Source organism: Phyllobates terribilis, unplaced genomic scaffold, assembly GCF_046119375.1.
Source record: "Phyllobates terribilis strain yellow unplaced genomic scaffold, ASM4611937v1 Scaffold_126__1_contigs__length_5098115, whole genome shotgun sequence".
In the NCBI taxonomy this organism is placed as follows: Eukaryota; Metazoa; Chordata; class Amphibia; order Anura; family Dendrobatidae; genus Phyllobates; species Phyllobates terribilis.
In genome coordinates, this window is record NW_027362886.1 from 1737894 (window position 1) to 1803385 (window position 65492).

A 65492-nucleotide genomic window follows, 5' to 3' on the forward strand; every position below is an offset into this window, starting at 1 on the left:
GAGTGTGCTCGAGTGAGTGGGTGCAAGTGTGTGCGAGTGAGTGTGTGCTAGTGTGCGCGAGTGTGTGAGTTTGTGTGAGTGTGCGCGAGTGTGTGCGTGTGAGTGAGTGTGTGTGTGCAAGTGTGTGCGTGCGAGTGTGTGCGTGCGAGTGTGTGCGAGTGTGTGTGCGTGTGTGTGCGAGTGTGTACGAGTGTGTATGAGTGTGTGTGCGTGTGTGCAAGTGTGTGCGAGTGCATGCGAGTGTGTGTGTGAGTATGTGGGAGTGTGTGCGAGTGAGTGTGTTTGAGTGTGTGCGAGTGTGTGCGAGTGTGTGTGTGCGATTGTGTATGAGTGAGTGTGTGAGTGTGTGCGAGTGTGTGTGAAAGTGCGTGCGAGTGTGTGTGTGAGTGTGTGCGAGTGTGTGTGAGCGTGTGCGGGTGTGTGCGTGCGAGTGAGTGCGAGTGTGTGCAAGCGTGTGCGAGTGTGTGCGAGTGTGTGTGACTGTGCACGAGTGTGCAAGTGTGAGTGAATGTGTGTGTGAATCTGTGCGAGTGTGTGCTTGCGAGTGTTTTCTAATGTGCGTGAGTGTGTGCGAGTGTGCGCGAGTGTGTGCGTGTGAGTGTGTGCGAGTGTTTGTGAGTTTGTGTGTGAATGTGTGCGACTGTGTGTGCGAGTGTGTGCGCGTGTGTGCGAGTGTGTATGAGTGTATGTGCGAGTGTGTGTGCGAGTGTGCATAAGTGTGTGCGTGTGAGTGTGTGCGTGCGAGTGTGTGCGAGTGTGTATGAGTGAGTGTGTGTGAGTGTGTGCGTGTGTGCGAGTTTGTGTGCGAGTGAGTGTGTGCGAATTTGTGCTAGTGTGTGTGAGTGTGTGTGTGAGTGTGTGTGTGTGAGTATGTGCGTGCGAGTGTGTGCCAGCGAGTGCGTGCGAGTGTGTGCAAGTGTGAGTGATTGTTTGTGAGTGTGTGTGCAAGTATGTGTGCGAGAGTGTGTGAGTGTGTGCAAATGTGCCCGAGTGTCCGCGAGTGTGCACGAGTGAGTGCGTGCAAGTGTGTGCGAGTGTATGTGCGAGTGTGTGCGTGTGAATGTGTGTGAGTGTGTGCGAGTGTGTCTGTGCGAGTGTGTGTGCGAGTGTGTGAGTGTGTGCGAGTGTGTGCGTGTGAGTGAGTGTGTGTGTGAGTCTGTGCGAGTGTTTGATTGCGAGTGTTTGCTAGTGTGCGTGAGTGTGTGAGTATGTGCGAGTGTGCGCGAGTGTGTGCGTGTGAGTAAGTGAGTATGTGTGTGAGTGTGTGCGAGTGTTTGTGAGTTTGTGTGTGAATGTGTGCGACTGTGTGTGCGAGTGTGTGCGCGTGTGTGCGAGTGTGTATGAGTGTATGTGCGAGTGTGTATGAGTTTTATGTGCGAGTGTGTGTGCGAGTGTGCATGAGTGTGTGCGTGTGAGTGTGTGCGTGCGAGCGTGTGCAAGTGTGTATGAGTGAGTGTGTGTGAGTTTGTGTGTGAGTGAGTGTGTGCGAATTTGTGCGAGTGTGTGTGAGTGTGTGTGTGAGTGTGTGTGAGTATGTGCGTGCGAGTGTGTGCGTGCGAGTGCGTGCGAGTGTGTGCAAGTGTGAGTGAGTGTTTGCGAGTGTGTGTGCAAGTGTGTGTGCGAGAGTGTGGAAGTGTGTGCAAATGTGCCCGAGTGTGCACGAGTGTGCACGAGTGAGTGCGTGCGAGTGTGTGCGAGTGTATGTGCGAGTGTGTGCATGTGAGTGTGTGCGTGTGTGCGAGTTTGTGTGCGAGTGAGTGTGTGCGAATGTGTGCGAGTGTGTCTGTGCGAGTGTGTGTGCGAGTGTGTGTGCGAGTGTGTGCGTGCGAGTGTGTGTGCGAGAGTGTGCGAGTGTTTGCAAATGTGCCCGAGTGTGTGCGAGTGTGCACGAGTGAGTGGGTGTGAGTGTGTGTGAGTGTGTGCATGTGAGTGTGTGCGAGTGTGTGTGAGTGTGTGCGAGTGTGTGTGAGTGGGTGCGAGTGTGTGTGCATGTGTGTGTGCGAGTGTGTGCGAGTGTGTGTGCGAGTGTGTGAAAGTGTGTGTGAGTGTGTGCGAGTGTGTGTGTGCAAGTGTGTGCGAGTGTGTGCGAGTGTGTGTGAGTGTGTGTACGAGTGTGTGTGCGAGTGTGTTCAATTGTGTGCGAGTGTGTGTGTGAGTGTGAGTGAGTGTGTACGAGTGTGTGCGAGTGTGTGCGAGTGTGTGTGCGAGTGTGTGTGAGTGTGTGCGAGTGTGTGTGTGAGTGTGTGCGAGTGTGTGCGATTGTGTGTGTGAGTGTGTAGGACTGTATGTGCGAGTGTGTATAAGTGTGTGTGTGAGTGTGTGCGAGTGTGTGCAAGTGTGTGCGAGTGAGTGTGTGCGAGTGTGTGTGCGAGTTTGTGCGTGCGAGTGTGTTTGGGTTTTTGCGTGTGAGTGAGTGCGAGTGTGTGCAAATGTGTGTGAGCGTGTGCGAGTGTGTGCGAGTGTGTGTGAGTGTGTGCGAGTGTGTGCGTGTGAGTGAGTGTGTGTGTGAGTCTGTGCGAGTGTGTGCTTGCGAGTGTTTGCTAGTGTGCGCGAGTGTGTGAGTGTGTGCGAGTGTGTGCGTGTGAGTAAGTGAGTGTGTGTGTGAGTGTGTGCGAGTGTTTGCGAGTGTGTGTGTGAGTGTGTGCGACTGTGTGTGCGAGTGTGTGCGCGTGTGTGCGAGTGTGTATGAGTGTATGTGCGAGTGTGTGTGCGAGTGTGTGCGAGTGTGTGCAAGTGTGTGCAAGTGTGTGTGCGAGTGCGTACAAGTGTGTGCGAGTGTGCATGAGTGTGTGTGTGTTAGTGTGTGCGAGTGTGTGCGTGCGAGTGTGTGCGAGTGTGCTCGAGTGAGTGTGTGCGAGTGTGTGCGAGTGTGTATGAGCGAGTGTGTGCGAGTGTGTGCGTTCGAGTGTGTGCAAGTGTGTGTGCGAGTGTGTGCGAGTGTGTGCGTTCGAGTGTGTGCAAGTGTGAGTGAGTGTGTGGGAGTGTGTGTGCGAGTGTGTGTGCGAGAGTGTGCGAGTGTGTGCAAATGTGCCTGAGTGTGCGGGAGTGTGCACGAGTGAGTGGGTGCGAGTGTGTGCGAGTGTGCATGAGCGAGTGTGTGTGAGTGTGTGCGTGTGTGCGAGTTTGTGTGCGAGTGAGTGTGTGCGAATGTGTGCGAGTGTGTCTGTGCGAGTGTGTGTGCAAGTGTGTGCGTGCGAGTGTGTGCGTGCAAGTGTGTGCGTGCGATTGTGTGCGAGTGTGTGTGAGTGTGTGTGTTCGAGTGTGTGCGAGTGTGTGCGAGTTTGTGTGCGAGTGTGTGTGCGAGAGTGTGTGAGTGTGTGCGAGTGTGTGCAAATGTGCCTGAGTGTGCGGGAGTGTGCACGAGTGAGTGGGTGCGAGTGTGTGCGAGTGTGCATGAGCGAGTGTGTGTGAGTGTGTGCGAGTTTGTGTGCGAGTGAGTGTGTGCGAATGTGTGCGAGTGTGTGCGAGTGTGTCTGTGCGAGTGTGTGTGCGAGTGTGTGCGTGCGAGTGTGTGCGTGCGATTGTGTGCGAGTGTGTGTGATTGTGTGCGAGTGTGTGTGCGAGTGTGTGTGCGAGAGTGTGCGAGAGTGTGCGAGTGTGTGCAAATGTGCCCGACTGTGCGTGAGTGTGCACGAGTGAGTGGGTGCGAGTGTGTGCGAGTGTGTGTGAGTGTGTGCATGTGAGTGTGTGCGAACGTGTGCGAGTGTGTGTGAGTGTGTGTGCGAGTGTGTGTGCATGTGTGTGTGTGCGAGTGTGTGCGAGTGTGTATGAGTGTGTGTGCAAGTGTGTTTGAGTGTGTGCGAGTGTGTGAGTGCGAGTGTGTGCGACTGTGCGAGTGTGTGAGTGCGAGTGTGTCCGAATGTGTGCGAGTGTGTGCGTGCGAGTGTGCGCGAGTGTGCACGAATGTGTGCATGTAAGTGTGTGCGTGCGAGTGTGTGCGAATGTGTATGAGTGTATGTGCGAGTGTGCGTGCGAGTGTGTGTGAGTGTGTGCGAGTGTGTGTAGGAGTGTGTGTGAGTGTGTGCGATTGTGTGTGTGAGTGTGTAGGACTGTGTGTGCGAGTGTGTGCGAGTGTGTTCGAGTGTGTGTGTGTGCGAGTGTGTGAGTGTGTGTGAGTGTGTGCAAGTGTGTGTGTGCGAGTATGTGTGTGAGTGTGTGCGACTGTGTGTACACGTGTGTGTGCGAGTGTGTATGAGTGTATGTGCGAGTGTGTGTGCGAGTGTGTGCGAGTGTGGGTGCGAGTGTGTGTGTTTGAGTGTGTGCAAGTGTGTGCGAGTGGGTGCATACGAGTGTGTGCGTGTGTGCGAGTGTGTGCTTGCGAGTGTGTGCGAGTGTGCTCGAGTGAGTGGGTGCAAGTGTGTGTGAGTGTGTGCGAGTGAGTGTGTGCTAGTGTGCGCGAGTGTGTGAGTTTGTGTGAGTGTGCGCGAGTGTGTGCGTGTGAGTGAGTGTGTGTGTGCAAGTGTGTGCGTGCGAGTGTGTGCGTGCGAGTGTGTGCGAGTGTGTGTGCGTGTGTGTGCGAGTGTGTACGAGTGTGTATGAGTGTGTGTGCGTGTGTGCAAGTGTGTGCGAGTGCATGCGAGTGTGTGTGTGAGTATGTGGGAGTGTGTGCGAGTGAGTGTGTTTGAGTGTGTGCGAGTGTGTGCGAGTGTGTGTGTGCGATTGTGTATGAGTGAGTGTGTGAGTGTGTGCGAGTGTGTGTGAAAGTGCGTGCGAGTGTGTGTGTGAGTGTGTGCGAGTGTGTGTGAGCGTGTGCGGGTGTGTGCGTGCGAGTGAGTGCGAGTGTGTGCAAGTGTGTGCGAGTGTGTGCGAGTGTGTGTGACTGTGCACGAGTGTGCAAGTGTGAGTGAATGTGTGTGTGAATCTGTGCGAGTGTGTGCTTGCGAGTGTTTGCTAATGTGCGTGAGTGTGTGCGAGTGTGCGCGAGTGTGTGCGTGTGAGTGTGTGCGAGTGTTTGTGAGTTTGTGTGTGAATGTGTGCGACTGTGTGTGCGAGTGTGTGCGCGTGTGTGCGAGTGTGTATGAGTGTATGTGCGAGTGTGTGTGCGAGTGTGCATAAGTGTGTGCGTGTGAGTGTGTGCGTGCGAGTGTGTGCGAGTGTGTATGAGTGAGTGTGTGTGAGTGTGTGCGTGTGTGCGAGTTTGTGTGCGAGTGAGTGTGTGCGAATTTGTGCTAGTGTGTGTGAGTGTGTGTGTGAGTGTGTGTGTGTGAGTATGTGCTGCGAGTGTGTGCCAGCGAGTGCGTGCGAGTGTGTGCAAGTGTGAGTGAGTGTTTGTGAGTGTGTGTGCAAGTATGTGTGCGAGAGTGTGTGAGTGTGTGCAAATGTGCCCGAGTGTCCGCGAGTGTGCACGAGTGAGTGCGTGCAAGTGTGTGCGAGTGTATGTGCGAGTGTGTGCGTGTGAATGTGTGTGAGTGTGTGCGAGTGTGTCTGTGCGAGTGTGTGTGCGAGTGTGTGTGAGTGTGTGCGAGTGTGTGCGTGTGAGTGAGTGTGTGTGTGAGTCTGTGCGAGTGTTTGATTGCGAGTGTTTGCTAGTGTGCGTGAGTGTGTGAGTATGTGCGAGTGTGCGCGAGTGTGTGCGTGTGAGTAAGTGAGTATGTGTGTGAGTGTGTGCGAGTGTTTGTGAGTTTGTGTGTGAATGTGTGCGACTGTGTGTGCGAGTGTGTGCGCGTGTGTGCGAGTGTGTATGAGTGTATGTGCGAGTGTGTATGAGTTTTATGTGCGAGTGTGTGTGCGAGTGTGCATGAGTGTGTGCGTGTGAGTGTGTGCGTGCGAGCGTGTGCAAGTGTGTATGAGTGAGTGTGTGTGAGTTTGTGTGCGAGTGAGTGTGTGCGAATTTGTGCGAGTGTGTGTGAGTGTGTGTGTGAGTGTGTGTGAGTATGTGCGTGCGAGTGTGTGCGTGCGAGTGCGTGCGAGTGTGTGCAAGTGTGAGTGAGTGTTTGCGAGTGTGTGTGCAAGTGTGTGTGCGAGAGTGTGGAAGTGTGTGCAAATGTGCCCGAGTGTGCGCGAGTGTGCACGAGTGAGTGCGTGCGAGTGTGTGCGAGTGTATGTGCGAGTGTGTGCATGTGAGTGTGTGCGTGTGTGCGAGTTTGTGTGCGAGTGAGTGTGTGCAAATGTGTGCGAGTGTGTCTGTGCGAGTGTGTGTGCGAGTGTGTGTGCGAGTGTGTGCGTGCGAGTGTGTGCGAGAGTGTGCGAGTGTTTGCAAATGTGCCCGAGTGTGTGCGAGTGTGCACGAGTGAGTGGGTGTGAGTGTGTGTGAGTGTGTGCATGTGAGTGTGTGCGAGTGTGTGTGAGTGTGTGTGAGTGTGTGCGAGTGTGTGTGAGTGGGTGCGAGTGTGTGTGCATGTGTGTGTGCGAGTGTGTGCGAGTGTGTGTGCGAGTGTGTGAAAGTGTGTGTGAGTGTGTGCGAGTGTGTGTGTGCAAGTGTGTGCGAGTGTGTGCGAGTGTGTGTGAGTGTGTGTACGAGTGTGTGTGCGAGTGTGTTCAATTGTGTGCGAGTGTGTGTGTGAGTGTGAGTGAGTGTGTACGAGTGTGTGCGAGTGTGTGCGAGTGTGTGTGCGAGTGTGTGTGAGTGTGTGCGAGTGTGTGTGTGAGTGTGTGCGAGTGTGTGCGATTGTGTGTGTGAGTGTGTAGGACTGTATGTGCGAGTGTGTATAAGTGTGTGTGTGAGTGTGTGCGAGTGTGTGCAAGTGTGTGCGAGTGAGTGTGTGCGAGTGTGTGTGCGAGTTTGTGCGTGCGAGTGTGTTTGGGTTTTTGCGTGTGAGTGAGTGCGAGTGTGTGCAAATGTGTGTGAGCGTGTGCGAGTGTGTGCGAGTGTGTGTGAGTGTGTGCGAGTGTGTGCGTGTGAGTGAGTGTGTGTGTGAGTCTGTGCGAGTGTGTGCTTGCGAGTGTTTGCTAGTGTGCGCGAGTGTGTGAGTGTGTGCGAGTGTGTGCGTGTGAGTAAGTGAGTGTGTGTGTGAGTGTGTGCGAGTGTTTGCGAGTGTGTGTGTGAGTGTGTGCGACTGTGTGTGCGAGTGTGTGCGCGTGTGTGCGAGTGTGTATGAGTGTATGTGCGAGTGTGTGTGCGAGTGTGTGCGAGTGTGTGCAAGTGTGTGCAAGTGTGTGTGCGAGTGCGTACAAGTGTGTGCGAGTGTGCATGAGTGTGTGTGTGTTAGTGTGTGCGAGTGTGTGCGTGCGAGTGTGTGCGAGTGTGCTCGAGTGAGTGTGTGCGAGTGTGTGCGAGTGTGTATGAGCGAGTGTGTGCGAGTGTGTGCGTTCGAGTGTGTGCAAGTGTGTGTGCGAGTGTGTGCGAGTGTGTGCGTTTGAGTGTGTGCAAGTGTGAGTGAGTGTGTGGGAGTGTGTGTGCGAGTGTGTGTGCGAGAGTGTGCGAGTGTGTGCAAATGTGCCTGAGTGTGCGGGAGTGTGCACGAGTGAGTGGGTGCGAGTGTGTGCGAGTGTGCATGAGCGAGTGTGTGTGAGTGTGTGCGTGTGTGCGAGTTTGTGTGCGAGTGAGTGTGTGCGAATGTGTGCGAGTGTGTCTGTGCGAGTGTGTGTGCAAGTGTGTGCGTGCGAGTGTGTGCGTGCAAGTGTGTGCGTGCGATTGTGTGCGAGTGTGTGTGAGTGTGTGTGTTCGAGTGTGTGCGAGTGTGTGCGAGTTTGTGTGCGAGTGTGTGTGCGAGAGTGTGTGAGTGTGTGCGAGTGTGTGCAAATGTGCCTGAGTGTGCGGGAGTGTGCACGAGTGAGTGGGTGCGAGTGTGTGCGAGTGTGCATGAGCGAGTGTGTGTGAGTGTGTGCGTGTGTGCGAGTTTGTGTGCGAGTGAGTGTGTGCGAATGTGTGCGAGTGTGTGCGAGTGTGTCTGTGCGAGTGTGTATGCGAGTGTGTGCGTGCGAGTGTGTGCGTGCGATTGTGTGCGAGTGTGTGTGATTGTGTGCGAGTGTGTGTGCGAGTGTGTGTGCGAGAGTGTGCGAGAGTGTGCGAGTGTGTGCAAATGTGCCCGACTGTGCGTGAGTGTGCACGAGTGAGTGGGTGCGAGTGTGTGCGAGTGTGTGTGAGTGTGTGCATGTGAGTGTGTGCGAACGTGTGCGAGTGTGTGTGAGTGTGTGTGCGAGTGTGTGTGCATGTGTGTGTGTGCGAGTGTGTGCGAGTGTGTATGAGTGTGTGTGCGAGTGTGTGCAAGTGTGTTTGAGTGTGTGCGAGTGTGTGAGTGCGAGTGTGTGCGACTGTGCGAGTGTGTGAGTGCGAGTGTGTCCGAATGTGTGCGAGTGTGTGCGTGCGAGTGTGCGCGAGTGTGCACGAATGTGTGCATGTAAGTGTGTGCGTGCGAGTGTGTGTGAGTGTGCTCGAGTGAATTGGTGAGAGTGTGTGCGAGTGTGTGTGAGTGTGTGCGAGTAAGTGTGTGTGTATGAGTGAGTGTGTGTGAGTGTGTGTGCGAGTTTGTGTGCGAGTGTGTGCGAGTGAGTGTGTGCGAGTGTTTGCGAGTTTGTGTGCGAGTGTGTGTGCGAGTGTGTGCGTGCGAGTGTGTGTGTTCGAGTGTGTGCGCGCGAGTGTGTTCGAGTGTGTGAGTGCAAATGTGTGTGCGTGTGAGTGTGTGCGAGTGTGTATGAGTGTATGTGCGAGTGTGTGCCAGTGTGTGCGAGTGTGTGTGTGTGAGTGTGTGCGAGTGTGTGCGAGAGTGTGTGAGTGTGTGCGAGTGTGTGTGTGCGAGTGTGTGTGCAATTGTGTATGAGTGTGTGCGAGTGTCTGTGAGTTTGTGCAAGTGTGTGCATGTGTTCGTGCGAGTGCGTGCGAGTGAATGCGGGTGTGTGTATGCGAGTGTGTGTGCGATTTTGTATGAGTGTGTATGAGTTTGTGCAAGTGTGTGCGTGTGTGTGCGAGTGTGTGCGTGTTAGTGAGTGAGTGTGTATGAGTGTGTGCGAGTGTGTGTGAGTTTGTGCGAGTGTGTGCGTGCGAGTGAGTGCGTGCAAATGTGTGCGAGAGTGTGCGAGTGTGGGCGTGCGAGTGTGTGCTAGTGTGCACGAGTGTGTGAGTGTGTGCGAGTGTGTGCGAGTGTGTGCGTGCAAGTGCGTGCGAGTACGTGCGAGTGTGTGCAAATGTGTGCGAGAGTGTGCGAGTGTGGGTGTGCGAGTGTGCTAGTGTGGGCGTGCGAGTGTGTGCGAGTGTGCGCAAGTGTGTGTGTGTGTGTGCGAGTGTGCGCGAGTGTGTGCGTTTTAGTGAGTGTGAGTGTGTGCTTGTGAGTGTGTGCTAGTGTGCATGAGTGTGTGAGTGTGGGCAAGTGTGCGCGAGTGTGTGCGTGTTAGTGAGTGAGTGTGTGTGAGTGTGTGCGAGTGTTTGCGAGTGTGTGTTTGAGTGTGTAGGACTGTGTGTGCGAGTGTGTGTGCGAGTGTGTGCGAATGTGTATGAGTGTATGTGCGGGTGTGTGTGCGAGTGTGTGCGAGTGTGTATGAGTGTGTGTAGGAGTGTTTGCGAGTGTGTGTGATTGTGTGTGTGAGTGTGTAGGACTGTATGTGCAAGTGTGTGCGAGTGTGTTCAAGTGTGTGTGAGTGTGTGCGAGTGTGTGAGTGTGTGTGAGTGTGTGCAAGTGTGTGTGTGTGAGTGTGTGTGTGCGAGTGTGTGTGAGTGTGTGCAAGTGTGTTCGAGTGTGTATGAGTGAGTGTACTTGAGTGTGTGCATGTGTGCGAGCTTGTGTGCGAGTGAGTGTGTGCAAATGTGTGCGAGTGTGTGTGTGCGAGTGTGTGAGTGTGCTCGAGTGAATTGGTGAGAGTGTGTGCGAGTGTGTGTGAGTGTGTGCGAGTAAGTGTGTGTGTATGAGTGAGTGTGTGTGAGTGTGTGTGCGAGTTTGTGTGCGAGTGTGTGCGAGTGAGTGTATGCGAGTGTGTGCGAGTTTGTGTGCGAGTGTGTGTGCGAGTGTGTGCGTGCGAGTGTGTGTGTTCGAGTGTGTGCGCGCGAGTGTGTTCGAGTGTGTGAGTGCAAATGTGTGTGCGTGTGAGTGTGTGCGAGTGTGTATGAGTGTATGTGCGAGTGTGTGCCAGTGTGTGCGAGTGTGTGTGTGTGAGTGTGTGCGAGTGTGTGCGAGAGTGTGTGAGTGTGTGCGAGTGTGTGCGAGTGTGTGTGAGTGTGTGTACGAGTGTGTGTGCGAGTGTGTTCAATTGTGTGCGAGTGTGTGTGTGAGTGTGAGTGAGTGTGTACGAGTGTGTGCGAGTGTGTGCGAGTGTGTGTGCGAGTGTGTGTGAGTGTGTGCGAGTGTGTGTGTGAGTGTGTGCGAGTGTGTGCGATTGTGTGTGTGAGTGTGTAGGACTGTATGTGCGAGTGTGTATAAGTGTGTGTGTGAGTGTGTGCGAGTGTGTGCAAGTGTGTGCGCGTGAGTGTGTGCGAGTGTGTGTGCGAGTTTGTGCGTGCGAGTGTGTTTGGGTTTTTGCGTGTGAGTGAGTGCGAGTGTGTGCAAATGTGTGTGAGCGTGTGCGAGTGTGTGCGAGTGTGTGTGAGTGTGTGCGAGTGTGTGCGTGTGAGTGAGTGTGTGTGTGAGTCTGTGCGAGTGTGTGCTTGCGAGTGTTTGCTAGTGTGCGCGAGTGTGTGAGTGTGTGCGAGTGTGTGCGTGTGAGTAAGTGAGTGTGTGTGTGAGTGTGTGCGAGTGTTTGCGAGTGTGTGTGTGAGTGTGTGCGACTGTGTGTGCGAGTGTGTGCGCGTGTGTGCGAGTGTGTATGAGTGTATGTGCGAGTGTGTGTGCGAGTGTGTGCGAGTGTGTGCAAGTGTGTGCAAGTGTGTGTGCGAGTGCGTACAAGTGTGTGCGAGTGTGCATGAGTGTGTGCGTGTTAGTGTGTGCGAGTGTGTGCGTGCGAGTGTGTGCGAGTGTGCTCGAGTGAGTGTGTGCGAGTGTGTGCGAGTGTGTATGAGCGAGTGTGTGCGAGTGTGTGCGTTCGAGTGTGTGCAAGTGTGTGTGCGAGTGTGTGCGAGTGTGTGCGTTCGAGTGTGTGCAAGTGTGAGTGAGTGTGTGGGAGTGTGTGTGCGAGTGTGTGTGCGAGAGTGTGCGAGTGTGTGCAAATGTGCCTGAGTGTGCGGGAGTGTGCACGAGTGAGTGGGTGCGAGTGTGTGCGAGTGTGCATGAGCGAGTGTGTGTGAGTGTGTGCGTGTGTGCGAGTTTGTGTGCGAGTGAGTGTGTGCGAATGTGTGCGAGTGTGTCTGTGCGAGTGTGTGTGCAAGTGTGTGCGTGCGAGTGTGTGCGTGCAAGTGTGTGCGTGCGATTGTGTGCGAGTTTGTGTGAGTGTGTGTGTTCGAGTGTGTGCGAGTGTGTGCGAGTTTGTGTGCGAGTGTGTGTGCGAGAGTGTGTGAGTGTGTGCGAGTGTGTGCAAATGTGCCTGAGTGTGCGGGAGTGTGCACGAGTGAGTGGGTGCGAGTGTGTGCGAGTGTGCATGAGCGAGTGTGTGTGAGTGTGTGCGAGTTTGTGTGCGAGTGAGTGTGTGCGAATGTGTGCGAGTGTGTGCGAGTGTGTCTGTGCGAGTGTGTGTGCGAGTGTGTGCGTGCGAGTGTGTGCGTGCGATTGTGTGCGAGTGTGTGTGATTGTGTGCGAGTGTGTGTGCGAGTGTGTGTGCGAGAGTGTGCGAGAGTGTGCGAGTGTGTGCAAATGTGCCCGACTGTGCGTGAGTGTGCACGAGTGAGTGGGTGCGAGTGTGTGCGAGTGTGTGTGAGTGTGTGCATGTGAGTGTGTGCGAACGTGTGCGAGTGTGTGTGAGTGTGTGTGCGAGTGTGTGTGCATGTGTGTGTGTGCGAGTGTGTGCGAGTGTGTATGAGTGTGTGTGCAAGTGTGTTTGAGTGTGTGCGAGTGTGTGAGTGCGAGTGTGTGCGACTGTGCGAGTGTGTGAGTGCGAGTGTGTCCGAATGTGTGCGAGTGTGTGCGTGCGAGTGTGCGCGAGTGTGCACGAATGTGTGCATGTAAGTGTGTGCGTGCGAGTGTGTGCGAATGTGTATGAGTGTATGTGCGAGTGTGCGTGCGAGTGTGTGTGAGTGTGTGCGAGTGTGTGTAGGAGTGTGTGTGAGTGTGTGCGATTGTGTGTGTGAGTGTGTAGGACTGTGTGTGCGAGTGTGTGCGAGTGTGTTCGAGTGTGTGTGTGTGCGAGTGTGTGAGTGTGTGTGAGTGTGTGCAAGTGTGTGTGTGCGAGTATGTGTGTGAGTGTGTGCGACTGTGTGTACACGTGTGTGTGCGAGTGTGTATGAGTGTATGTGCGAGTGTGTGTGCGAGTGTGTGCGAGTGTGGGTGCGAGTGTGTGTGTTTGAGTGTGTGCAAGTGTGTGCGAGTGGGTGCATACGAGTGTGTGCGTGTGTGCGAGTGTGTGCTTGCGAGTGTGTGCGAGTGTGCTCGAGTGAGTGGGTGCAAGTGTGTGTGAGTGTGTGCGAGTGAGTGTGTGCTAGTGTGCGCGAGTGTGTGAGTTTGTGTGAGTGTGCGCGAGTGTGTGCGTGTGAGTGAGTGTGTGTGTGCAAGTGTGTGCGTGCGAGTGTGTGCGTGCGAGTGTGTGCGAGTGTGTGTGCGTGTGTGTGCGAGTGTGTACGAGTGTGTATGAGTGTGTGTGCGTGTGTGCAAGTGTGTGCGAGTGCATGCGAGTGTGTGTGTGAGTATGTGGGAGTGTGTGCGAGTGAGTGTGTTTGAGTGTGTGCGAGTGTGTGCGAGTGTGTGTGTGCGATTGTGTATGAGTGAGTGTGTGAGTGTGTGCGAGTGTGTGTGAAAGTGCGTGCGAGTGTGTGTGTGAGTGTGTGCGAGTGTGTGTGAGCGTGTGCGGGTGTGTGCGTGCGAGTGAGTGCGAGTGTGTGCAAGCGTGTGCGAGTGTGTGCGAGTGTGTGTGACTGTGCACGAGTGTGCAAGTGTGAGTGAATGTGTGTGTGAATCTGTGCGAGTGTGTGCTTGCGAGTGTTTGCTAATGTGCGTGAGTGTGTGCGAGTGTGCGCGAGTGTGTGCGTGTGAGTGTGTGCGAGTGTTTGTGAGTTTGTGTGTGAATGTGTGCGACTGTGTGTGCGAGTGTGTGCGCGTGTGTGCGAGTGTGTATGAGTGTATGTGCGAGTGTGTGTGCGAGTGTGCATAAGTGTGTGCGTGTGAGTGTGTGCGTGCGAGTGTGTGCGAGTGTGTATGAGTGAGTGTGTGTGAGTGTGTGCGTGTGTGCGAGTTTGTGTGCGAGTGAGTGTGTGTGAATTTGTGCTAGTGTGTGTGAGTGTGTGTGTGAGTGTGTGTGTGTGAGTATGTGCGTGCGAGTGTGTGCCAGCGAGTGCGTGCAAGTGTGTGCAAGTGTGAGTGAGTGTTTGTGAGTGTGTGTGCAAGTATGTGTGCGAGAGTGTGTGAGTGTGTGCAAATGTGCCCGAGTGTCCGCGAGTGTGCACGAGTGAGTGCGTGCAAGTGTGTGCGAGTGTATGTGCGAGTGTGTGCGTGTGAATGTGTGTGAGTGTGTGCGAGTGTGTCTGTGCGAGTGTGTGTGCGAGTGTGTGTGAGTGTGTGCGAGTGTGTGCGTGTGAGTGAGTGTGTGTGTGAGTCTGTGCGAGTGTTTGATTGCGAGTGTTTGCTAGTGTGCGTGAGTGTGTGAGTATGTGCGAGTGTGCGCGAGTGTGTGCGTGTGAGTAAGTGAGTATGTGTGTGAGTGTGTGCGAGTGTTTGTGAGTTTGTGTGTGAATGTGTGCGACTGTGTGTGCGAGTGTGTGCGCGTGTGTGCGAGTGTGTATGAGTGTATGTGCGAGTGTGTATGAGTTTTATGTGCGAGTGTGTGTGCGAGTGTGCATGAGTGTGTGCGTGTGAGTGTGTGCGTGCGAGCGTGTGCAAGTGTGTATGAGTGAGTGTGTGTGAGTTTGTGTGCGAGTGAGTGTGTGCGAATTTGTGCGAGTGTGTGTGAGTGTGTGTGTGAGTGTGTGTGAGTATGTGCGTGCGAGTGTGTGCGTGCGAGTGCGTGCGAGTGTGTGCAAGTGTGAGTGAGTGTTTGCGAGTGTGTGTGCAAGTGTGTGTGCGAGAGTGTGGAAGTGTGTGCAAATGTGCCCGAGTGTGCGCGAGTGTGCACGAGTGAGTGCGTGCGAGTGTGTGCGAGTGTATGTGCGAGTGTGTGCATGTGAGTGTGTGCGTGTGTGCGAGTTTGTGTGCGAGTGAGTGTGTGCGAATGTGTGCGAGTGTGTCTGTGCGAGTGTGTGTGCGAGTGTGTGTGCGAGTGTGTGCGTGCGAGTGTGTGCGAGAGTGTGCGAGTGTTTGCAAATGTGCCCGAGTGTGTGCGAGTGTGCACGAGTGAGTGGGTGTGAGTGTGTGTGAGTGTGTGCATGTGAGTGTGTGCGAGTGTGTGTGAGTGTGTGTGAGTGTGTGCGAGTGTGTGTGAGTGGGTGCGAGTGTGTGTGCATGTGTGTGTGCGAGTGTGTGCGAGTGTGTGTGCGAGTGTGTGAAAGTGTGTGTGAGTGTGTGCGAGTGTGTGTGTGCAAGTGTGTGCGAGTGTGTGCGAGTGTGTGTGAGTGTGTGTACGAGTGTGTGTGCGAGTGTGTTCAATTGTGTGCGAGTGTGTGTGTGAGTGTGAGTGAGTGTGTACGAGTGTGTGCGAGTGTGTGCGAGTGTGTGTGCGAGTGTGTGTGAGTGTGTGCGAGTGTGTGTGTGAGTGTGTGCGAGTGTGTGCGATTGTGTGTTTGAGTGTGTAGGACTGTATGTGCGAGTGTGTATAAGTGTGTGTGTGAGTGTGTGCGAGTGTGTGCAAGTGTGTGCGAGTGAGTGTGTGCGAGTGTGTGTGCGAGTTTGTGCGTGCGAGTGTGTTTGGGTTTTTGCGTGTGAGTGAGTGCGAGTGTGTGCAAATGTGTGTGAGCGTGTGCGAGTGTGTGCGAGTGTGTGTGAGTGTGTGCGAGTGTGTGCGTGTGAGTGAGTGTGTGTGTGAGTCTGTGCGAGTGTGTGCTTGCGAGTGTTTGCTAGTGTGCGCGAGTGTGTGAGTGTGTGCGAGTGTGTGCGTGTGAGTAAGTGAGTGTGTGTGTGAGTGTGTGCGAGTGTTTGCGAGTGTGTGTGTGAGTGTGTGCGACTGTGTGTGCGAGTGTGTGCGCGTGTGTGCGAGTGTGTATGAGTGTATGTGCGAGTGTGTGTGCGAGTGTGTGCGAGTGTGTGCAAGTGTGTGCAAGTGTGTGTGCGAGTGCGTACAAGTGTGTGCGAGTGTGCATGAGTGTGTGTGTGTTAGTGTGTGCGAGTGTGTGCGTGCGAGTGTGTGCGAGTGTGCTCGAGTGAGTGTGTGCGAGTGTGTGCGAGTGTGTATGAGCGAGTGTGTGCGAGTGTGTGCGTTCGAGTGTGTGCAAGTGTGTGTGCGAGTGTGTGCGAGTGTGTGCGTTTGAGTGTGTGCAAGTGTGAGTGAGTGTGTGGGAGTGTGTGTGCGAGTGTGTGTGCGAGAGTGTGCGAGTGTGTGCAAATGTGCCTGAGTGTGCGGGAGTGTGCACGAGTGAGTGGGTGCGAGTGTGTGCGAGTGTGCATGAGCGAGTGTGTGTGAGTGTGTGCGTGTGTGCGAGTTTGTGTGCGAGTGAGTGTGTGCGAATGTGTGCGAGTGTGTCTGTGCGAGTGTGTGTGCAAGTGTGTGCGTGCGAGTGTGTGCGTGCAAGTGTGTGCGTGCGATTGTGTGCGAGTGTGTGTGAGTGTGTGTGTTCGAGTGTGTGCGAGTGTGTGCGAGTTTGTGTGCGAGTGTGTGTGCGAGAGTGTGTGAGTGTGTGCGAGTGTGTGCAAATGTGCCTGAGTGTGCGGGAGTGTGCACGAGTGAGTGGGTGCGAGTGTGTGCGAGTGTGCATGAGCGAGTGTGTGTGAGTGTGTGCGTGTGTGCGAGTTTGTGTGCGAGTGAGTGTGTGCGAATGTGTGCGAGTGTGTGCGAGTGTGTCTGTGCGAGTGTGTGTGCGAGTGTGTGCGTGCGAGTGTGTGCGTGCGATTGTGTGCGAGTGTGTGTGATTGTGTGCGAGTGTGTGTGCGAGTGTGTGTGCGAGAGTGTGCGAGAGTGTGCGAGTGTGTGCAAATGTGCCCGACTGTGCGTGAGTGTGCACGAGTGAGTGGGTGCGAGTGTGTGCGAGTGTGTGTGAGTGTGTGCATGTGAGTGTGTGCGAACGTGTGCGAGTGTGTGTGAGTGTGTGTGCGAGTGTGTGTGCATGTGTGTGTGTGCGAGTGTGTGCGAGTGTGTATGAGTGTGTGTGCGAGTGTGTGCAAGTGTGTTTGAGTGTGTGCGAGTGTGTGAGTGCGAGTGTGTGCGACTGTGCGAGTGTGTGAGTGCGAGTGTGTCCGAATGTGTGCGAGTGTGTGCGTGCGAGTGTGCGCGAGTGTGCACGAATGTGTGCATGTAAGTGTGTGCGTGCGAGTGTGTGTGAGTGTGCTCGAGTGAATTGGTGAGAGTGTGTGCGAGTGTGTGTGAGTGTGTGCGAGTAAGTGTGTGTGTATGAGTGAGTGTGTGTGAGTGTGTGTGCGAGTTTGTGTGCGAGTGTGTGCGAGTGAGTGTGTGCGAGTGTTTGCGAGTTTGTGTGCGAGTGTGTGTGCGAGTGTGTGCGTGCGAGTGTGTGTGTTCGAGTGTGTGCGCGCGAGTGTGTTCGAGTGTGTGAGTGCAAATGTGTGTGCGTGTGAGTGTGTGCGAGTGTGTATGAGTGTATGTGCGAGTGTGTGCCAGTGTGTGCGAGTGTGTGTGTGTGAGTGTGTGCGAGTGTGTGCGAGAGTGTGTGAGTGTGTGCGAGTGTGTGTGTGCGAGTGTGTGTGCAATTGTGTATGAGTGTGTGCGAGTGTCTGTGAGTTTGTGCAAGTGTGTGCATGTGTTCGTGCGAGTGCGTGCGAGTGAATGCGGGTGTGTGTATGCGAGTGTGTGTGCGATTTTGTATGAGTGTGTATGAGTTTGTGCAAGTGTGTGCGTGTGTGTGCGAGTGTGTGCGTGTTAGTGAGTGAGTGTGTATGAGTGTGTGCGAGTGTGTGTGAGTTTGTGCGAGTGTGTGCGTGCGAGTGAGTGCGTGCAAATGTGTGCGAGAGTGTGCGAGTGTGGGCGTGCGAGTGTGTGCTAGTGTGCACGAGTGTGTGAGTGTGTGCGAGTGTGTGCGAGTGTGTGCGTGCAAGTGCGTGCGAGTGCGTGCGAGTGTGTGCAAATGTGTGCGAGAGTGTGCGAGTGTGGGTGTGCGAGTGTGCTAGTGTGGGCGTGCGAGTGTGTGCGAGTGTGCGCAAGTGTGTGTGTGTGTGTGCGAGTGTGCGCGAGTGTGTGCGTTTTAGTGAGTGTGAGTGTGTGCTTGTGAGTGTGTGCTAGTGTGCATGAGTGTGTGAGTGTGGGCAAGTGTGCGCGAGTGTGTGCGTGTGTGTGCGAGTGTGTATGAGTGTGTGTAGGAGTGTTTGCGAGTGTGTGTGATTGTGTGTGTGAGTGTGTAGGACTGTATGTGCAAGTGTGTGCGAGTGTGTTCAAGTGTGTGTGAGTGTGTGCGAGTGTGTGAGTGTGTGTGAGTGTGTGCAAGTGTGTGTGTGTGAGTGTGTGTGTGCGAGTGTGTGTGAGTGTGTGCAAGTGTGTTCGAGTGTGTATGAGTGAGTGTACTTGAGTGTGTGCATGTGTGCGAGCTTGTGTGCGAGTGAGTGTGTGCAAATGTGTGCGAGTGTGTGTGTGCGAGTGTGTGAGTGTGCTCGAGTGAATTGGTGAGAGTGTGTGCGAGTGTGTGTGAGTGTGTGCGAGTAAGTGTGTGTGTATGAGTGAGTGTGTGTGAGTGTGTGTGCGAGTTTGTGTGCGAGTGTGTGCGAGTGAGTGTATGCGAGTGTGTGCGAGTTTGTGTGCGAGTGTGTGTGCGAGTGTGTGCGTGCGAGTGTGTGTGTTCGAGTGTGTGCGCGCGAGTGTGTTCGAGTGTGTGAGTGCAAATGTGTGTGCGTGTGAGTGTGTGCGAGTGTGTATGAGTGTATGTGCGAGTGTGTGCCAGTGTGTGCGAGTGTGTGTGTGTGAGTGTGTGCGAGTGTGTGCGAGAGTGTGTGAGTGTGTGCGAGTGTGTGCGAGTGTGTGTGAGTGTGTGTACGAGTGTGTGTGCGAGTGTGTTCAATTGTGTGCGAGTGTGTGTGTGAGTGTGAGTGAGTGTGTACGAGTGTGTGCGAGTGTGTGCGAGTGTGTGTGCGAGTGTGTGTGAGTGTGTGCGAGTGTGTGTGTGAGTGTGTGCGAGTGTGTGCGATTGTGTGTGTGAGTGTGTAGGACTGTATGTGCGAGTGTGTATAAGTGTGTGTGTGAGTGTGTGCGAGTGTGTGCAAGTGTGTGCGCGTGAGTGTGTGCGAGTGTGTGTGCGAGTTTGTGCGTGCGAGTGTGTTTGGGTTTTTGCGTGTGAGTGAGTGCGAGTGTGTGCAAATGTGTGTGAGCGTGTGCGAGTGTGTGCGAGTGTGTGTGAGTGTGTGCGAGTGTGTGCGTGTGAGTGAGTGTGTGTGTGAGTCTGTGCGAGTGTGTGCTTGCGAGTGTTTGCTAGTGTGCGCGAGTGTGTGAGTGTGTGCGAGTGTGTGCGTGTGAGTAAGTGAGTGTGTGTGTGAGTGTGTGCGAGTGTTTGCGAGTGTGTGTGTGAGTGTGTGCGACTGTGTGTGCGAGTGTGTGCGCGTGTGTGCGAGTGTGTATGAGTGTATGTGCGAGTGTGTGTGCGAGTGTGTGCGAGTGTGTGCAAGTGTGTGCAAGTGTGTGTGCGAGTGCGTACAAGTGTGTGCGAGTGTGCATGAGTGTGTGCGTGTTAGTGTGTGCGAGTGTGTGCGTGCGAGTGTGTGCGAGTGTGCTCGAGTGAGTGTGTGCGAGTGTGTGCGAGTGTGTATGAGCGAGTGTGTGCGAGTGTGTGCGTTCGAGTGTGTGCAAGTGTGTGTGCGAGTGTGTGCGAGTGTGTGCGTTCGAGTGTGTGCAAGTGTGAGTGAGTGTGTGGGAGTGTGTGTGCGAGTGTGTGTGCGAGAGTGTGCGAGTGTGTGCAAATGTGCCTGAGTGTGCGGGAGTGTGCACGAGTGAGTGGGTGCGAGTGTGTGCGAGTGTGCATGAGCGAGTGTGTGTGAGTGTGTGCGTGTGTGCGAGTTTGTGTGCGAGTGAGTGTGTGCGAATGTGTGCGAGTGTGTCTGTGCGAGTGTGTGTGCAAGTGTGTGCGTGCGAGTGTGTGCGTGCAAGTGTGTGCGTGCGATTGTGTGCGAGTGTGTGTGAGTGTGTGTGTTCGAGTGTGTGCGAGTGTGTGCGAGTTTGTGTGCGAGTGTGTGTGCGAGAGTGTGTGAGTGTGTGCGAGTGTGTGCAAATGTGCCTGAGTGTGCGGGAGTGTGCACAATGAGTGGGTGCGAGTGTGTGCGAGTGTGCATGAGCGAGTGTGTGTGAGTGTGTGCGTGTGTGCGAGTTTGTGTGCGAGTGAGTGTGTGCGAATGTGTGCGAGTGTGTGCGAGTGTGTCTGTGCGAGTGTGTGTGCGAGTGTGTGCGTGCGAGTGTGTGCGTGCGATTGTGTGCGAGTGTGTGTGATTGTGTGCGAGTGTGTGTGCGAGTGTGTGTGCGAGAGTGTGCGAGAGTGTGCAAGTGTGTGCAAATGTGCCCGACTGTGCGTGAGTGTGCACGAGTGAGTGGGTGCGAGTGTGTGCGAGTGTGTGTGAGTGTGTGCATGTGAGTGTGTGCGAACGTGTGCGAGTGTGTGTGAGTGTGTGTGCAAGTGTGTGTGCATGTGTGTGTGTGCGAGTGTGTGCGAGTGTGTATGAGTGTGTGTGCGAGTGTGTGCAAGTGTGTTTGAGTGTGTGCGAGTGTGTGAGTGCGAGTGTGTGCGACTGTGCGAGTGTGTGAGTGCGAGTGTGTCCGAATGTGTGCGAGTGTGTGCGTGCGAGTGTGCGCGAGTGTGCACGAATGTGTGCATGTAAGTGTGTGCGTGCGAGTGTGTGTGAGTGTGCTCGAGTGAATTGGTGAGAGTGTGTGCGAGTGTGTGTGAGTGTGTGCGAGTAAGTGTGTGTGTATGAGTGAGTGTGTGTGAGTGTGTGTGCGAGTTTGTGTGCGAGTGTGTGCGAGTGAGTGTGTGCGAGTGTTTGCGAGTTTGTGTGCGAGTGTGTGTGCGAGTGTGTGCGTGCGAGTGTGTGTGTTCGAGTGTGTGCGCGCGAGTGTGTTCGAGTGTGTGAGTGCAAATGTGTGTGCGTGTGAGTGTGTGCGAGTGTGTATGAGTGTATGTGCGAGTGTGTGCCAGTGTGTGCGAGTGTGTGTGTGTGAGTGTGTGCGAGTGTGTGCGAGAGTGTGTGAGTGTGTGCGAGTGTGTGTGTGCGAGTGTGTGTGCAATTGTGTATGAGTGTGTGCGAGTGTCTGTGAGTTTGTGCAAGTGTGTGCATGTGTTCGTGCGAGTGCGTGCGAGTGAATGCGGGTGTGTGTATGCGAGTGTGTGTGCGATTTTGTATGAGTGTGTATGAGTTTGTTCAAGTGTGTGCGTGTGTGTGCGAGTGTGTGCGTGTTAGTGAGTGAGTGTGTATGAGTGTGTGCGAGTGTGTGTGAGTTTGTGCGAGTGTGTGCGTGCGAGTGAGTGCGTGCAAATGTGTGCGAGAGTGTGTGAGTGTGGGCGTGCGAGTGTGTGCTAGTGTGCACGAGTGTGTGAGTGTGTGCGAGTGTGTGCGAGTGTGTGCGTGCAAGTGCGTGCGAGTGCGTGCGAGTGTGTGCAAATGTGTGTGAGAGTGTGCGAGTGTGGGTGTGCGAGTGTGCTAGTGTGGGCGTGCAAGTGTGTGCGAGTGTGCGCAAGTGTGTGTGAGTGTGTGCGAGTGTGCGCGAGTGTGTGCGTTTTAGTGAGTGTGAGTGTGTGCTTGTGAGTGTGTGCTAGTGTGCATGAGTGTGTGAGTGTGGGCAAGTGTGCGCGAGTGTGTGCGTGTTAGTGAGTGAGTGTGTGTGAGTGTGTGCGAGTGTTTGCGAGTGTGTGTTTGAGTGTGTAGGACTGTGTGTGCGAGTGTGTGTGCGAGTGTGTGCGAATGTGTATGAGTGTATGTGCGGGTGTGTGTGCGAGTGTGTATGAGTGTGTGTAGGAGTGTTTGCGAGTGTGTGTGATTGTGTGTGTGAGTGTGTAGGACTGTATGTGCAAGTGTGTGCGAGTGTGTTCAAGTGTGTGTGAGTGTGTGCGAGTGTGTGAGTGTGTGTGAGTGTGTGCAAGTGTGTGTGTGTGAGTGTGTGTGTGCGAGTGTGTGTGAGTGTGTGCAAGTGTGTTCGAGTGTGTATGAGGGAGTGTATTTGAGTGTGTGCATGTGTGCGAGCTTGTGTGCGAGTGAGTGTGTGCAAATGTGTGCGAGTGTGTGTGTGCGAGTGTGTGAGTGTGCTCGAGTGAATTGGTGAGAGTGTGTGCGAGTGTGTGTGAGTGTGTGCGAGTAAGTGTGTGTGTATGAGTGAGTGTGTGTGAGTGTGTGTGCGAGTTTGTGTGCGAGTGTGTGCGAGTGAGTGTATGCGAGTGTGTGCGAGTTTGTGTGCGAGTGTGTGTGCAAGTGTGTGCGTGCGAGTGTGTGTGTTCGAGTGTGTGCGCGCGAGTGTGTTCGAGTGTGTGAGTGCAAATGTGTGTGCGTGTGAGTGTGTGCGAGTGTGTGTGAGTGTATGTGCGAGTGTGTGCCAGTGTGTGCGAGTGTGTGTGTGTGAGTGTGTGCGAGTGTGTGCGAGAGTGTGTGAGTGTGTGCGAGTGTGTGTGTGCGAGTGTGTGTGCAATTGTGTATGAGTGTGTGCGAGTGTCTGTGAGTTTGTGCAAGTGTGTGCATGTGTTCGTGCGAGTGCGTGCGAGTGAATGCGGGTGTGTGTATGCGAGTGTGTGTGCGATTGTGTATGAGTGTGTATGAGTTTGTGCAAGTGTGTGCGTGTGTGTGCGATTGCGTGCGAGCACGCGCAAATGTGTGCGATAGTGTGCGAGTGTGGGCGTGCGAGTGTGTGCTAGTGTGCGCGAGTGTGTGAGTGTGTGCGAGTGTGCGTGAGTAAGTGTGTGTGTAAGTGCGTGCGAGTGTTTCCGAGTGTGTGTGTCAGTGTGTAGGACTGTGTGTGCGAGTGTGTGTGCGAGTGTGTGAGTACGAGTGTGTTCGAGTGTGTGCAATTGTGTGTGAGTGTGTGTGTGAGTGCGTATGAGTGAGTGTGTGCGAGTGTGTGCTTGCGAGTTTGTGTGCGAGTGTGTGCGAGTGTGTGCGAGTGTATGTGCGAGTGTGTGCGTGTGAGTGTGTGCGTGTGTGCGAGTTTGTGTGCGAGTGAGTGTGTGCGAATGTGTGCGAGTGTGTCTGTTCGAGTGTGTGTGCGAGTGTGTGTGCGAGTGTGTGCGTGCGAGTGTGTGTGTGAGAGTGTGCGAGTGTGTGCGAGTGTGTGTGTGAGTGTGTAGGACTGTATGTGCAAGTGTGTGCGAGTGTGTTCGAGTGTGTGTGTGCGAGAATGTGTGTGCGAGTGTGTATGAGTGAGTGTGTGTGAGTGTGCGCGAGTTTGTGTGCGAGTGTGTGAGAGTGAGTGTGTGCGAATGTGTGCGAGTGAGTGTGTGCGAGTGTTTGCGAGAGTGTGCGAGTGTGTGCGATTGTGTATGAGTGTGTGCGAGTGTGTGTGAGTTTGTGCGAGTGTGTGCGTGTGAGTGAGTGCGAGTGCGTGCAAATGTGTGCGAGAGTGTGCGAGTGTGGGCGTGCGAGTGTGTGCTAGTGTGCGCGAGTGTGTGAGTGTGTGCGAGTGTGTGCGAGTGTGTGCGTGCGAGTGCGTGTGAGTGCGTGCGAGTGTGTGCAAATGTGTGCGAGAGTGTGCGAGTGTGGGTGTGCGAGTGTGCTAGTGTGGGCGTGCGAGTGTGTGCGAGTGTGCGCAAGTGTGTGTGAGTGTGTGCGAGTGTGCGCGAGTGTGTGCGTTTTAGTGAGTGTGAGTGTGTGCTTGTGAGTGTGTGCTAGTGTACATGAGTGTGTGAGTGTGGGCAAGTGTGCGCGAGTGTGTGCGTGTTAGTGAGTGAGTGTGTGTGAGTGTGTGCGAGTGTTTGCGAGTGTGTGTTTGAGTGTGTAGGACTGTGTGTGCGAGTGTGTGTGCGAGTGTGTGCGAATGTGTATGAGTGTATGTGCGGGTGTGTGTGCGAGTGTGTGCGAGTGTGTATGAGTGTGTGTAGGAGTGTTTGCGAGTGTGTGTGATTGTGTGTGTGAGTGTGTAGGACTGTATGTGCAAGTGTGTGCGAGTGTGTTCAAGTGTGTGTGAGTGTGTGCGAGTGTGTGAGTGTGTGTGAGTGTGTGCAAGTGTGTGTGTGTGAGTGTGTGTGTGCGAGTGTGTGTGAGTGTGTGCAAGTGTGTTCGAGTGTGTATGAGTGAGTGTATTTGAGTGTGTGCGTGTGTGCGAGCTTGTGTGCGAGTGAGTGTGTGCAAATGTGTGCGAGTGTGTGTGTGCGAGTGTGTGCGAGTGTGTGCGTGCGAGTGTGTGAATGCGAGTGTGTGTGTGCGAGTGTGTGTGAGTGTGTGTGAGTGTGTGCATGAGTGAGTGTGTGCGAGTGTCTGCGAGTGTGTGTTTGATTGTGTGCAAGTGTGTGTGAGTGAGTGTGTGCGAGTGTGTGCGAGTGTGTGCGAGTGAGAGTGTACTAGTGTGTGTGAGTGTGTGTGAGTGTGTGTGAGTGTGTGCGTGTGAGTGAGTGTGTGTGTGTGAAAGTGTGTGTGAGTGTTTGCGAGTGTGTGCGAGTGTGTATGAGCGAGTGTGTGCGTGTGTGCGAGTTTGTGTGCGAGTGAGTGTGTGCGAATGTGTGTGAGTGTGTGCGAGTGTGTGTGAGTGTGTGTGCGAGTGCGTGCGAGTGTGTGCGTTCGAATGTGTGTGCAAGTGTGAGTGAGTGTGTGCGAGTGTGTGTGCGAGTGTGTGTGCGAGAGTGTGCGAGTGTGTGCGAGTGTGTGCAATTGTGCCTGAGTGTGCGGGAGTGTGCACGAGCGAGTGGGTGCGAGTGTGTGCGAGTGTGCATGAGCGAGTGTGTGTGAGTGTGTGCGTGTGTGCGATTTTGTGTGCGAGTGAGTGTGTGCGAGTGAGTGCGAGTGCGTGCAAATGTGTGCGAGAGTGTGCGAGTGTGGGCATGCGAGTGTGTGCTAGTGTGCGCGAGTGTGTGAGTATGTGCGAGTGTGCGCGAGTGTGTGCGTGTGAGTAAGTGAGTATGTGTGTGAGTGTGTGCGAGTGTTTGTGAGTTTGTGTGTGAATGTGTGCGACTGTGTGTGCGAGTGTGTGCGCATGTGTGCGAGTGAGTATGAGTGTATGTGCGAGTGTGTATGAGTTTTATGTGCGAGTGTGTGTGCGAGTGTGCATGAGTGTGTGCGTGTGAGTGTGTGCGTGCGAGCGTGTGCGAGTGTGTATGAGTGAGTGTGTGTGAGTGTGTGCGTGTGTGCGAGTTTGTGTGCGAGTGAGTGTGTGCGAATTTGTGCGAGTGTGTGTAAGTGTGTGTGTGAGTGTGTGTGAGTATGTGCGTGCGAGTGTGTGCGTGCGAGTGCGTGCGAGGGTGTGCAAGTGTGAGTGAGTGTTTGCGAGTGTGTGTGCAAGTGTGTGTGCGAGAGTGTGGAAGTGTGTGCAAATGTGCCCGAGTGTGCGCGAGTGTGCACGAGTGAGTGCGTGCGAGTGTGTGCGAGTGTATGTGCGAGTGTGTGCGTGTGAGTGTGTGCGTGTGTGCGAGTTTGTGTGCGAGTGAGTGTGTGCGAATGTGTGCGAGTGTGTCTGTTCGAGTGTGTGTGCGATTGTGTGTGCGAGTGTGTGCGTGCGAGTGTGTGTGCGAGAGTGTGCGAGTGTGTGCGAGTGTGTGCAAATGTGCCCGAGTGTGCGCGAGTGTGCACGAGTGGGTGGGTGCGAGTGTGTGTGAGTGTGTGCATGTGAGTGTGTGCGAGTGTGTGCGAATGTGTGTGAGTGTGTGCGAGTGTGTGTGCATGTGTGTGTGCGAGTGTGTATGAGTGTGTGTGCGTGTGTGTGAAAGTGTGTGTGAGTGTGTGCGAATGTGTGTGTGCAAGTGTGTGCGAGTGTGTGCGAGTGTGTGCGAATGTGTATGAGTGTATGTGCGAGTGTGCGTGCGAGTGTGTGTGAGTGTGTGCGAGTGTGTGTAGGAGTGTGTGTGAGTGTGTGCGATTGTGTGTGTGAGTGTGTAGGACTGTGTGTGCGAGTGTGTGCGAGTGTGTTCGAGTGTGTGTGTGTGCGAGTGTGTGAGTGTGTGTGAGTGTGTGCAAGTGTGTGTGTGCGAGTATGTGTGTGAGTGTGTGCGACTGTGTGTACACGTGTGTGTGTGAGTGTGTATGAGTGTATGTGCGAGTGTGTGTGTTTGAGTGTGTGCAAGTGTGTGCGAGTGGGTGCATACGAGTGTGTGCGTGTGTGCGAGTGTGTGCTTGCGAGTGTGTGCGAGTGTGCTCGAGTGAGTGGGTGCAAGTGTGTGCGAGTGAGTGTGTGCTAGTGTGCGCGAGTGTGTGAGTTTGTGTGAGTGTGCGCGAGTGTGTGCGTGTGAGTGAGTGTGTGTGTGCAAGTGTGTGCGTGCGAGTGTGTGCGTGCGAGTGTGTGCGAGTGTGTGTGCGTGTGTGTGCGAGTGTGTACGAGTGTGTATGAGTGTGTGTGCGTGTGTGCAAGTGTGTGCGAGTGCATGCGAGTGTGTGTGTGAGTATGTGGGAGTGTGTGCGAGTGAGTGTGTTTGAGTGTGTGCGAGTGTGTGCGAGTGTGTGTGTGCGATTGTGTATGAGTGAGTGTGTGAGTGTGTGCGAGTGTGTGTGAAAGTGCGTGCGAGTGTGTGTGTGAGTGTGTGCGAGTGTGTGTGAGCGTGTGCGGGTGTGTGCGTGCGAGTGAGTGCGAGTGTGTGCAAGCGTGTGCGAGTGTGTGTGACTGTGCACGAGTGTGCAAGTGTGAGTGAATGTGTGTGTGAATCTGTGCGAGTGTGTGCTTGCGAGTGTTTGCTAATGTGCGTGAGTGTGTGCGAGTGTGCGCGAGTGTGTGCGTGTGAGTGTGTGCGAGTGTTTGTGAGTTTGTGTGTGAATGTGTGCGACTGTGTGTGCGAGTGTGTGCGCGTGTGTGCGAGTGTGTATGAGTGTATGTGCGAGTGTGTGTGCGAGTGTGCATAAGTGTGTGCGTGTGAGTGTGTGCGTGCGAGTGTGTGCGAGTGTGTATGAGTGAGTGTGTGTGAGTGTGTGCGTGTGTGCGAGTTTGTGTGCGAGTGAGTGTGTGCGAATTTGTGCTAGTGTGTGTGAGTGTGTGTGTGAGTGTGTGTGTGTGAGTATGTGCGTGCGAGTGTGTGCCAGCGAGTGCGTGCGAGTGTGTGCAAGTGTGAGTGAGTGTTTGTGAGTGTGTGTGCAAGTATGTGTGCGAGAGTGTGTGAGTGTGTGCAAATGTGCCCGAGTGTCCGCGAGTGTGCACGAGTGAGTGCGTGCAAGTGTGTGCGAGTGTGTGTGAGTGTGTGTGAGTGTGTGCGAGTGTGTGCGTGTGAGTGAGTGTGTGTGTGAGTCTGTGCGAGTGTTTGATTGCGAGTGTTTGCTAGTGTGCGTGAGTGTGTGAGTATGTGCGAGTGTGCGCGAGTGTGTGCGTGTGAGTAAGTGAGTATGTGTGTGAGTGTGTGCGAGTGTTTGTGAGTTTGTGTGTGAATGTGTGCGACTGTGTGTGCGAGTGTGTGCGCGTGTGTGCGAGTGTGTATGAGTGTATGTGCGAGTGTGTATGAGTTTTATGTGCGAGTGTGTGTGCGAGTGTGCATGAGTGTGTGCGTGTGAGTGTGTGCGTGCGAGCGTGTGCAAGTGTGTATGAGTGAGTGTGTGTGAGTTTGTGTGTGAGTGAGTGTGTGCGAATTTGTGCGAGTGTGTGTGAGTGTGTGTGTGAGTGTGTGTGAGTATGTGCGTGCGAGTGTGTGCGTGCGAGTGCGTGCGAGTGTGTGCAAGTGTGAGTGAGTGTTTGCGAGTGTGTGTGCAAGTGTGTGTGCGAGAGTGTGGAAGTGTGTGCAAATGTGCCCGAGTGTGCGCGAGTGTGCACGAGTGAGTGCGTGCGAGTGTGTGCGAGTGTATGTGCGAGTGTGTGCATGTGAGTGTGTGCGTGTGTGCGAGTTTGTGTGCGAGTGAGTGTGTGCGAATGTGTGCGAGTGTGTCTGTGCGAGTGTGTGTGCGAGTGTGTGTGCGAGTGTGTGCGTGCGAGTGTGTGTGCGAGAGTGTGCGAGTGTTTGCAAATGTGCCCGAGTGTGTGCGAGTGTGCACGAGTGAGTGGGTGTGAGTGTGTGTGAGTGTGTGCATGTGAGTGTGTGCGAGTGTGTGTGAGTGTGTGTGAGTGTGTGCGAGTGTGTGTGAGTGGGTGCGAGTGTGTGTGCATGTGTGTGTGCGAGTGTGTGCGAGTGTGTGTGCGAGTGTGTGAAAGTGTGTGTGAGTGTGTGCGAGTGTGTGTGTGCAAGTGTGTGCGAGTGTGTGCGAGTGTGTGTGAGTGTGTGTACGAGTGTGTGTGCGAGTGTGTTCAATTGTGTGCGAGTGTGTGTGTGAGTGTGAGTGAGTGTGTACGAGTGTGTGCGAGTGTGTGCGAGTGTGTGTGCGAGTGTGTGTGAGTGTGTGCGAGTGTGTGTGTGAGTGTGTGCGAGTGTGTGCGATTGTGTGTGTGAGTGTGTAGGACTGTATGTGCGAGTGTGTATAAGTGTGTGTGTGAGTGTGTGCGAGTGTGTGCAAGTGTGTGCGAGTGAGTGTGTGCGAGTGTGTGTGCGAGTTTGTGCGTGCGAGTGTGTTTGGGTTTTTGCGTGTGAGTGAGTGCGAGTGTGTGCAAATGTGTGTGAGCGTGTGCGAGTGTGTGCGAGTGTGTGTGAGTGTGTGCGAGTGTGTGCGTGTGAGTGAGTGTGTGTGTGAGTCTGTGCGAGTGTGTGCTTGCGAGTGTTTGCTAGTGTGCGCGAGTGTGTGAGTGTGTGCGAGTGTGTGCGTGTGAGTAAGTGAGTGTGTGTGTGAGTGTGTGCGAGTGTTTGCGAGTGTGTGTGTGAGTGTGTGCGACTGTGTGTGCGAGTGTGTGCGCGTGTGTGCGAGTGTGTATGAGTGTATGTGCGAGTGTGTGTGCGAGTGTGTGCGAGTGTGTGCAAGTGTGTGCAAGTGTGTGTGCGAGTGCGTACAAGTGTGTGCGAGTGTGCATGAGTGTGTGTGTGTTAGTGTGTGCGAGTGTGTGCGTGCGAGTGTGTGCGAGTGTGCTCGAGTGAGTGTGTGCGAGTGTGTGCGAGTGTGTATGAGCGAGTGTGTGCGAGTGTGTGCGTTCGAGTGTGTGCAAGTGTGTGTGCGAGTGTGTGCGAGTGTGTGCGTTCGAGTGTGTGCAAGTGTGAGTGAGTGTGTGGGAGTGTGTGTGCGAGTGTGTGTGCGAGAGTGTGCGAGTGTGTGCAAATGTGCCTGAGTGTGCGGGAGTGTGCACGAGTGAGTGGGTGCGAGTGTGTGCGAGTGTGCATGAGCGAGTGTGTGTGAGTGTGTGCGTGTGTGCGAGTTTGTGTGCGAGTGAGTGTGTGCGAATGTGTGCGAGTGTGTCTGTGCGAGTGTGTGTGCAAGTGTGTGCGTGCGAGTGTGTGCGTGCAAGTTTGTGCGTGCGATTGTGTGCGAGTGTGTGTGAGTGTGTGTGTTCGAGTGTGTGCGAGTGTGTGCGAGTTTGTGTGCGAGTGTGTGTGCGAGAGTGTGTGAGTGTGTGCGAGTGTGTGCAAATGTGCCTGAGTGTGCGGGAGTGTGCACGAGTGAGTGGGTGCGAGTGTGTGCGAGTGTGCATGAGCGAGTGTGTGTGAGTGTGTGCGAGTTTGTGTGCGAGTGAGTGTGTGCGAATGTGTGCGAGTGTGTGCGAGTGTGTCTGTGCGAGTGTGTGTGCGAGTGTGTGCGTGCGAGTGTGTGCGTGCGATTGTGTGCGAGTGTGTGTGATTGTGTGCGAGTGTGTGTGCGAGTGTGTGTGCGAGAGTGTGCGAGAGTGTGCGAGTGTGTGCAAATGTGCCCGACTGTGCGTGAGTGTGCACGAGTGAGTGGGTGCGAGTGTGTGCGAGTGTGTGTGAGTGTGTGCATGTGAGTGTGTGTGAACGTGTGCGAGTGTGTGTGAGTGTGTGTGCGAGTGTGTGTGCATGTGTGTGTGTGCGAGTGTGTGCGAGTGTGTATGAGTGTGTGTGCAAGTGTGTTTGAGTGTGTGCGAGTGTGTGAGTGCGAGTGTGTGCGACTGTGCGAGTGTGTGAGTGCGAGTGTGTCCGAATGTGTGCGAGTGTGTGCGTGCGAGTGTGCGCGAGTGTGCACGAATGTGTGCATGTAAGTGTGTGCGTGCGAGTGTGTGCGAATGTGTATGAGTGTATGTGCGAGTGTGCGTGCGAGTGTGTGTGAGTGTGTGCGAGTGTGTGTAGGAGTGTGTGTGAGTGTGTGCGATTGTGTGTGTGAGTGTGTAGGACTGTGTGTGCGAGTGTGTGCGAGTGTGTTCGAGTGTGTGTGTGTGCGAGTGTGTGAGTGTGTGTGAGTGTGTGCAAGTGTGTGTGTGCGAGTATGTGTGTGAGTGTGTGCGACTGTGTGTACACGTGTGTGTGCGAGTGTGTATGAGTGTATGTGCGAGTGTGTGTGCGAGTGTGTGCGAGTGTGGGTGCGAGTGTGTGTGTTTGAGTGTGTGCAAGTGTGTGCGAGTGGGTGCATACGAGTGTGTGCGTGTGTGCGAGTGTGTGCTTGCGAGTGTGTGCGAGTGTGCTCGAGTGAGTGGGTGCAAGTGTGTGTGAGTGTGTGCGAGTGAGTGTGTGCTAGTGTGCGCGAGTGTGTGAGTTTGTGTGAGTGTGCGCGAGTGTGTGCGTGTGAGTGAGTGTGTGTGTGCAAGTGTGTGCGTGCGAGTGTGTGCGTGCGAGTGTGTGCTAGTGTGTGTGCGTGTGTGTGCGAGTGTGTACGAGTGTGTATGAGTGTGTGTGCGTGTGTGCAAGTGTGTGCGAGTGCATGCGAGTGTGTGTGTGAGTATGTGGGAGTGTGTGCGAGTGAGTGTGTTTGAGTGTGTGCGAGTGTGTGCGAGTGTGTGTGTGCGATTGTGTATGAGTGAGTGTGTGAGTGTGTGCGAGTGTGTGTGAAAGTGCGTGCGAGTGTGTGTGTGAGTGTGTGCGAGTGTGTGTGAGCGTGTGCGGGTGTGTGCGTGCGAGTGAGTGCGAGTGTGTGCAAGCGTGTGCGAGTGTGTGCGAGTGTGTGTGACTGTGCACGAGTGTGCAAGTGTGAGTGAATGTGTGTGTGAATCTGTGCGAGTGTGTGCTTGCGAGTGTTTGCTAATGTGCGTGAGTGTGTGCGAGTGTGCGCGAGTGTGTGCGTGTGAGTGTGTGCGAGTGTTTGTGAGTTTGTGTGTGAATGTGTGCGACTGTGTGTGCGAGTGTGTGCGCGTGTGTGCGAGTGTGTATGAGTGTATGTGCGAGTGTGTGTGCGAGTGTGCATAAGTGTGTGCGTGTGAGTGTGTGCGTGCGAGTGTGTGCGAGTGTGTATGAGTGAGTGTGTGTGAGTGTGTGCGTGTGTGCGAGTTTGTGTGCGAGTGAGTGTGTGCGAATTTGTGCTAGTGTGTGTGAGTGTGTGTGTGTGTGTGTGAGTATGTGCGTGCGAGTGTGTGCCAGCGAGTGCGTGCGAGTGTGTGCAAGTGTGAGTGAGTGTTTGTGAGTGTGTGTGCAAGTATGTGTGCGAGAGTGTGTGAGTGTGTGCAAATGTGCCCGAGTGTCCGCGAGTGTGCACGAGTGAGTGCGTGCAAGTGTGTGCGAGTGTATGTGCGAGTGTGTGCGTGTGAATGTGTGTGAGTGTGTGCGAGTGTGTCTGTGCGAGTGTGTGTGCGAGTGTGTGTGAGTGTGTGCGAGTGTGTGCGTGTGAGTGAGTGTGTGTGTGAGTCTGTGCGAGTGTTTGATTGCGAGTGTTTGCTAGTGTGCGTGAGTGTGTGAGTATGTGCGAGTGTGCGCGAGTGTGTGCGTGTGAGTAAGTGAGTATGTGTGTGAGTGTGTGCGAGTGTTTGTGAGTTTGTGTGTGAATGTGTGCGACTGTGTGTGCGAGTGTGTGCGCGTGTGTGCGAGTGTGTATGAGTGTATGTGCGAGTGTGTATGAGTTTTATGTGCGAGTGTGTGTGCGAGTGTGCATGAGTGTGTGCGTGTGAGTGTGTGCGTGCGAGCGTGTGCAAGTGTGTATGAGTGAGTGTGTGTGAGTTTGTGTGCGAGTGAGTGTGTGCGAATTTGTGCGAGTGTGTGTGAGTGTGTGTGTGAGTGTGTGTGAGTATGTGCGTGCGAGTGTGTGCGTGCGAGTGCGTGCGAGTGTGTGCAAGTGTGAGTGAGTGTTTGCGAGTGTGTGTGCAAGTGTGTGTGCGAGAGTGTGGAAGTGTGTGCAAATGTGCCCGAGTGTGCGCGAGTGTGCACGAGTGAGTGCGTGCGAGTGTGTGCGAGTGTATGTGCGAGTGTGTGCATGTGAGTGTGTGCGTGTGTGCGAGTTTGTGTGCGAGTGAGTGTGTGCGAATGTGTGCGAGTGTGTCTGTGCGAGTGTGTGTGCGAGTGTGTGTGCGAGTGTGTGCGTGCGAGTGTGTGCGAGAGTGTGCGAGTGTTTGCAAATGTGCCCGAGTGTGTGCGAGTGTGCACGAGTGAGTGGGTGTGAGTGTGTGTGAGTGTGTGCATGTGAGTGTGTGCGAGTGTGTGTGAGTGTGTGTGAGTGTGTGCGAGTGTGTGTGAGTGGGTGCGAGTGTGTGTGCATGTGTGTGTGCGAGTGTGTGCGAGTGTGTGTGCGAGTGTGTGAAAGTGTGTGTGAGTGTGTGCGAGTGTGTGTGTGCAAGTGTGTGCGAGTGTGTGCGAGTGTGTGTGAGTGTGTGTACGAGTGTGTGTGCGAGTGTGTTCAATTGTGTGCGAGTGTGTGTGTGAGTGTGAGTGAGTGTGTACGAGTGTGTGCGAGTGTGTGCGAGTGTGTGTGCGAGTGTGTGTGAGTGTGTGCGAGTGTGTGTGTGAGTGTGTGCGAGTGTGTGCGATTGTGTGTGTGAGTGTGTAGGACTGTATGTGCGAGTGTGTATAAGTGTGTGTGTGAGTGTGTGCGAGTGTGTGCAAGTGTGTGCGCGTGAGTGTGTGCGAGTGTGTGTGCGAGTTTGTGCGTGCGAGTGTGTTTGGGTTTTTGCGTGTGAGTGAGTGCGAGTGTGTGCAAATGTGTGTGAGCGTGTGCGAGTGTGTGCGAGTGTGTGTGAGTGTGTGCGAGTGTGTGCGTGTGAGTGAGTGTGTGTGTGAGTCTGTGCGAGTGTGTGCTTGCGAGTGTTTGCTAGTGTGCGCGAGTGTGTGAGTGTGTGCGAGTGTGTGCGTGTGAGTAAGTGAGTGTGTGTGTGAGTGTGTGCGAGTGTTTGCGAGTGTGTGTGTGAGTGTGTGCGACTGTGTGTGCGAGTGTGTGCGCGTGTGTGCGAGTGTGTATGAGTGTATGTGCGAGTGTGTGTGCGATTGTGTGCGAGTGTGTGTGTTCGAGTGTGTGCAAGTGTGTGTGCGAGTGCGTACAAGTGTGTGCGAGTGTGCATGAGTGTGTTCGTGTGAGTGTGTGCGAGTGTGTGCGTGCGAGTGTGTGCGAGTGTGCTCGAGTGAGTGTGTGCGAGTGTGTGCGAGTGTGTATGTGTGAGTGTGTGCGTGTGTGTGAGTTTGTGTGCGAGTGAGTGTGCGAGAGTGTGCGAGTGTGTGCAAATGTGCCTGAGTGTGCGGGAGTGTGCACGAGTGAGTGGGTGCGAGTGTGTGCGAGTGTGCATGAGCGAGTGTGTGTGAGTGTGTGCGTGTGTGCGAGTTTGTGTGCGAGTGAGTGTGTGCGAATGTGTGCGAGTGTGTCTGTGCGAGTGTGTGTGCAAGTGTGTGCGTGCGAGTGTGTGCGTGCAAGTGTGTGCGTGCGATTGTGTGCGAGTGTGTGTGAGTGTGTGTGTTCGAGTGTGTGCGAGTGTGTGCGAGTTTGTGTGCGAGTGTGTGTGCGAGAGTGTGTGAGTGTGTGCGAGTGTGTGCAAATGTGCCTGAGTGTGCGGGAGTGTGCACGAGTGAGTGGGTGCGAGTGTGTGCGAGTGTGCATGAGCGAGTGTGTGTGAGTGTGTGCGTGTGTGCGAGTTTGTGTGCGAGTGAGTGTGTGCGAATGTGTGCGAGTGTGTCTGTGCGAGTGTTTGTGCAAGTGTGTGAGTGTTTGCGTGCGAGTGTGTGCGTGCGATTGTGTGCGAGTGTGTGTGAGTGTGTGTGAGTGTGTGTGCGAGTGTGTGTGCGAGAGTGTGCGAGTGTGTGCGAGTGTGTGCAAATGTGCCCGAGTGTGCTTGAGTGTGCACGAGTGTGTGCGAGTGTGTGTGAGTGTGTGCATGTGAGTGTGTGCGAACGTGTGTGAGTGTGTGTGAGTGTGTGTGCGAGTGTGTGTGCATGTGTGTGTGTGCGAGTGTGTGCGAGTGTGTATGAGTGTGTGTGCGAGTGTGTGCAAGTGTGTTTGAGTGTGTGCGAGTGTGTGAGTGCGAGTGTGTGCGACTGTGCGAGTGTGTGAGTGCGAGTGTGTCCGAATGTGTGCGAGTGTGTGCGTGCGAGTGTGCGCGAGTGTGCACGAATGTGTGCATGTAAGTGTGTGCGTGCGAGTGTGTGTGAGTGTGCTCGAGTGAATTGGTGAGAGTGTGTGCGAGTGTGTGTGAGTGTGTGCGAGTAAGTGTGTGTGTATGAGTGAGTGTGTGTGAGTGTGTGTGCGAGTTTGTGTGCGAGTGTGTGCGAGTGAGTGTGTGCGAGTGTTTGCGAGTTTGTGTGCGAGTGTGTGTGCGAGTGTGTGCGTGCGAGTGTGTGTGTTCGAGTGTGTGCGCGCGAGTGTGTTCGAGTGTGTGAGTGCAAATGTGTGTGCGTGTGAGTGTGTGCGAGTGTGTATGAGTGTATGTGCGAGTGTGTGCCAGTGTGTGCGAGTGTGTGTGCATGTGTGTGTGTGCGAGTGTGTGCGAGTGTGTATGAGTGTGTGTGCGAGTGTGTGCAAGTGTGTTTGAGTGTGTGCGAGTGTGTGAGTGCGAGTGTGTGCGACTGTGCGAGTGTGTGAGTGCGAGTGTGTCCGAATGTGTGCGAGTGTGTGCGTGCGAGTGTGCGCGAGTGTGCACGAATGTGTGCATGTAAGTGTGTGCGTGCGAGTGTGTGTGAGTGTGCTCGAGTGAATTGGTGAGAGTGTGTGCGAGTGTGTGTGAGTGTGTGCGAGTAAGTGTGTGTGTATGAGTGAGTGTGTGTGAGTGTGTGTGCGAGTTTGTGTGCGAGTGTGTGCGAGTGAGTGTGTGCGAGTGTTTGCGAGTTTGTGTGCGAGTGTGTGTGCGAGTGTGTGCGTGCGAGTGTGTGTGTTCGAGTGTGTGCGCGCGAGTGTGTTCGAGTGTGTGAGTGCAAATGTGTGTGCGTGTGAGTGTGTGCGAGTGTGTATGAGTGTATGTGCGAGTGTGTGCCAGTGTGTGCGAGTGTGTGTGTGTGAGTGTGTGCGAGTGTGTGCGAGAGTGTGTGAGTGTGTGCGAGTGTGTGTGTGCGAGTGTGTGTGCAATTGTGTATGAGTGTGTGCGAGTGTCTGTGAGTTTGTGCAAGTGTGTGCATGTGTTCGTGCGAGTGCGTGCGAGTGAATGCGGGTGTGTGTCTGCGAGTGTGTGTGCGATTTTGTATGAGTGTGTATGAGTTTGTTCAAGTGTGTGCGTGTGTGTGCGAGTGTGTGCGTGTTAGTGAGTGAGTGTGTATGAGTGTGTGCGAGTGTGTGTGAGTTTGTGCGAGTGTGTGCGTGCGAGTGAGTGCGTGCAAATGTGTGCGAGAGTGTGTGAGTGTGGGCGTGCGAGTGTGTGCTAGTGTGCACGAGTGTGTGAGTGTGTGCGAGTGTGTGCGAGTGTGTGCGTGCAAGTGCGTGCGAGTGCGTGCGAGTGTGTGCAAATGTGTGTGAGAGTGTGCGAGTGTGGGTGTGCGAGTGTGCTAGTGTGGGCGTGCGAGTGTGTGAGAGTGTGCGCAAGTGTGTGTGAGTGTGTGCGAGTGTGCGCGAGTGTGTGCGTTTTAGTGAGTGTGAGTGTGTGCTTGTGAGTGTGTGCTAGTGTGCATGAGTGTGTGAGTGTGGGCAAGTGTGCGCGAGTGTGTGCGTGTTAGTGAGTGAGTGTGTGTGAGTGTGTGCGAGTGTTTGCGAGTGTGTGTTTGAGTGTGTAGGACTGTGTGTGCGAGTGTGTGTGCGAGTGTGTGCGAATGTGTATGAGTGTATGTGCGGGTGTGTGTGCGAGTGTGTGCGAGTGTGTATGAGTGTGTGTAGGAGTGTTTGCGAGTGTGTGTGATTGTGTGTGTGAGTGTGTAGGACTGTATGTGCAAGTGTGTGCGAGTGTGTTCAAGTGTGTGTGAGTGTGTGCGAGTGTGTGAGTGTGTGTGAGTGTGTGCAAGTGTGTGTGTGTGAGTGTGTGTGTGCGAGTGTGTGTGAGTGTGTGCAAGTGTGTTCGAGTGTGTATGAGGGAGTGTATTTGAGTGTGTGCATGTGTGCGAGCTTGTGTGCGAGTGAGTGTGTGCAAATGTGTGCGAGTGTGTGTGTGCGAGTGTGTGAGTGTGCTCGAGTGAATTGGTGAGAGTGTGTGCGAGTGTGTGTGAGTGTGTGCGAGTAAGTGTGTGTGTATGAGTGAGTGTGTGTGAGTGTGTGTGCGAGTTTGTGTGCGAGTGTGTGCGAGTGAGTGTATGCGAGTGTGTGCGAGTTTGTGTGCGAGTGTGTGTGCGAGTGTGTGCGTGCGAGTGTGTGTGTTCGAGTGTGTGCGCGCGAGTGTGTTCGAGTGTGTGAGTGCAAATGTGTGTGCGTGTGAGTGTGTGCGAGTGTGTATGAGTGTATGTGCGAGTGTGTGCCAGTGTGTGCGAGTGTGTGTGTGTGAGTGTGTGCGAGTGTGTGCGAGAGTGTGTGAGTGTGTGCGAGTGTGTGTGTGCGAGTGTGTGTGCAATTGTGTATGAGTGTGTGCGAGTGTCTGTGAGTTTGTGCAAGTGTGTGCATGTGTTCGTGCGAGTGCGTGCGAGTGAATGCGGGTGTGTGTATGCGAGTGTGTGTGCGATTGTGTATGAGTGTGTATGAGTTTGTGCAAGTGTGTGCGTGTGTGTGCGATTGCGTGCGAGCACGCGCAAATGTGTGCGATAGTGTGCGAGTGTGGGCGTGCGAGTGTGTGTTAGTGTGCGCGAGTGTGTGAGTGTGTGCGAGTGTGCGTGAGTAAGTGTGTGTGTAAGTGCGTGCGAGTGTTTCCGAGTGTGTGTGTCAGTGTGTAGGACTGTGTGTGCGAGTGTGTGTGCGAGTGTGTGAGTACGAGTGTGTTCGAGTGTGTGCAATTGTGTGTGAGTGTGTGTGTGAGTGCGTATGAGTGAGTGTGTGTGAGTGTGTGTTTGCGAGTTTGTGTGCGAGTGTGTGCGAGTGTGTGCGAGTGTATGTGTGAGTGTGTGCGTGTGAGTGTGTGCGTGTGTGCGAGTTTGTGTGCGAGTGAGTGTGTGCGAATGTGTGCGAGTGTGTCTGTTCGAGTGTGTGTGCGAGTGTGTGTGCGAGTGTGTGCGTGCGAGTGTGTGTGTGAGAGTGTGCGAGTGTGTGCGAGTGTGTGTGTGAGTGTGTAGGACTGTATGTGCAAGTGTGTGCGAGTGTGTTCGAGTGTGTGTGTGCGAGAATGTGTGTGCGAGTGTGTATGAGTGAGTGTGTGTGAGTGTGCGCGAGTTTGTGTGCGAGTGTGTGAGAGTGAGTGTGTGCGAATGTGTGCGAGTGAGTGTGTGCGAGTGTTTGCGAGAGTGTGCGAGTGTGTGCGATTGTGTATGAGTGTGTGCGAGTGTGTGTGAGTTTGTGCGAGTGTGTGCGTGTGAGTGAGTGCGAGTGCGTGCAAATGTGTGCGAGAGTGTGCGAGTGTGGGCGTGCGAGTGTGTGCTAGTGTGCGCGAGTGTGTGAGTGTGTGCGAGTGTGTGCGAGTGTGTGCGAGTGTGTGCGTGCGAGTGCGTGCGAGTGCGTGCGAGTGTGTGCAAATGTGTGCGAGAGTGTGCAAGTGTGGGTGTGCGAGTGTGCTAGTGTGGGCGTGCGAGTGTGTGCGAGTGTGCGCAAGTGTGTGTGAGTGTGTGCGAGTGTGCGCGAGTGTGTGCGTTTTAGTGAGTGTGAGTGTGTGCTTGTGAGTGTGTGCTAGTGTGCATGAGTGTGTGAGTGTGGGCAAGTGTGCGCGAGTGTGTGCGTGTTAGTGAGTGAGTGTGTGTGAGTGTGTGCGAGTGTTTGCGAGTGTGTGTTTGAGTGTGTAGGACTGTGTGTGCGAGTGTGTGTGCGAGTGTGTGCGAATGTGTATGAGTGTGTATGAGTTTGTGCAAGTGTGTGCGTGTGTGTGCGATTGCGTGCGAGCACGCGCAAATGTGTGCGATAGTGTGCGAGTGTGGGCGTGCGAGTGTGTGCTAGTGTGCGCGAGTGTGTGAGTGTGTGCGAGTGTGCGTGAGTAAGTGTGTGTGTAAGTGCGTGCGAGTGTTTCCGAGTGTGTGTGTCAGTGTGTAGGACTGTGTGTGCGAGTGTGTGTGCGAGTGTGTGAGTACGAGTGTGTTCGAGTGTGTGCAATTGTGTGTGAGTGTGTGTGTGAGTGCGTATGAGTGAGTGTGTGCGAGTGTGTGTTTGCGAGTTTGTGTGAGAGTGTGTGCGAGTGTGTGCGAGTGTATGTGCGAGTGTGTGCGTGTGAGTGTGTGCGTGTGTGCGAGTTTGTGTGCGAGTGAGTGTGTGCGAATGTGTGCGAGTGTGTCTGTTCGAGTGTGTGTGCGAGTGTGTGTGCGAGTGTGTGCGTGCGAGTGTGTGTGTGAGAGTGTGCGAGTGTGTGCGAGTGTGTGTGTGAGTGTGTAGGACTGTATGTGCAAGTGTGTGCGAGTGTGTTCGAGTGTGTGTGTGCGAGAATGTGTGTGCGAGTGTGTATGAGTGAGTGTGTGTGAGTGTGCGCGAGTTTGTGTGCGAGTGTGTGAGAGTGAGTGTGTGCGAATGTGTGCGAGTGAGTGTGTGCGAGTATTTGCGAGAGTGTGCGAGTGTGTGCGATTGTGTATGAGTGTGTGCGAGTGTGTGTGAGTTTGTGCGAGTGTGTGCGTGTGAGTGAGTGCGAGTGCGTGCAAATGTGTGCGAGAGTGTGCGAGTGTGGGCGTGCGAGTGTGTGCTAGTGTGCGCGAGTGTGTGAGTGTGTGCGAGTGTGTGCGAGTGTGTGCGAGTGTGTGCGTGCGAGTGCGTGCGAGTGCGTGCGAGTGTGTGCAAATGTGTGCGAGAGTGTGCGAGTGTGGGTGTGCGAGTGTGCTAGTGTGGGCGTGCGAGTGTGTGCGAGTGTGCGCAAGTGTGTGTGAGTGTGTGCGAGTGTGCGCGAGTGTGTGCGTTTTAGTGAGTGTGAGTGTGTGCTTGTGAGTGTGTGCTAGTGTGCATGAGTGTGTGAGTGTGGGCAAGTGTGCGCGAGTGTGTGCGTGTTAGAGAGTGAGTGTGTGTGAGTGTGTGCGAGTGTTTGCGAGTGTGTGTTTGAGTGTGTAGGACTGTGTGTGCGAGTGTGTGTGCGAGTGTGTGCGAATGTGTATGAGTGTATGTGCGGGTGTGTGTGCGAGTGTGTGCGAGTGTGTATGAGTGTGTGTAGGAGTGTTTGCGAGTGTGTGTGATTGTGTGTGTGAGTGTGTAGGACTGTATGTGCAAGTGTGTGCGAGTGTGTTCAAGTGTGTGTGAGTGTGTGTGAGTGTGTGAGTGTGTGTGAGTGTGTGCAAGTGTGTGTGTGTGAGTGTGTGTGTGCGAGTGTGTGTGAGTGTGTGCAAGTGTGTTCGAGTGTGTATGAGTGAGTGTATTTGAGTGTGTGCGTGTGTGCGAGCTTGTGTGCGAGTGAGTGTGTGCAAATGTGTGCGAGTGTGTGTGTGCGAGTGTGTGCGAGTGTGTGCGTGCGAGTGTGTGAATGCGAGTGTGTGTGTGCGAGTGTGTGTGAGTGTGTGTGAGTGTGTGCATGAGTGAGTGTGTGCGAGTGTCTGCGAGTGTGTGTTTGATTGTGTGCAAGTGTGTGTGAGTGAGTGTGTGCGAGTGTGTGCGAGTGTGTGCGAGTGAGAGTGTACTAGTGTGTGTGAGTGTGTGTGAGTGTGTGCGAGTGTTTGCGTGTGAGTGAGTGTGTGTGTGTGAAAGTGTGTGTGAGTGTTTGCGAGTGTGTGCGAGTGTGTATGAGCGAGTGTGTGCGTGTGTGCGAGTTTGTGTGCGAGTGAGTGTGTGCGAATGTGTGTGAGTGTGTGCGAGTGTGTGTGAGTGTGTGTGCGAGTGCGTGCGAGTGTGTGCGTTCGAATGTGTGTGCAAGTGTGAGTGAGTGTGTGCGAGTGTGTGTGCGAGTGTGTGTGCGAGAGTGTGCGAGTGTGTGCGAGTGTGTGCAATTGTGCCTGAGTGTGCGGGAGTGTGCACGAGTGAGTGGGTGCGAGTGTGTGCGAGTGTGCATGAGCGAGTGTGTGTGAGTGTGTGCGTGTGTGCGATTTTGTGTGCGAGTGAGTGTGTGCGAGTGAGTGCGAGTGCGTGCAAATGTGTGCGAGAGTGTGCGAGTGTGGGCGTGCGAGTGTGTGCTAGTGTGCGCGAGTGTGTGAGTGTGTGCGAGTGTGTGCGAGTGTGTGCGTGCGAGTGCGTGCGAGTGCGTGCGAGTGTGTGCAAATGTGTGCGAGAGTGTGCGAGTGTGGGTGTGCGAGTGTGCTAGTGTGGGCGTGCGAGTGTGTGCGAGTGTGCACAAGTGTGTGTGAGTGTGTGCGAGTGTGCGTGAGTGTGTGCGTTTTAGTGAGTGTGAGTGTGTGCTTGTGAGTGTGTGCTAGTGTGCATGAGTGTGTGAGTGTGGGCAAGTGTGCGCGAGTGTGTGCGTGTTAGTGAGTGAGTGTGTGTGAGTGTGTGCGAGTGTTTGCGAGTGTGTGTTTGAGTGTGTAGGACTGTGTGTGCGAGTGTGTGTGCGAGTGTGTGCGAATGTGTATGAGTGTATGTGCGGGTGTGTGTGCGAGTGTGTGCGAGTGTGTATGAGTGTGTGTAGGAGTGTTTGCGAGTGTGTGTGATTGTGTGTGTGAGTGTGTAGGACTGTATGTGCAAGTGTGTGCGAGTGTGTTCAAGTGTGTGTGAGTGTGTGCGAGTGTGTGAGTGTGTGTGAGTGTGTGCAAGTGTGTGTGTGTGAGTGTGTGTGTGTGAGTGTGTGTGAGTGTGTGTGAGTGTGTGCATGAGTGAGTGTGTGCGAGTGTCTGCGAGTGTGTGTTTGATTGTGTGCAAGTGTGTGTGAGTGAGTGTGTGCGAGTGTGTGCGAGTGTGTGCGAGTGAGAGTGTACTAGTGTGTGTGAGTGTGTGTGAGTGTGTGCGAGTGTGTGTGTGTGAGTGAGTGTGTGTGTGTGAAAGTGTGTGTGAGTGTTTGCGAGTGTGTGCGAGTGTGTATGAGCGAGTGTGTGCGTGTGTGCGAGTTTGTGTGCGAGTGAGTGTGTGCGAATGTGTGTGAGTGTGTGCGAGTGTGTGTGAGTGTGTGTGCGAGTGCGTGCGAGTGTGTGCGTTCGAATGTGTGTGCAAGTGTGAGTGAGTGTGTGCGAGTGTGTGTGCGAGTGTGTGTGCGAGAGTGTGCGGGTGTGTGCGAGTGTGTGCAATTGTGCCTGAGTGTGCGGGAGTGTGCACGAGTGAGTGGGTGCGAGTGTGTGCGAGTGTGCATGAGCGAGTTTGTGTGAGTGTGTGCGTGTGTGCGATTTTGTGTGCGAGTGAGTGTGTGCGAATGTGTGCGAGTGTGTGCGAGTGTGTCTGTGCGAGTGTGTGTGTGAGTGTGTGCGTGCGAGTGTGTGCATGCGATTGTGTGCGAGTGTGTGTGAGTGTGTGCGAGTGTGTGTGCGAGTGTGTGTGTGAGAGTGTGCGAGTGTGTGCGAGTGTGTGCAAATGTGCCCGAGTGTGCGTGAGTGTGCACGAGTGAGTGGGTGCGAGTATGTGTGAGTGTGTGCATGTGAGTGTGTGCGAACGTGTGCGAGTGTGCGTGAGTGTGTGTGCGAGTGTGTGTGCATGTGTGTGTGTGCGAGTGTGTGGGAGTGTGTATGAGTGTGTGTGCGAGTGTGTGCAAGTGTTTGTGAGTGTGTGCGAGTGTGTGCGAGTGTGTGCGTGCGAGTGTGTGCGAGTGTGTGCGACTGTGCGAGTGTGTGCGAGTGTGTGAGTGCGATTGTGTCCGAATGTGTGCGAGTGTGTGCATGCGAGTGTGCGCGAGTGTGCACGAGTGTGTTCATGTAAGTGTGTGCGTGTGAGTGTGTGCGAGTGTGCTCGAGTGAATTGGTGAGAGTGTGTGCGAGTGTGTGTGAGTGTGTGCGAGTAAGTGTGTGAATGTGTATGAGTGAGTGTGTGTGCGTGTGTGTGTGCGAGTTTGTGTGCGAGTGTGTGCGAGTGAGTGTGTGCGAGTGTGTGCGAGTTTGTGTGCGAGTGTGTGCGAGTGTGTGTGTGCGAGAGTGTGCAAGTGTGTGTGACTGTGTGCGAGTGTGTGCGAGTGTGTGCGTGCGAGTTTGTGCGAGTGTGTGCGAGTGTGTGAGTGCGAGTGTGTCTGAATGTGTGCGAGTGTGTGCGTGCGAGTGTGCGCGAGTGTGCACGAGTGTGTACATGTAAGTGTGTGCGTGCGAGTGTGTGCGAGTGTGCTCGAGTGAATTGGTGAGAGTGTGTGCGAGTGTGTGTGAGTGTGTGCGAGTAAGTGTGAGTAAGTGTGTATGAGTGAGTGTGTGTGAGTATGTGTGTGCGAGTTTGTGTGCGATTGTGTGCGAGTGAGTGTGTGCGAGTGTGTGTGCGAGTGTGTGCGTGCGAGTGTGTGTGTTCGAGTGTGTGTGCGTGAGTGTTTGCAAGTGTGTGAGTGCGAATGTGTGTGCATGTGAGTGTGTGCGAGTGTGTGTGAGTGTGTGTGCGAGTGCGTGCGAGTGTGTGCGTTCGAGTGTGTGCAAGTGTGAGTGAGTGTGTGCGAGTGTGTGTGCGAGAGTGTGCGAGTGTGTGCAAATGTGCCTGAGTGTGCGGGAGTGTGCACGAGTGAGTGGGTGCGAGTGTGTGCGAGTGTGCATGAGCGAGTGTGTGTGAGTGTGTGCGTGTGTGCGAGTTTGTGTGCGAGTGAGTGTGTGCGAATGTGTGCGAGTGTGTGCGAGTGTGTCTGTGCGAGTGTGTGTGCGAGTGTGTGCGTGCGAATGTGTGCGAGTGTGTGCGAGTGTGTCTCTGCGAGTGTGTGTGCGAGTGTGTGCGTGCGAGTGTGTGCGTGCGATTGTGTGTGAGTGTGTGCGAGTGTGTGTGCGAGTGTGTGTGCGAGAGTGAGCGAGTGTGTTTGTGCAAGTGTGTGCGAGTGTGTGTCAGTGTGTGTGCGAGTGTGTGTGCGAGTGTGTTCAATTGTGTGCGAGTGTGTGTGTGAGTGTGAGTGAGTATGAGTGAGTGTGTGTGAGTGTGTGTGTGCGAGTTTGTGTGCGAGTGTGTGTGAGTGAGTGTGTGCGAGTGTGTGCGAGTTTGTGTGCGAGTGTGTGTGCGAATGTGTGTGCGAGAGTGTGTGAGTGTGTGCGAGTGTGTGCAAATGTGCCTGAGTGTGCGGGAGTGTGCACGAGTGAGTGGGTGCGAGTGTGTGCGAGTGTGCATGAGCGAGTGTGTGTGAGTGTGTGCGTGTGTGCGAGTTTGTGTGCGAGTGAGTGTGTGCGAATGTGTGCGAGTGTGTGCGAGTGTGTCTGTGCGAGTGTGTGTGCGAGTGTGTGCGTGCGAGTGTGTGCGTGCGATTGTGTGCAAGTGTGTGTGAGTGTGTGCGAGTGTGTATGAGTGTATGTGCGAGTGTGTGCCAGTGTGTGCGAGTGTGTGTGTGCGAGTGTGTGCAAGTGTGTGCGAGTGAGTGTGTGCGAGTGTGTGCGAGTGTGTGCGAGTGAATGCGGGTGTGTGTATGTGAGTGTGTGTGCGATTGTGTATGAGTGTGTGTGAGTTTGTGCAAGTGTGTGCGTGTGTGTGCGAGTGCGTGCGAGCACGTGCAAAGGTTTGCGAGAGTGTGCGAGTGTGGGCGTGCGAGTGTGTGCTAGTGTGCGCGAGTGTGTGAGTGTGTGCGAGTGTGCGTGAGTAGCTGTGTGTGTAAGTGCGTGCGAGTGTTTCCGAGTGTGTGTGTGAGTGTGTAGGACTGTGTGTGCGAGTGTGTGTGCGAGTGTGTGAGTACGAGTGTGTTCGAGTGTGTGCATTTGTGTGCGAGTGTGTGTGTGAGTGCGTATGAGTGAGTGTGTGCGAGTGTGTGCGAGTGTGTGCGAGTGTGTGTGCGAGTGTGTGCGAGTGTGTGCGAGTGTGTGCGAGTGTATGTGCGAGTGTGTGCGTGTGAGTGTGTGCGTGTGTGCGAGTTTGTGTGCAAGTGAGTGTGTGCGAATGTGTGCGAGTGTGTGCGAGTGTGTCTGTTCGAGTGTGTGTGCGAGTGTGTGTGCGAGTGTGTGTGCGAGTGTGTGCGTGCGAGTGAGTGTGCGAGAGTGTGCGAGTGTGTGCGAGTGTGTGCAAATGTGCCCGAGTGTGCGCGAGTGTGCACGAGTGAGTCGGTGCGAGTGTGTGTGAGTGTGTGCATGTGAGTGTGTGCGAGTGTGTGTGAGTGTGTGCGAGTGTGTGTGCATGTGTGTGTGCGAGTATGTGCGAGTGTGTATGAGTGTGTGTGCGAGTGTGTGAAAGTGTGTGTGAGTGTGTGCGAGTGTGTGTGTGCAAGTGTGTGCGAGTGTGTGCGAGTGTGTGCGAATGTGTATGAGTGTATGTGCGAGTGTGTGTGCGAGTGTGTGTGAGTGTGTGCGAGTGTGTGTAGGAGTGTGTGTGAGTGTGTGCGATTGTGTGTGTGAGTGTGTAGAACTGTATGTGCGAGTGTGTGCGAGTGTGTTCGAGTGTGTGTGTGTGCAAGTGTGTGAGTGTGTGCAAGTGTGTGTGTGCAAGTGTGTGTGAGTGTGTGCGACTGTGTGTGCACGTGTGTGTGCGAGTGTGTATGAGTGTATGTGCGAGTGTGTGTGCGAGTGTGTGCGAGTGTGGGTGCGAGTGTGTGTGTTTGAGTGTGTGCAAGTGTGTGCGAGTGGGTGTACGAGTGCGTACGAGTGTGTACGTGTGTGTGAGTGTGTGTTTGCGAGTGTGTGCGAGTGTGCTCGAGTGAGTGGGTGCGAGTGTGTGTGAGTGTGTGCGAGTGAGTGTGTGCTAGTGTGCGCGAGTGTGTGAGTTTGTGCGAGTGTGCGCGAGTGTGTGCGTGTGAGTGAGTGTGTGTGTGAGTGTGTGCAAGTGTGTGCAAGTGTGTTTGTGAGTGTGTGCAAGTGTGTGCGTGCGAGTGTGTGCGTGCGAGTGTGTGCGAGTGTGTGTGTGCGTGTGTGTGCGAGTGTGTACGAGTGTGTATGAGTGTGTGTGCGTGTGTGCAAGTGTGTGCGAGTGCGTGCGAGTGTGTGTGTGAGTGTCTGGGAGTGTGTGCGAGTGAGTGTGTTTGAGTGTGTGCGAGTGTGTGCGAGTGTGTGTGTGCGATTGTGTATGAGTGAGTGTGTGAGTGTGTGCGAGTGTGTGTGAAAGTGCGTGCGAGTGTGTGTGTGAGTGTGTGCGAGTGTGTGTGAGTGTGTGCGGGTGTGTGCGTGCGAGTGAGTGCGAGTGTGTGCAAGCGTGTGCGAGTGTGTGCGAGTGTGTGTGACTGTGCACGAGTGTGCAAGTGTGAGTGAATTTGTGTGTGAGTCTGTGCGAGTATGTGCTTGCGAGTGTTTGCTAGTGTGCGTGAGTGTGTGAGTGTGTGCGATTGTGCGCGAGTGTGCTCGAGTGAATTGGTGAGAGGGTGTGCGAGTGTGTGTGAGTGTGTGCGAGTAAGTGTGTTTGAGTGTGTATGAGTGAGTGTGTGTGAGTGTGTGTGTGCGAGTTTGTGTGCGAGTGTGTGCGAGTGAGTGTGTGCGAGTGTGTGCGAGTTTGTGTGCGAGTGTGTGTGCGAGTGTGTGTGCGAGAGTGTGTGAGTGTGTGCGAGTGTGTGCAAATGTGCCTGAGTGTGCGGGAGTGTGCACGAGTGAGTGGGTGCGAGTGTGTGCGAGTGTGCATGAGCGAGTGTGTGTGAGTGTGTGCGTGTGTGCGAGTTTGTGTGTGAGTGAGTGTGTGCGAATGTGTGCGAGTGTGTCTGTGCGAGTGTGTGTGCGAGTGTGTGCATGCGAGTGTGTGCGTGCGATTGTGTGCGAGTGTGTGTGAGTGTGTGCAAGTGTGTGTGCGAGTGTGTGTGCGAGTGTGTGCGAGAGTGTGTGAGTGTGTGCGAGTGTGTGTGTGCGAGTGTGTGTGCAATTGTGTATGAGTGTGTGCGAGTGTCTGTGAGTTTGTGCAAGTGTGTGCATGTGTTCGTGCGAGTGCGTGCGAGTGAATGCGGGTGTGTGTATGCGAGTGTGTGTGCGATTGTGTATGAGTGTGTGTGAGTTTGTGCAAGTGTGTGCGTGTGTGTGCGAGTGCGTGCGAGCACGCGCAAATGTGTGCGAGAGTGTGCGAGTGTGGGCGTGCGAGTGTGTGCTAGTGTGCGCGAGTGTGTGAGTGTGTGCGAGTGTGCGTGAGTAGGTGTGTGTGTAAGTGTGTGCCAGTGTTTCCGAGTGTGTGTGTGAGTGTGTAGGACTGTATGTGTGAGTGTGTGTGCGAGTGTGTGAGTATGAGTGTGTTCGAGTGTGTGCAATTGTGTGCCAGTGTGTGTGTGAGTGCGTATGAGTGAGTGTGTGTGAGTGTGTGCGAGTGTGTGTTTGCGAGTGTGTGTGCGAGTGTGTGCGAGTGTGTGCGAGTGTTTGTGCGAGTGTGTGCGTGTGAGTGTGTGCGTGTGTGCGAGTTTGTGTGCGAGTGAGTGTGTGCGAATGTGTGCGAGTGTGTCTGTTCGAGTGTGTGTGCGAGTGTGTGCGAGTGTGTGCGTGCGAGTGTGTGTGCGAGAGTGTGCAAGTGTGTGCGAGTGTGTGCAAATGTGCCCGAGTGTGCACGAGTGAGTGGGTGCGAGTGTTTGTGAGTGTGTGCATGTGAGTGTGTGCGAGTGTGTGTGAGTGTGTGCAAGTGTGTGTGCATGTGTGTGTGCGAGTGTGTGCGAGAGTGTATGAGTGTGTGTGCAAATGTGTGAAAGTGTGTGTGAGCGTGTGCGAGTGTGTGTGTGCAAGTGTGTGCGAGTGTGTGCGAGTGTGTGCGAATGTGTATGAGTGTATGTGCGAGTGTGTGTGCGAGTGTGTGTGCGAGTGTGTCTGTGCGAGTGTGTGTGTGAGTGTGTGCGTGCGAGTGTGTGCATGCGATTGTGTGCGAGTGTGTGTGAGTGTGTGCGAGTGTGTGTGCGAGTGTGTGTGTGAGAGTGTGCGAGTGTGTGCGAGTGTGTGCAAATGTGCCCGAGTGTGCGTGAGTGTGCACGAGTGAGTGGGTGCGAGTATGTGTGAGTGTGTGCATGTGAGTGTGTGCGAACGTGTGCGAACGTGTGCGAGTGTGCGTGAGTGTGTGTGCGAGTGTGTGTGCATGTGTGTGTGTGCGAGTGTGTGGGAGTGTGTATGAGTGTGTGTGCGAGTGTGTGCAAGTGTTTGTGAGTGTGTGCGAGTGTGTGCGTGCGAGTGTGTGCGAGTGTGTGCGACTGTGCGAGTGTGTGCGAGTGTGTGAGTGCGATTGTGTCCGAATGTGTGCGAGTGTGTGCATGCGAGTGTGCGCGAGTGTGCACGAGTGTGTTCATGTAAGTGTGTGCGTGTGAGTGTGTGCGAGTGTGCTCGAGTGAATTGGTGAGAGTGTGTGCGAGTGTGTGTGAGTGTGTGCGAGTAAGTGTGTGAATGTGTATGAGTGAGTGTGTGTGCGTGTGTGTGTGCGAGTTTGTGTGCGAGTGTGTGCGAGTGAGTGTGTGCGAGTGTGTGCGAGTTTGTGTGCGAGTGTGTGCGAGTGTGTGTGTGCGAGAGTGTGCAAGTGTGTGTGACTGTGTGCGAGTGTGTGCGAGTGTGTGCGTGCGAGTTTGTGCGAGTGTGTGCGAGTGTGTGAGTGCGAGTGTGTCTGAATGTGTGCGAGTGTGTGCGTGCGAGTGTGCGCGAGTGTGCACGAGTGTGTACATGTAAGTGTGTGCGTGCGAGTGTGTGCGAGTGTGCTCGAGTGAATTGGTGAGAGTGTGTGCGAGTGTGTGTGAGTGTGTGCGAGTAAGTGTGTGTAAGTGTGTATGAGTGAGTGTGTGTGAGTATGTGTGTGCGAGTTTGTGTGCGATTGTGTGCGAGTGAGTGTGTGCGAGTGTGTGTGCGAGTGTGTGCGTGCGAGTGTGTGTGTTCGAGTGTGTGTGCGTGAGTGTTTGCGAGTGTGTGAGTGCGAATGTGTGTGCATGTGAGTGTGTGCGAGTGTGTGTGAGTGTGTGTGCGAGTGCGTGCGAGTGTGTGCGTTCGAGTGTGTGCAAGTGTGAGTGAGTGTGTGCGAGTGTGTGTGCGAGAGTGTGCGAGTGTGTGCAAATGTGCCTGAGTGTGCGGGAGTGTGCACGAGTGAGTGGGTGCGAGTGTGTGCGAGTGTGCATGAGCGAGTGTGTGTGAGTGTGTGCGTGTGTGCGAGTTTGTGTGCGAGTGAGTGTGTGCGAATGTGTGCGAGTGTGTGCGAGTGTGTCTGTGCGAGTGTGTGTGCGAGTGTGTGCGTGCGAATGTGTGCGAGTGTGTGCGAGTGTGTCTGTGCGAGTGTGTGTGCGAGTGTGTGCGTGCGAGTGTGTGCGTGCGATTGTGTGTGAGTGTGTGCGAGTGTGTGTGCGAGTGTGTGTGCGAGAGTGAGCGAGTGTGTGTGTGCAAGTGTGTGCGAGTGTGTGTCAGTGTGTGTGCGAGTGTGTGTGCGAGTGTGTTCAATTGTGTGCGAGTGTGTGTGTGAGTGTGAGTGAGTATGTATGAGTGTGTGCGAGTGTGTGTGCGAGTGTGTGTGAGTGTGTGCGAGTGTGTGTGACTGTGTGCGAGTGTGTGCGTGCGAGTGTGTGCGACTGTGCGAGTGTGTGCGAGTGTGTGAGTGCGAGTGTTTCCGAATGTGTGCGAGTGTGTGTGTGCGAGTGTGCGCGAGTGTGCACGAGTGTGTGCATGTAAGTGTGTGCGTGCGAGTGTGTGCGAGTGTGCTCAAGTGAATTGGTGAGAGTGTGTGCGAGTGTGTGTGAGTGTGTGCGAGTAAGTGTGTGTGAGTGTGTATGAGTGAGTGTGTGTGAGTGTGTGTGTGCGAGTTTGTGTGCGAGTGTGTGCGAGTGAGTGTGTGCGAGTGTGTGCGAGTTTGTGTGCGAGTGTGTGTGCGAATGTGTGTGCGAGAGTGTGTGAGTGTGTGCGAGTGTGTGCAAATGTGCCTGAGTGTGCGGGAGTGTGCACGAGTGAGTGGGTGCGAGTGTGTGCGAGTGTGCATGAGCGAGTGTGTGTGAGTGTGTGCGTGTGTGCGAGTTTGTGTGCGAGTGAGTGTGCGAGTGTGTGCGTGCGAGTGTGTGCGTGCGATTGTGTGCAAGTGTGTGTGAGTGTGTGCGAGTGTGTATGAGTGTATGTGCGAGTGTGTGCCAGTGTGTGCGAGTGTGTGTGTGCGAGTGTGTGCAAGTGTGTGCGAGTGAGTGTGTGCGAGTGTGTGCGAGTGTGTGCGAGTGAATGCGGGTGTGTGTATGTGAGTGTGTGTGCGATTGTGTATGAGTGTGTGTGAGTTTGTGCAAGTGTGTGCGTGTGTGTGCGAGTGCGTGCGAGCACGTGCAAAGGTTTGCGAGAGTGTGCGAGTGTGGGCATGCGAGTGTGTGCTAGTGTGCGCGAGTGTGTGAGTGTGTGCGAGTGTGCGTGAGTAGCTGTGTGTGTAAGTGCGTGCGAGTGTTTCCGAGTGTGTGTGTGAGTGTGTAGGACTGTGTGTGCGAGTGTGTGTGCGAGTGTGTGAGTACGAGTGTGTTCGAGTGTGTGCAATTGTGTGCGAGTGTGTGTGTGAGTGCGTATGAGTGAGTGTGTGCGAGTGTGTGCGAGTGTGTGCGAGTGTGTGTGCGAGTGTGTGCGAGTGTGTGCGAGTGTGTGCGAGTGTGTGCGTGTGAGTGTGTGCGTGTGTGCGAGTTTGTGTGCAAGTGAGTGTGTGCGAATGTGTGCGAGTGTGTGCGAGTGTGTCTGTTCGAGTGTGTGTGCGAGTGTGTGTGCGAGTGTGTGTGCGAGTGAGTGTGCGAGAGTGTGCGAGTGTGTGCGAGTGTGTGCAAATGTGCCCGAGTGTGCGCGAGTGTGCACGAGTGAGTCGGTGCGAGTGTGTGTGAGTGTGTGCATGTGAGTGTGTGCGAGTGTGTGTGAGTGTGTGCGAGTGTGTGTGCATGTGTGTGTGCGAGTATGTGCGAGTGTGTATGAGTGTGTGTGCGAGTGTGTGAAAGTGTGTGTGAGTGTGTGCGAGTGTGTGTGTGCAAGTGTGTGCGAGTGTGTGCGAGTGTGTGCGAATGTGTATGAGTGTATGTGCGAGTGTGTGTGCGAGTGTGAGTGAGTGTGTGCGAGTGTGTGTAGGAGTGTGTGTGAGTGTGTGCGATTGTGTGTGTGAGTGTGTAGAACTGTATGTGCGAGTGTGTGCGAGTGTGTTCGAGTGTGTGTGTGTGCAAGTGTGTGAGTGTGTGCAAGTGTGTGTGTGCAAGTGTGTGTGAGTGTGTGCGACTGTGTGTGCACGTGTGTGTGCGAGTGTGTATGAGTGTATGTGCGAGTGTGTGTGCGAGTGTGTGCGAGTGTGGGTGCGAGTGTGTGTGTTTGAGTGTGTGCAAGTGTGTGCGAGTGGGTGTACGAGTGCGTACGAGTGTGTACGTGTGTGTGAGTGTGTGCTTGCGAGTGTGTGCGAGTGTGCTCGAGTGAGTGGGTGCGAGTGTGTGTGAGTGTGTGCGAGTGAGTGTGTGCTAGTGTGCGCGAGTGTGTGAGTTTGTGCGAGTGTGCGCGAGTGTGTGCGTGTGAGTGAGTGTGTGTGTGAGTGTGTGCAAGTGTGTGCAAGTGTGTTTGTGAGTGTGTGCAAGTGTGTGCGTGCGAGTGTGTGCGTGCGAGTGTGTGCGAGTGTGTGTGTGCGTGTGTGTGCGAGTGTGTACGAGTGTGTATGAGTGTGTGTGCGTGTGTGCAAGTGTGTGCGAGTGCGTGCGAGTGTGTGTGTGAGTGTCTGGGAGTGTGTGCGAGTGAGTGTGTTTGAGTGTGTGCGAGTGTGTGCGAGTGTGTGTGTGCGATTGTGTATGAGTGAGTGTGTGAGTGTGTGCGAGTGTGTGTGAAAGTGCATGCGAGTGTGTGTGTGAGTGTGTGCGAGTGTGTGTGAGTGTGTGCGGGTGTGTGCGTGCGAGTGAGTGCGAGTGTGTGCAAGCGTGTGCGAGTGTGTGCGAGTGTGTGTGACTGTGCACGAGTGTGCAAGTGTGAGTGAATTTGTGTGTGAGTCTGTGCGAGTATGTGCTTGCGAGTGTTTGCTAGTGTGCGTGAGTGTGTGAGTGTGTGCGAGTGTGCGCGAGTGTGCTCGAGTGAATTGGTGAGAGGGTGTGCGAGTGTGTGTGAGTGTGTGCGAGTAAGTGTGTTTGAGTGTGTATGAGTGAGTGTGTGTGAGTGTGTGTGTGCGAGTTTGTGTGCGAGTGTGTGCGAGTGAGTGTGTGCGAGTGTGTGCGAGTTTGTGTGCGAGTGTGTGTGCGAGTGTGTGTGCGAGAGTGTGTGAGTGTGTGCGAGTGTGTGCAAATGTGCCTGAGTGTGCGGGAGTGTGCACGAGTGAGTGGGTGCGAGTGTGTGCGAGTGTGCATGAGCGAGTGTGTGTGAGTGTGTGCGTGTGTGCGAGTTTGTGTGTGAGTGAGTGTGTGCGAATGTGTGCGAGTGTGTCTGTGCGAGTGTGTGTGCGAGTGTGTGCATGCGAGTGTGTGCGTGCGATTGTGTGCGAGTGTGTGTGAGTGTGTGCAAGTGTGTGTGCGAGTGTGTGTGCGAGTGTGTGCGAGAGTGTGTGAGTGTGTGCGAGTGTGTGTGTGCGAGTGTGTGTGCAATTGTGTATGAGTGTGTGCGAGTGTCTGTGAGTTTGTGCCAGTGTGTGCATGTGTTCGTGCGAGTGCGTGCGAGTGAATGCGGGTGTGTGTATGCGAGTGTGTGTGCGATTGTGTATGAGTGTGTGTGAGTTTGTGCAAGTGTGTGCGTGTGTGTGCGAGTGCGTGCGAGCACGCGCAAATGTGTGCGAGAGTGTGCGAGTGTGGGCGTGCGAGTGTGTGCTAGTGTGCGCGAGTGTGTGAGTGTGTGCGAGTGTGCGTGAGTAGGTGTGTGTGTAAGTGTGTGCCAGTGTTTCCGAGTGTGTGTGTGAGTGTGTAGGACTGTATGTGTGAGTGTGTGTGCGAGTGTGTGAGTATGAGTGTGTTCGAGTGTGTGCAATTGTGTGCCAGTGTGTGTGTGAGTGCGTATGAGTGAGTGTGTGTGAGTGTGTGCGAGTGTGTGTTTGCGAGTGTGTGTGCGAGTGTGTGCGAGTGTGTGCGAGTGTTTGTGCGAGTGTGTGCGTGTGAGTGTGTGCGTGTGTGCGAGTTTGTGTGCGAGTGAGTGTGTGCGAATGTGTGCGAGTGTGTCTGTTCGAGTGTGTGTGCGAGTGTGTGCGAGTGTGTGCGTGCGAGTGTGTGTGCGAGAGTGTGCAAGTGTGTGCGAGTGTGTGCAAATGTGCCCGAGTGTGCACGAGTGAGTGGGTGCGAGTGTTTGTGAGTGTGTGCATGCGAATGTGTGCGAGTGTGTGTGAGTGTGTGCAAGTGTGTGTGCATGTGTGTGTGCGAGTGTGTGCGAGTGTGTATGAGTGTATGTGCAAATGTGTGAAAGTGTGTGTGAGCGTGTGCGAGTGTGTGTGTGCGAGTGTGTGCGAGTGTGTGCGAGTGTGTGCGAATGTGTATGAGTGTATGTGCGAGTGTGTGTGCGAGTGTGTGTGCGAGTGTGTGTGAGTGTGTGCGAGTGTGTGTAGGAGTGTGTGTGAGTTTGTGCAAGTGTGTGTGTGTGTGCGAGTGCGTGCGAGCACGCGCAAATGTGTGCGAGAGTGTGCGAGTGTGGGCGTGCGAGTGTGTGCTAGTGTGAGTGTGTGCGAGTGTGCATGAGTAAGTGTGTGTGTAAGTGTGTGCGAGTGTTTCCGAGTGTGTGTGTGAGTGTGTAGGACAGTGTGTGCGAGTGTGTGTGCGAGTGTGTGAGTATGAGTGTGTTCGAGTGTGTGCAATTGTGTGCGAGTGTGTGTGTGAGTGCGTATGAGTGAGTGTGTGCGAGTGTGTGCGAGTGTGTGTTTGCGAGTGTGTGTGCGAGTGTGTGCGAGTGTGTGCGAGTGTGTGCGAGTGTATGTGCGAGTGTGTGCGTGTGAGTGTGTGCGTGTGTGCGAGTTTGTGTGCGAGTGAGTATGTGCGAATGTGTGCGAGTGTGTCTGTTCGAGTGTGTGTGCGAGTGTGTGTGCGAGTGTGTGCGTGCGAGTGTGTGTGTGAGAGTGTGCGAGTGTGTGCGTGTGAGTGTGTGTGCGAGAGTGTGTGAGTGTGTGCGAGTGTGTGCAAATGTGCCCGAGTGTGCGCGAGTGTGCACGATTGAGTGGGTGCGAGTGTGTGTGAGTGTGTGCATGTGAGTGTGTGCGAGTGTGTGCGAGTGTGTGTGAGTGTGTGCGAGTGTGTGTGCATGTGTGTGTGCGAGTGTGTGCGAGTGTGTATGAGTGTGTGTGCGAGTGTGTGAAAGTGTGTGTGAGTGTGTGCGAGTGTGTGTGTGCAAGTGTGTGCGAGTGTGTGCGAGTGTGTGCGAATGTCTATGAGTGTATGTGCGAGTGTGTGTGCGAGTGTGTGTGAGTGTGTGCGAGTGTGTGTAGGAGTGTGTGTGAGTGTGTGCGATTGTGTGTGAGTGTATAGGACTTTATGTGCGAGTGTGTGCGAGTGTGTTCGAGTGTGTGTGTGCGCGAGTGTGTGAGTGTGTGTGAGTGTGTGCAAGTGTGTGTGTGCGAGTGTGTGTGTGAGTGTGTGCGACTGTGTGTGCACGTGTGTGTGCGAATGTGTATGAGTGTATGTGCGAGTGTGTGTGCGAGTGTGTGCGAGTGGGTGTACGAGTGCGTATGTGTGTGTGCGTGTGTGCGAGTGTGTGCTTGCGAGTGTGTGCGAGTGTGCTCGAGTGAGTGGGTGTGAGTTTGTGTGAGTGTGTGCGAGTGAGTGTGTGCTAGTGTGCGCGAGTGTGTGAGTTTGTGCGAGTGTGCGCGAGTGTGTGCGTGTGAGTGTGTGTGTGAGTGTGTGCAAGTGTGTTTTTGAGTGTGTGCAAGTGTGTGCGTGCGAGTGTGTGCGTGCGAGTGTGTGCGAGTGTGTGTGTGCGTGTGTGTGCGAGTGTGTACGAGTGTGTATGAGTGTGTGTGCGTGTGTGCAAGTGTGTGCGAGTGCGTGCGAGTGTGTGTGTGAGTGTGTGGGAGTGTGTGTGAGTGAGTGTGATTGGGTGTGTGCGAGTGTGTGCGAGTGTGTGTGTGCGATTGTGTATGAGTGAGTGTGTGAGTGTGTGCGAGTGTGTGTGAAAGTGCGTGCGAGTGTGTGTGTGAGTGTGTGCGAGTGTGTGTGAGTGTGTGCGAGTGTGTGCGTGTGAGTGAGTGTGTGTGTGAGTCTGTGCGAGTGTTTGCTTGCGAGTGTTTGCTAGTGTGCGTGAGTGTGTGAGTATGTGCGAGTGTGCGCGAGTGTGTGCGTGTGAGTAAGTGAGTATGTGTGTGAGTGTGTGCGAGTGTTTGTGAGTTTGTGTGTGAATGTGTGCGACTGTGTGTGCGAGTGTGTGCGCGTGTGTGCGAGTGTGTATGAGTGTATGTGCGAGTGTGTATGAGTTTTATGTGCGAGTGTGTGTGCGAGTGTGCATGAGTGTGTGCGTGTGAGTGTGTGCGTGCGAGGGTGTGCGAGTGTGTATGAGTGAGTGTGTGTGAGTGTGTGCGTGTGTGCGAGTTTGTGTGCGAGTGAGTGTGTGCGAATTTGTGCGAGTGTGTGTGAGTGTGTGTGTGAGTGTGTGTGAGTATGTGCGTGCGAGTGTGTGCAAGCGAGTGCGTGCGAGTGTGTGCAAGTGTGAGTGAGTGTTTGCGAGTGTGTGTGCAAGTGTGTGTGCGAGAGTGTGGAAGTGTGTGCAAATGTGCCCGAGTGTGCGCGAGTGTGCACGAGTGAGTGCGTGCGAGTGTGTGCGAGTGTATGTGCGAGTGTGTGCGTGTGAGTGTGTGCGTGTGTGCGAGTTTGTGTGTGAGTGAGTGTGTGCGAATGTGTGCGAGTGTGTCTGTTTGAGTGTGTGTGCGAGTGTGTGTGCGAGTGTGTGCGTGCGAGTGTGTGTGCGAGAGTGTGCGAGTGTGTGCGAGTGTGTGCAAATGTGCCCGAGTGTGCGCGAGTGTGCACGAGTGGGTGGGTGCGAGTGTGTGTGAGTGTGTGCATGTGAGTGTGTGCGAGTGTGTGCGAATGTGTGTGAGTGTGTGCGAGTGTGTGTGCATGTGTGTGTGCGAGTGTGTATGAGTGTGTGTGCGAGTGTGTGAAATTGTGTGTGAGTGTGTGCGAGTGTGTGTGTGCAAGTGTGTGCGAGTGTGTGCGAGTGTGTGCGAATGTGTATGAGTGTATGTGCGAGTGTGCGTGCGAGTGTGTGTGAGTGTGTGCGAGTGTGTGTAGGAGTGTGTGTGAGTGTGTGCGATTGTGTGTGTGAGTGTGTAGGACTGTGTGTGCGAGTGTGTGCGAGTGTGTTCGAGTGTGTGTGTGCGAGTGTGTGAGTGTGTGTGAGTGTGTGCAAGTGTGTGTGTGCGAGTATGTGTGTGAGTGTGTGCGACTGTGTGTACACGTGTGTGTGCGAGTGTGTATGAGTGTATGTGCGAGTGTGTGTGCGAGTGTGTGCGAGTGTGGGTGCGAGTGTGTGTGTTTGAGTGTGTGCAAGTGTGTGCGAGTGGGTGCATACGAGTGTGTGCATGTGTGCGAGTGTGTGCTTGCGAGTGTGTGCGAGTGTGCTCGAGTGAGTGGGTGCGAGTGTGTGTGAGTGTGTGCGAGTGAGTGTGTGCTAGTGTGCGCGAGTGTGTGAGTTTGTGTGAGTGTGCGCGAGTGTGTGCGTGTGAGTGAGTGTGTGTGTGAGTGTGTGCAAATGTGTGCAAGTGTGTTTGTGAGTGTGTGCAAGTGTGTGCGTGCGAGTGTGTGCGTGCGAGTGTGTGCGAGTGTGCGTGCGAGTGTGTGCGAGTGTGTGTGCGTGTGTGTGCGAGTGTGTACGAGTGTGTATGAGTGTGTGTGCGTGTGTGCAAGTGTGTACGAGTGCGTGCGAGTGTGTGTGTGAGTGTGTGGGAGTGTGTGCGAGTGAGTGTGTTTGAGTGTGTGCGAGTGTGTGCGAGTATGTGTGTGCGATTGTGTATGAGTGAGTGTGTGTGTGTGTTCGAGTGTGTGCGCGCGAGTGTGTGCGAGTGTGTGAGTGCGAATGTGTGTGCGTGCGAGTGTGTGCGAGTGTGTATGAGCGAGTGTGTGCGAGTGTGTGCGTTCGAGTGTGTGCAAGTGTGTGTGCGAGTGTGTGCGAGTGTGTGCGTTCGAGTGTGTGCAAGTGTGAGTGAGTGTGTGCGAGTGTGTGTGCGAGTGTGTGTGCAAGAGTGTGCGAGTGTGTGCAAATGTGCCTGAGTGTGCGGGAGTGTGCACGAGTGAGTGGGTGCGAGTGTGTGCGAGTGTGCATGAGCGAGTGTGTGTGAGTGTGTGCGTGTGTGCGAGTTTGTGTGCGAGTGAGTGTGTGCGAATGTGTGCGAGTGTGTCTGTGCGAGTGTGTGTGCAAGTGTGTGCGTGCGAGTGTGTGCGTGCAAGTGTGTGCGTGCGATTGTGTGCGAGTGTGTGTGAGTGTGTGTGTTAAAGTGTGTGCGAGTGTGTGCGAGTTTGTGTGCGAGTGTGTGTGCGAGAGTGTGTGAGTGTGTGCGAGTGTGTGCAAATGTGCCTGAGTGTGCGGGAGTGTGCACGAGTGAGTGGGTGCGAGTGTGTGCGAGTGTGCATGAGCGAGTGTGTGTGAGTGTGTGCGTGTGTGCGAGTTTGTGTGCGAGTGAGTGTGTGCGAATGTGTGCGAGTGTGTCTGTGCGAGTGTGTGTGCGAGTGTGTGCATGCGAGTGTGTGCGTGCGATTGTGTGCGAGTGTGTGTGAGTGTGTGCGAGTGTGTGTGCGAGTGTGTGTGCGAGAGTGTGCGAGAGTGTGCGAGTGTGTGCAAATGTGCCCGACTGTGCGTGAGTGTGCACGAGTGAGTGGGTGTGAGTGTGTGCGAGTGTGTGCATGTGAGTGTGTGCGAACGTGTGTGAGTGTGTGTGCGAGTGTGTGTGCACGTGTCTGTGTGCGAGTGTGTGCGAGTGTGTATTAGTGTGTGTGCGAGTGTGTGCAAGTGTGTGTGAGTGTGTGCGAGTGTGTGCGTGCGAGTGTGTGCGACTGTGTGCGAGTGTGTGAGTGCGAGTGTGTCCGAATGTGTGCGAGTGTGTGCGTGCGAGTGTGCGCGAGTGTGCACAAATGTGTGCATGTAAGTGTGTGCGTGCGAGTGTGTGTGAGTGTGCTCGAGTGAATTGGTGAGAGTGTGTGCGAGTGTGTGTGAGTGTGTGCGAGTAAGTGTGTGTGTATGAGTGAGTGTGTGTGAGTGTGTGTGCGAGTTTGTGTGCGAGTGTGTGCGAGTGAGTGTATGCGAGTGTGTGCGAGTTTGTGTGCGAGTGTGTGTGCGAGTGTGTGCGTGCGAGTGTGTGTGTTCGAGTGTGTGCGCGCGAGTGTGTTCGAGTGTGTGAGTGCAAATGTGTGTGCGTGTGAGTGTGTGCGAGTGTGTATGAGTGTATGTGCGAGTGTGTGCCAGTGTGTGCGAGTGTGTGTGTGTGAGTGTGTGCGAGTGTGTGCGAGAGTGTGTGAGTGTGTGCGAGTGTGTGTGTGCGAGTGTGTGTGCAATTGTGTATGAGTGTGTGCGAGTGTCTGTGAGTTTGTGCAAGTGTGTGCATGTGTTCGTGCGAGTGCGTGCGAGTGAATGCGGGTGTGTGTATGCGAGTGTGTGTGCGATTGTGTATGAGTGTGTATGAGTTTGTGCAAGTGTGCGCAAATGTGTGCGAGAGTGTGCGAGTGTGGGCGTGCGAGTGTGTGCTAGTGTGCGCGAGTGTGTGAGTGTGTGCGAGTGTGCGTGAGTAAGTGTGTGTGTAAGTGCGTGCGAGTGTTTCCGAGTGTGTGTGTCAGTGTGTAGGACTGTGTGTGCGAGTGTGTGTGCGAGTGTGTGAGTACGAGTGTGTTCGAGTGTGTGCAATTGTGTGTGAGTGTGTGTGTGAGTGCGTATGAGTGAGTGTGTGCGAGTGTGTGTTTGCGAGTTTGTGTGCGAGTGTGTGCGAGTGTGTGCGAGTGTATGTGCGAGTGTGTGCGTGTGAGTGTGTGCGTGTGTGCGAGTTTGTGTGCGAGTGAGTGTGTGCGAATGTGTGCGAGTGTGTCTGTTCGAGTGTGTGTGCGAGTGTGTGTGCGAGTGTGTGCGTGCGAGTGTGTGTGCGAGAGTGTGCGAGTGTGTGCGAGTGTGTGCAAATGTGCCCGAGTGTGCGCGAGTGTGCACGAGTGGGTGGGTGCGAGTGTGTGTGAGTGTGTGCATGTGAGTGTGTGCGAGTGTGTGCGAGTGTGTGCGAATGTGTGTGAGTGTGTGCGAGTGTGTGTGCATGTGTGTGTGCGAGTGTGTATGAGTGTGTGTGCGAGTGTGTGAAAGTGTGTGTGAGTGTGTGCGAGTGTGTGTGTGCAATTGTGTGCGAGTGTGTGCGAGTGTGTGCGAATGTGTATGAGTGTATGTGCGAGTGTGCGTGCGAGTGTGTGTGAGTGTGTGCGAGTGTGTGTAGGGGTGTGTGTGAGTGTGTGCGATTGTGTGTGTGAGTGTGTAGGACTGTGTGTGCGAGTGTGTGCGAGTGTGTTCGAGTGTGTGTGTGTGCGAGTGTGTGAGTGTGTGTGAGTGTGTGCAAGTGTGTGTGTGCGAGTATGTGTGTGAGTGTGTGCGACTGTGTGTACACGTGTGTGTGCGAGTGTGTATGAGTGTATGTGCGAGTGTGTGTGCGAGTGTGTGCGAGTGTGGGTGCGAGTGTGTGTGTTTGAGTGTGTGCAAGTGTGTGCGAGTGGGTGTACGAGTGCGTACGAGTGTGTACGTGTGTGTGAGTGTGTGCTTGCGAGTGTGTGCGAGTGTGCTCGAGTGAGTGGGTGCGAGTGTGTGTGAGTGTGTGCGAGTGAGTGTGTGCTAGTGTGCGCGAGTGTGTGAGTTTGTGTGAGTGTGCGCGAGTGTGTGCGTGTGAGTGAGTGTGTGTGTGAGTGTGTGCAAGTGTGTGCAAGTGTGTTTGTGAGTGTGTGAAAGTGTGTGCGTGCGAGTGTGTGCGTGCGAGTGTGTGCGAGTGTGTGTGCGTGTGTGTGCGAGTGTGTACGAGTGTGTATGAGTGTGTGTGCGTGTGTGCAAGTGTGTGCGAGTGCGTGCGAGTCTGTGTGTGAGTGTGTGGGAGTGTGTGCGAGTGAGTGTGTTTGAGTGTGTGCGAGTGTGTGCGAGTGTGTGTGTGCGATTGTGTATGAGTGAGTGTGTGAGTGTGTGCGAGTGTGTGTGAAAGTGCGTGCGAGTGTGTGTGTGAGTGTGTGCGAGTGTGTGTGAGTGTGTGCGGGTGTGTGCGTGCGAGTGAGTGCGAGTGTGTGCAAGCGTGTGCGAGTGTGTGCGAGTGTGTGTGACTGTGCACGAGTGTGCAAGTGTGAGTGAATGTGTGTGTGAATCTGTGCGAGTGTGTGCTTGCGAGTGTTTGCTAATGTGCGTGAGTGTGTGAGTGTGTGCGAGTGTGCGCGAGTGTGTGCGTGTGAGTGTGTGCGAGTGTTTGTGAGTTTGTGTGTGAATGTGTGCGACTGTGTGTGCGAGTGTGTGCGCGTGTGTGCGAGTGTGTATGAGTGTATGTGCGAGTGTGTATGAGTTTTATGTGCGAGTGTGTGTGCGAGTGTGCATGAGTGTGTGCGTGCGAGCGTGTGCGAGTGTGTATGAGTGTGTATGAGTGAGTGTGTGTGAGTGTGTGCGTGTGTGCGAGTTTGTGTGCGAGTGAGTGTGTGCGAATTTGTGCGAGTGTGTGTGAGTGTGTGTGTGAGTGTGTGTGTGTGAGTATGTGCGTGCGAGTGTGTGCCAGCGAGTGCGTGCGAGTGTGTGCAAGTGTGAGTGAGTGTTTGTGAGTCTGTGTGCAAGTATGTGTGCGAGAGTGTGTGAGTGTGTTCAAATGTGCCCGAGTATGCGCGAGTGTGCATGAGTGAGTGCGTGCAAGTGTGTGCGAGTGTATGTGCGAGTGTGTGCGTGTGAATGTGTGTGAGTGTGTGCGAGTGTGTCTGTGCGAGTGTGTGTGCGAGTGTGTGTGCGAGTGTGTGCGTGCGAGTGTGTGTGCGAGAGTGTGCGAGTGTGTGCGAGTTTGTGCAAATGTGCCCGAGTGTGCGCGAGTGTGCACGAGTGAGTGGGTGCGAGTGTGTGTGAGTGTGTGCATGTGAGTGTGTGCGTGTGAATGTGTGCGAGTGTGTGTGATTGTGTGCGAGTGTGTGCGTGCGAGTGTGTTTGGGTTTGTGCTTGTGAGTGAGTGTGAGTGTGTGCAAATGTGTGTGAGCGTGTGCGAGTGTGTGCGAGTGTGTGTGAGTGTGTGCGTGTGAGTGAGTGTGTGTGAGTCTGTGCGAGTGTGTGCTTGTGAGTGTTTGCTAGTGTGAGTGTGTGCGAGTGTGTGTGCGAGTGGGTGTACGAGTGCGTACGAGTGTGTGCGTGTGTGCGAGTGTGTGCTTGCGAGTGTGTGCGAGTGTGCTCGAGTGAGTGGATGCGAGTGTGTGTGAGTGTGTGCGAGTGAGTGTGTGTGTGAGTGTGTGCAAGTGTGTGCAAGTGTGTTTGTGAGTGTGTGCAAGTGTGTGCGTGCGAGTGTTTGCGTGCGAGTGTGTGCGAGTGTGTGTGTGCGTGTGTGTGCGAGTGTGTACAAGTGTGTATGAGTGTGTGTGCGTGTGTGCGAGTGCGTGCGAGTGTGTGTGTGAGTGTGTGGGAGTGTGTGCGAGTGAGTGTGTGCGAGTGTGTGCGAGTGTGTGCGAGTGTGTGTGTGCGATTGTGTATGAGTGAGTGTGTGAGTGTGTGCGAGTGTGTGTGAAAGTGCCTGCGAGTGTGTGTGTGAGTGTGTGCGAGTGTGTGTGAGTGTGTGCGGGTGTGTGCGTGCGAGTGAGTGCGAGTGTGTGCAAGTGTGTGCGAGTGTGTGTGAGTGTGTGCGGGTGTGTGCGTGCGAGTGAGTGCGAGTGTGTGCAAGCGTGTGAGTGTGTGTGCGAGTGCGTGCGAGTGTGTGCATTCGAGTGTGTGCAAGTGTGAGTGAGTGTGTGCGAGTGTGTGTGCGAGTGTGTGTGCGAGTGTGTGCGAGTGTGTGCAAATGTGCCTGAGTGTGCGGGAGTGTGCACGAGTGAGTCGGTGCGAGTGTGTGCGAGTGTGCATGAGCGAGTGTGTGTGAGTGTGTGCGTGTGTGCGAGTTTGTGTGCGAGTGAGTGTGTGCGAATGTGTGCGAGTGTGTCTGTGCGAGTGTGTGTGCAAGTGTGTGCGTGCGAGTGTGTGCGTGCGAGTGTGTGCAAGTGTGAGTGAGTGTGTGCGAGTGTGTGTGCGAGTGGGTGAGCGAGTGTGTGCGAGTGTGTGCGTTCGAGTGTGTGCAAATGTGAGTGAGTGTGTGCGAGTGTGTGTGCGAGTGGGTGTGCGAGTGTGTGCGAGTGTGTGCGAGTGTGTGCAAATGTGCCTGACTGTGCGGGAGTGTGCACGAGTGAGTGGGTGCGAGTGTGTGCGAGTGTGCATGAGCGAGTGTGTGTGATTGTGTGCGTGTGTGCGAGTTTGTGTGCGAGTGAGTGTGTGCGAATGTGTGCGAGTGTGTCTGTGCGAGTGTGTGTGCAAGAGTGTGCGTGCGAGTGTGTGCGTGCGAGTGTGTGCGTGCGTTTGTGTGCGAGTGTGTGTGAGTGTGTGTGCGAGTGTGTGTGCAAGAGTGTGCGAGTGTGTGCGAGTGTGTGCAAATGTGCCCGAGTGTGTGTGAGTGTGCACGAGTGAGTGGGTGCGAGTGTGTGCGAGTGTGTGTGAGTGTGTGCATGTGAGTGTGTGCGAACGTGTGTGAGTGTGTGTGAGTGTGTGTGCGAGTGTGTGTGCATGTGTGTGTGTGCGAGTGTGTGCGAGTGTGTATGAGTGTGTGTGCGAGTGTGTGCAAGTGTGTGAGTGTGTGTGAGTGTGTGCGTGCGAGTGTGTGCGACTGTGTGCGAGTGTGTGCGAGTGTGTGAGTGCGAGTGTGTCCGAATGTGTGCGAGTGTGTGCGTGCGAGTGTGCGCGAGTGTGCACGAGTGTGTGCATGTAAGTGTGTGCGTGTGAGTGTGTGCGAGTGTGCTCGAGTGAACGGGTGAGTGTGTGTGCGAGTGTGTGTGAGTGTGTGCGAGTAAGTATGTGTAAGTGTGTATGAGTGAGTGTGTGTGTGCGAGTTTGTGTGCGAGTGTGTGCGAGTGAGGGTGTGCGAGTGTGTGCGAGTTTGTGTGCGAGTGTGTGTGCGAGTGTGTGCGTGCGAGTGTGTGTGTTCGAGTGTGTGCACGCGAGTGTGTGAGTGCGAATGTGTGTGCGTTTGAGTGTGTGCGAGTGTGTATGAGTGTATGTGCGAGTGTGTGCCAGTGTGTGCGAGTGTGTGTGTGCGAGTGTGTGCAAGTGTGTGCGAGTATGTGCGAGAGTGTGCGAGTGTGTGCGAGTGTGTGCGTGCGAGTGTGCACGAGTGTGCACGAGTGTGTGCGTGTAAGTGTGTGCGTGCGAGTGTGTGCGAGTGTGCTCGAGTGAATGGGTGCGAGTGTGTGCGAGTGTGTGTGAGTGTGTGCGAGTAAGTGTGTGTGTATGAGTGAGTGTGTGTGAGTGTGTGTGCGAGTTTGTGTGCGAGTGTGTGCGAGTGAGTGTGTGTGAGTGTGTGTGAGTTTGTGTGCGAGTGTGTGTGCGAGTGTGTGCGTGCGAGTGTGTGTGTTCGAGTGTGTGCGCGCGAGTGTGTGCGAGTGTGTGAGTGCGAATGTGTGTGCGTGTGAGTGTGTGCGAGTGTGTGTGAGTGTGTGTGCGAGTGCGTGCGAGTGTGTGCGTTCGAGTGTGTGCAAGTGTGAGTGAGTGTGTGCGAGTGTGTGTGCGAGTGTGTGTGCGAGTGTGTGCGAGTGAGTGTGTGTGAGAGTGTGCGAGTTTGTGTGCGAGTGTGTGTGCGAGTGTGTGTGCGAGTGTGTGCGTGCGAGTGTGTGTGTTCGAGTGTGTGCGCGCGAGTGTGTGCGAGTGTGTGAGTGCGAATGTGTGTGCGTGTGAGTGTGTGCGAGTGTGTGTGAGTGTGTGTGCGAGTGCGTGCAAGTGTGTGCGTTCGAGTGTGTGCAAGTGTGAGTGAGTGTGTGCGAGTGTGTGTGCGAGTGTGTGTGCGAGTGTGTGCGTGTGTGTGCGAGTGTGTGCAAATGTGCCTGAGTGTGCGGGAGTGTGCACGAGTGAGTGGGTGCGAGTGTGTGCGAGTGTGCATGAGCGAGTGTGTGTGATTGTGTGCGTGTGTGCGAGTTTGTGTGCGAGTGATTGTGTGCGAATGTGTGCGAGTGTGTCTGTGCGAGTGTGTGTGCAAGTGTGTGCGTGCGAGTGTGTGCGTGTGAGTGTGTGCGATTGTGTGCGAGTGTGTGTGAGTGTGTGTGAGTGTGTGTGCGAGTGTGTGTGCGAGAGTGTGCGAGTGTGTGCGAGTGTGTGCAAATGTGCCCGAGTGTGCGTGAGTGTGCACGAGTGAGTGGGTGCGAGTGTGTGCGAATGTGTGTGAGTGTGTGCATATGAGTGTGTGCGAACGTGTGTGAATGTCTGTGATTGTGTGTGCGAGTGTGTGTGCATGTGTGTGTGCGAGTGTGTGCGAGTGTGTATGAGTGTGTGTGCGAGTGTGTGCAAGTGTGTGTGAGTGTGTGCGAGTGTGTGCGTGCGAGTGTGTGCGACTGTGTGCGAGTGTGTGCGAGTGTGTGAGTGCGAGTGTGTCCGAATGTGTGCGAGTGTGTGCGTGCGAGTGTGCACGAGTGTGCACGAGTGTGTGCATGTAAGTGTGTGCGTGCGAGTGTGTGCGAGTATGCTCGAGTGAACGGCTGAGAGTGTGTGCGAGTGTGTGTGAGTGTGTGCGAGTAAGTATGTGTAATTGTGTTTGAGTGAGTGTGTGTGTGTGCGAGTTTGTGTGCGAGTGTGTGCGAGTGAGGGTGTGCGAGTGTGTGCGAGTTTGTGTGCGAGTGTGTGTGCGAGTGTGTGCGTGCGAGTGTGTGTGTTTGAGTGTGTGCGCGTGAGTGTGTGAGTGCGAATGTGTGTGCGTTTGAGTGTGTGCGAGTGTGTGCGAGTGTGTGTGCGAGTGTGTGAAAGTGTGTGTGAGTGTGTGTGAGTGTGTGTGTGCAAGTGTGTGCGAGTGTGTGCGAGTGTGTGCGAGTGTGTGTGCGAGTGTGTTCAATTGTGTGCGAGTGTGTGTGTGAGTGAGTGTGTACGAGTGTGTGCGAGTGTGTGCGAGTGTGTGCGAGTGTGTGTGCGAGTGTGTGTGTGAGTGTGTGCGAGTGTGTGCGATTGTGTGTGTGAGTGTGTAGGACTGTATGTGCGAGTGTGTATGAGTGTGTGTGTGAGTGTGTGCGGGTGTGTGCAAGTGTGTGCGAGTGAGTGTGTGCGAGTGTGTGTGCGAGTGTGTGCGAGTGTGTTTGGGTTTTTGTGTGTGAGTGAGTGCGAGTGTGTGCAAATGTGTGTGAGCGTGTGCGAGTGTGTGCGAGTGTTTGTGAGTGTGTGCGAGTGTGTGCGTGTGAGTGAGTGTGTGAGTCTGTGCGAGTGTGTGTTTGATAGTGTGCGCGAGTGTGTGAGTGTGTGCGAGTGTGTGCGTGTGAGTAAGTGAGTGTGTGTGTGAGTGTGTGCGAGTGTGTGTGCGAGTGTGTGCGCGTGTGTGTGCGAGTGTGTGTGTTTGAGTGTGTGCAAGTGTGTGCAAGTGTGTGTGCGAGTGCGTACAAGTGTGTGCAAGTGTGCATGAGTGTGTGCGTGTGAGTGTGTGCGAGTGTGTGCGTGCGAGTGTGTGCGAGTGTGTATGAGCGAGTGTGTGCGTGTGTGCGAGTTTGTGTGCGAGTGAGTGTGTGCGAATGTGTGTGAGTGTGTGCAAGTGTGTGTGAGTGTGTGTGCGAGTGCGTGCGAGTGTGTGCGTTCGAGTGTGTGCAAGTGTGAGTGAGTGTGTGCGAGTGTGTGTTCGAGTGTGTGTGCGAGTGTGTGCGAGTGTGTGCAAATGTGCCTGAGTGTGCGGGAGTGTGCACGAGTGAGTGGGTGCGAGTGTGTGCGAGTGTGCATGAGCGAGTGTGTGTGATTGTGTGCGTGTGTGCGAGTTTGTGTGCGAGTGAGTGTGTGCGAATGTGTGCGAGTGTGTCTGTGCGAGTGTGTGTGCAAGTGTGTGCGTGCGAGTGTTTGCTTGCGAGTGTGTGCGTGCGATTGTGTGCGAGTGTGTGTGAGTGTGTGTGAGTGTGTGTGCGAGTGTGTGTGCGAGAGTGTGCGAGTGTGTGCGAGTGTGTGCAAATGTGCCCGAGTGTGCGTGAGTGTGCACGAGTGAGTGGGTGCGAGTGTGTGCGAGTGTGTGTGAGTGTGTGCATGTGAGTGTGTGCGTACGTGTGTGAGTGTCTGTGAGTGTGTGTGCGAGTGTGTGTGCATGTGTGTGTGTGCGAGTGTGTGCGAGTGTGTATGAGTGTGTGTGCGAGTGTGTGCAAGTGTGTGTGAGTGTGTGCGAGTGTGTGCGTGCGAGTGTGTGCGACTGTGTGCGAGTGTGTGCGAGTGTGTGAGTGCGAGTGTGTCCGAATGTGTGCGAGTGTGTGCGTGCGAGTGTGCTTGAGTGTGCACGAGTGTGTGCATGTAAGTGTGTGCGTGCGAGTGTGTGCGAGTGTGCTCGAGTGAACGGGTGAGAGTGTGTGCGAGTGTGTGTGAGTGTGTGCGAGTAAGTATGTGTAAGTGTGTATGAGTGAGTGTGTGTGTGTGCGAGTTTGTGTGCGAGTGTGTGCGAAAGGATATAGAATATATAGATATAGAATATAGAAAGGATATAAATGAGCTTGAAAAGGTACAAAGGAGGGCAACAAAATTAATAAAGGGAATGGAGGGACTGCAATAACCAGAGAGGTTGGCAAAACTAGGACTATTCAGCCTGGAAAAGAGAAGGTTGAGGGGGGACATAATAAATGTGTACAAATATGTTAGGGGACAGTATAGAGATCTTGCCCGGAATTTGTTCAAAAGGAGGGATATTACGGTAACAAGAGGGCACTCACTAAGACTGGAAGAGAAAATGTTTCAGCACCAGCATAGGAAGGGGTTCTTTACGGTAAGAGCAGTGAGAATATGGAATTCACTGAGTGAGGAGACGGTAATGTCGGATTCACTACACCAGTTCAAGCGGGGACTGGATGCATTTCTAGATACCAGGCAGATTTCAGCATATACTTAAAAATAAAATAAAATAGTAGGTTGATACAGGGATTTATTCTGACTGCTGGTTTCAGAGTCGGGAGGGAATTTTTCCTCAGGTGAAGATTGGCCAAATCATTTGGGGTTTTTGCCCTCCTCTGGATCAACTTTAGCAATTACAGAACTAACAGGTCGAACTTGATGGACGCAAGTCTTTATTCGGCTTTACAAACTATGTTACTATGTTACTATGTTACTATGAGTGTGTGCGAGTTTGTGTGCGAGTGTGTGTGCGAGTGTGTGCGTGCGAGTGTGTGTGTTCGAGTGTGTGCGCGCGAGTGTGTGAGTGCGAATGTGTGTGCGTTTGAGTGTGTGCGAGTGTGTATGAGTGTATGTGCGAGTGTGTGCCAGTGTGTGCGAGTGTGTGTGTGCGAGTGTGTGCAAGTGTTTTCGAGTATGTGCTAGAGTGTGCGAGTGTGTGCAAGTGTGTGCATGCGAGTGTGCACGAGTGTGCACGAGTGTGTGCGTGTAAGTGTGTGCGTGCGAGTGTGTGCGAGTG